This window comes from Lithobates pipiens, unplaced genomic scaffold, assembly GCF_037356315.1.
Source record: "Lithobates pipiens isolate NorthernLeopardFrog02 unplaced genomic scaffold, aLitPip1_a1.2 Scaffold_16, whole genome shotgun sequence".
Lineage (NCBI taxonomy): Eukaryota > Metazoa > Chordata > Amphibia > Anura > Ranidae > Lithobates > Lithobates pipiens.
Window position 1 is genome coordinate 258,510,981 of NW_027507748.1, and position 72,089 is coordinate 258,583,069.

Genomic DNA, 72,089 nt, shown 5'->3' on the forward strand with positions numbered 1-72,089 from the left:
CAGTGTCAGCCAGGAGGAGGCCGTGCCCAGTGTCAGCCAGGAGGAGGCCGTGCCCAGTGGCAGCCAGGAGGAGGCCGTGCCCAGTGTCAGCCAGGAGATGGCTGAGCCCAGTAGGAGCCTCACCCAATACCAGGTGCCTCCCCTCTGCCTTACTACCAAAAGGCCCAGGAAGGGGACAATGATGAAGGACACAGCACTGGGCCTCATTAAGGAAGCCAGCCATTTTCTCAGGAGCCCCGCCAATGCTGCAGAGGCCTATGGCTGCTATCTAGCCACCAGGTTGCTGGAACACCTCCTCTGTGAGGCATTTATTTATGATGCCCTTCAGAAGAGGTTGAAGGGCCAGTTGACTGAGAACAGCCACATATGTGAACTAGCCCATCCTCCTCCTCCTCCTCCTCCTGCCACAAGTCCACCACCAGAGCCACAGCCTCCAAGGAAGGCTGCAGGGAAGGCTGCAGGGAAGAGAAGAAAGTGATGGCTTGGATTCGGTCTGGTCTGACAGAAGACGCAGGCTGTTGTAGTACCACAAATTAGGGACAGATATGTCATCTGCTGCTGGCCATGATCTCTGGGATTCCTGGACCAGATTGTGCTCCCTATTATATGGATTCCTCAAGCTACCAATTTTCTTTTCCACAGACTTGATGATGTGTGCCATGGGGGCCAAAAGGATTTGCAAATTACAAAAGTTTGTCCAGCGTTGACTTCCTCTTTATTTTGTTACCCAGAATAAATTGATATTTTCTTTGCACAAAATACTTTCCTATGTGTTTTTCTTCAAAAAGGACAGTTTTGTTTGTGAGTAGGTAGGTACATTTCAAAAAGACAATGTCAAATTAACAAGGGACACCAACGTCCTTGAGGTTAATAAAAAAAAAATATAAGATAATAATGTTATTGTGGTAACTTGACACTCCAAAAAACGAATTACCGTATATACTCGAGTATAGGTCGATCTGAATATAAGCCGAGGCCCCTAATTTACCACAAAAAAAATGGGAAAACGTATTGACTCGTGTATAAGCCGAGGGTGAGACATGCCTATCCATCCCTGTGTGTCCGTCCATCCCTGTGTGTCCGTCCATCCCTGTGTGTCCAGCCTTGTGTGTCCAGCCTGCCTGTGTCCCGAGCCTGCGTCCCGAGCCTGCGTCCCGAGCCTGTGTCCCGAGCCTGTGTCCCGAGCCTGTGTGCTTCTGCACATACGGCGGCCATGCCAGGATCGCCACACCTCTTCTCGTCTGACAGACGGCGGCCATTCCACTGTTCAAAAGCCGCGCCTCCGTCTGTGATAGGCGGAACACTCAATTTCCCAGCAGTCTGTGTTCCGCCTATCACGGACATCCTCTCATCCTCATCCGTAGTATGAGGATGAGCGGATGTCCGTGATAGGCGGACCACTGACTGCTGGGAAATTGAGTGTTCCGCCTATCACAGACAGGGAGGCGCGGCTTTTGAATAGTTAAATGGCCGCCGTCTGTCTGCTCGACACGCTGATCGGGTAGACAGACGGCGGTGACTCGAGTATAAGGCGAGGGGGGCACTTTCAGCCTCAAAAAAAGAGGCTGAAAATCTCGGCTTATACTCGAGTATATACGGTATATGGAGTTCACTAGAAAATAATTTTTAAGTAATCGTAAAATAAATCTTGATGAAATAAAAAATTATAAAAGATGAGTATAAAAAGTATTTGTAAACATTATTATGGAGATCGGGCTTTTAAAAAATAGAATATTAGTCATGAGATGAGGATAAATAATGAAGAAAGGAGTTTGTGAGAAGTCTGTGTGAATATGAGCAGCAAAACAATTTCATTCTTCTAGCATTCTAAAGAAGAAAAGAATGTGCTGCATTAAAAGATCACAGAATTAGCAGCGTGAGGAATGTGCTAGCTACAAAGCGAATGGTAGTTTTAACACACCGAGCGCTTCAGGCAAAACGCAGGTGCCAGCAGGTATCTGGGCTGATCCTGCTAACAATGCGTTTTTTTTGGAACCCTAAACTGCTGGGGACGCTAGTATAGATCTGATCAGATCAGATATTGATCTGTTCAGATTCTATACCACTACGGGAGGTTTATGCTTTGCCTGTGGGTGTTAGCGGTACTGGCACTAACCTAGCGCTGCCTGGGGCGACGCAGACCCTGACCCTAAAACCTAATTGATATCACCCGCCGGGTGATCAGGGGGGTTAAACCTTTATTGGGTAATAAATGGTGGGTGTCCTGATGCTATAAAAAGCAAACTAACCAGAGTCACCCCTAACACTTATACAGTGATCACTGGTGAAAGGGTTAACTAGGGGCAATCAGGGGGTTCACATTTTTATTAGGTAGTATATGGGGGTCCCTGGCGCTATATAAAAACCTGACGGGGAACCTAAATAACTAACTGGCTAACCAGCGTCACCAGTGACACTTATACGGTGATCGCTGGTGAAAGGGTTAACTAGGGGCAATCAGGGGGTTTAAACCATTATTGGGTAGTATATGGGGGTACCTAGCGCTAAAAAAACCTGGCGGTGAACCTAAAAAAATAACTAGCTACCTAGTGACACTAGTGACACTAATGCAGCGATCAGAAAAATGATCGCTTAGTGACACTGGCAAAAGGGGGTGAAAGGGTTAACTAGGGGCAATCAGGGGGTTAAAACCATTATTGGGTAGCATATCAGGGTACCTAGCGCTAAGGCAGTGAACCTAAAAAAATAACTAGCTACCTAGCGGCACTAGTGACACTAATGCAGCGATCAGAAAAACGATCGCTTAGTGACACTGGCAAAAGGGGGTGACAGGGTTAACTAGGGGCAATCAGGGGGTTAAAACCATTATTGGGTAGTATATCGGGGTACCTAGCGCTATAAAAACCTGGCGGTGAACCTTAAAAAAAAACTAGCTACCTAGCGACACTAGCGACACTAATGCAGCGATCAGAAAAATGATAGCTTAGTGACACTGGCAAAAGGGGGTGAAAGGGTTAACTAGGGGCAATCAGGGGGTAAAAAACCATTATTGGGTAGTATATCGAGGTACCTAGCGCTATAAAAACCTGGCGGTGAACCTAAAAAAATAACTAGCTACCTAGCGACACTAATGCAGCGATCAGAAAAATGATCGCTTAGTGACACTGGCAAAAGGGGGTGAAAGGGTTAACTAGGGGCAATCAGGGGGTTAAAACCATTATTGGGTAGTATATCGGGGTACCTAGCGCTATAAAAACCTGGCGGTGAACCTAAAAAAATAACTAGCTACCTAGCGACACTAGCGACACTAATGCAGCGATCAGAAAAATGATCGCTTAGTGACACTGGCAAAAGAGAGTGAAAGGGTTAACTCTAGGGGCAATCAGGGAGTTAAACCTTTATTGGGGGGTGGTAGGGGGCTACCCTGGACCTAACACTAACTGCCCTGACAGTTTTTACTTTTACAACTGACACTGAATGCAGTGATCAGTAAATAAATGATCACTGCAATCAGTGACACTGTGACTGGGGGGGGAAGGGGGGGGGCGATCGGGGGGGGGGGGGTTTGTGTGCCTGTGTGTGCCTACACGTCAGTGTAGTGTTGGTGCACACTTACTTTCTGTCTTCTCCTCGTAGTTCGGTCAAAAAGACCGCCCCGAGGAGAATGACATCACTTCCTCCCTGCCTTTGTATACAATACACAGTGGGAGGAAGCTTCTCATTCGCCAGGAGCGATCGAGAGGGGATGGCCAGAAAACAACGGCCATCCCCTCATCCCGGATCGCTCCTGAAGCGAAACGGACCGCCGTATCCAGCAGGAGGGGGTTTGATCGGACCCCCCACCCACTGGAAGGCGAGCACGTACATGTACGTGCTTGTGCCTGCCGGTGTCATTGTAATGACGTACATTGGCAATACGGCGGTCCTTAAGTGGTTAATACTATAATCTGCAGTGGTTACCGGGCAAGTCTTTAACAGGAACACAGGAGAGCGTCTCTAGAGATGTGACCAAGGCAAAGGCAGAGATCATCTAGGCTGGACGGCTTAAGTAGGCAGAATTGACAAGCAGGGTATCATCAACAGGTGAGTCACTGTGGAGAGAAAGGAGCTGGCAATTAGCTGACAGCTGAGGGGCCAGCTTTGAGAGTTGTAAAGGTGCAGGGATTACTATGAGGAACAGCACAGAGTTGATGTGAGATCCACAAACAGGTGTCCAGGCTTGCTGTCTGTCTTCCCACACTGGAGTAAGATAAATGAAGAGAAAGAGCCAGGAACTCTGTATTCTGTATTTCAAGTTTATTGGCTACATTAGAGTGATATTAAAATGAAAATCTAACGCATTTCGATAAAAGCCTTAGTCATCGGTTTAATAGATGACTGATAAAGACTGGGCAGTGAATTACCCAGTGTGCAACTACGTCTGCTGGAAAATGTGCAGCCATGAGAAAATGCCAGGATAAGATCTCTGTCTCTGTGTAAAACAGGAAGATATATTTACATTTTTTGATCTGGTTGTACTTCCTGAAGAAAATAGTGACAAATGTAATGGGACAATTAGCATCAAGAGTAAGTTTCTACACATCTGATTTTTGTACTTTTTTTTAAATATGGTTTTCATTTATTATTGATACTACTATATTTTGTTATGTCTAGGACCCAGTGCCACTTTATCTTACCTATCTGTCCGCTGTTGGTTTTATTGTATTATTGGTCAATTGGACCAATTTATTATGTTAAATTGTTTTGGGTGGAGTTTGTACATGTACAGTATAAATGTTTTACCATTCCAGCTGATATGCTTTGACTATGGCTCTTGCCAAAATGTGTTCACTTTTCATTTTAATAACACTCTAACGTAGTCCATAAACTTGCAATACAGATTACAAAGTTTCTTGCTCTTTCTCTTCGTTTACCTAGACAAAGCAAGCCTTTATGCCCACACTTAGGGTTGCCACCTCATCCCTTTAAACCCAAACACATATTATTAAACAGGTTCTGTGGCTGATTAAGGTGGTAATTAAAGCCACTTGGTGCCTTTTCTGCATTAAATTAGCATCAGAATCTGTGTAGTTCTCTAATGAGCAGTATTGTATTGTATTGTAACTGCACTGTTTGCCCCATGTTGTAAAACTCTGCGTAAACTCTTGGCACTATATAAATCCTGTATAATAAAAATAATAATAATCATTCATATGTGTTGGGTTTAAAGGGATGAGGTAGCAACCCTACCCACACTACAGAGGATCATTTTTTCTCAAGTCATCTTCCAGGACGGCACACCTGAGAGATGAGAGGCTCCTCCCTACAGGAAACACAATCAATCGACAGCTGTTTTAAGTCCCCACCCTTCCCCTTGATCCTCAGTTTTTGATTGTGTTTCTCCCTACACAGCGAAACTGTTTGTTTTTTTCCAAATGACCCGAAGCCTGGGGCTGGTGGTCTCCCCCTGGGAGCCGGACCACAAGCCTGGGAAGCCTCTGGGTCTGGTAGGATATTCTTGTCCTTCCTGGGGGGTTCCCCTATCTTTTCCTCAGGGCGGGCAGCAGAAATTGGAAGAGCCCCCCTGAGAGCTGAAGGACCCTGGGTACAGTGGTGTACCCAGAACTTCAGGGGCCATTATCCTGTCTCCCCCTCCTTACCTGTACAGGTGGCTGTTCAGACGGGGGTGCTGGCCATCGGTTCTTTCCAGGGGGATCTTGTCCCCGACTCCTGGGTCCCCGGTAGCTCGCGTGGGCTGCCGGAGAGGGCGTGGCAACAAGCACCCGCGTCATTTTCAAACTTCGGGAAAATGGCAGCGGCGTTCTTACCCAGGAGGGAAGGCTGAGAGTCAGTAGGAGCAGGCGCCCACATCCTCCTTTCTCTAGAGCGAGGAGGCACCAGTTTACTACGGTGGATGTCTGCCTTAACCACCTCAGATATGAAGATGGGAATGAGGAATGGAAGGCATTGCCCCCCCCCATGTATATAGACTGACTGACTGGTACAGTGCAGGACACAGCCTAACCTAGCACCTCCCTATGGGGACAGCAGTTGGGGGGGGGGGGGGAGCACGTTGGCGGCTATCCTCCTTGCGTGTGGACCATAAGGATGGAAAAGCAAGCCCGCTGGCTGTGGCAAAAAGAGGAAGACGACAACGGTGAGTACTTTACTTTCCTTTTGCCGTGGGAAATTATCTGCAAAATCCCCAATTCCAGCCAGAGGGTTTCTGGGCATTTGAGATCTCACCTGGGGTCTGGATTCAAATAGCCCTTAAGCTTCTGCTAAAAACACCAGCTGCAGCCCCTCTTACATCAGAGAAGCTGTATGGTGGACAGGTGGTGCAGAGGAACGAGTGTGCCTAAACCACCTCAGATGAGAAAGAGGTAGGTAGGCCATTGCTCCCCCTTCCCCGTGTATATACTGACTGGTGCAGTGCAGAACTTGGGGTCGGGATACAAATAGCGCAGACGCCACTGCTAAAACCACCAGCCACAGCTCCCTCTTACAGCAGAGACACTGTGGTTATCGCAGCAGTAGGTTGCCAGCCTCTCCCTACATGCCCAGTTGTGGTACATTTAGTAGGGATGAATATAGCGTACAGAGGGGACCTGGTAGATACAAAGTTACTTACAGGCCAGGTATACCACTGAACAGGTTATTAATTGGGCAGTGGTTGGTGGATTCAGAAGCTCCCCTGGTCAGCAGGTGCACTAGGTTACCGGCCCTATTAGCCCAGCTGCTAGGAATCTGAAGTTGCTTCACAATGTTTAAAAGCTGACCTAACATTCAAGGATGGGCAGAGACCAAGCTACTGTGTGGCACAGTAGGGGTTCCCTTGTCACAGATCCTCCTTTTGGGGGTTGCCTGCTATAGTTAACTTTCATAAGCTCCAACCTCCCACTCCACCTTTACACTGTGTTTATATTATAGTGTAGGAGGTAAGAAGAAACTTTTTTTATTGGTTTGGGCTACAATCCACTCAGTGGCAGATCTAAAGGCGATTCACCATAGGTCGCTCCCTACATCCTTTTAATTGAGGATTTTCTGTGCAAACCTATGCAAGAGCTACATAATTGATTGTTTGAAGCCTGCAAATAGCTATTTACCTCCCAGGCTAAACTGGTAACCACCTCTTCTAGAGAGGTCTTAAATTGGTCTCTAGGGCTGGGCTCATTGAGACTTTAGTTGCTAATCAGCACCACCTGGATTTGTGCTGGCTAGCGTTTGCTCAGTCTATGGAGGTAAGGTAGGACAACAACTACTACTAATAGTAGAGGGTCCAACCATTTTAGGATCTGTTCCTTCACTGGTGGTGAAGGTTTAGTATCTACAGCCCAGGCTATGCCTATGAAATAAATTGCCTGTTGGTTATTTCATAAAGGGATAGACCATGACTCCTCATTGGCTGCACACCAGTAGACCTCAGTAGTGAAGGTTTGTGCTTGCTGGGATGTTTTTGTGGCACAGCAGAAATACACATTGAGATTTGTGACATCTCTGCTTAATAAGGACTATATTGCTGTACATCAGAAATGCACTGCACTGAAGCTTGTTTTCTGTCCTTTATATACTAAAGGTACTGCTTTGTTTGGCTACAGATCAGAAAAATACAACAGTGAAGGTGGTCTGTACTTTCTGGTTTTGTGTTGCACAGCAGAAATGTACATCATTGAGTCTGGTGACATCTCTGCTCATAATGGTTATATTGCTACACATCAGACATACACAAGATTGAGGTCTGTCTGTGGGGCTTTGTGTCCTGTTTTACTGCCTTGTTGGTTACTTATCAGAAAGGCAGCAGTGAAGTCTGATGGTCCTGATTTGCGTGGCGTTGTGCTGCTTCAGACAGTGCTATTAACGGCAATGGCTGCCGAGTTTAAACATGCGATTTGACATGTTGAGTCGCATGACAAATCATTTCAATATGGATGTGCTATCTCTATTCATAGTGTTTTATTGTTGCACATCAGATTTATACAGCATTAAGGTCTGTGAGGTTTTGTGTCCTGTATTACTGCCTTATCAGAAAGGCAGCAGTGAAAATTGATGGTTCGAATTTGTTGGGCTACATAGTAGAAATACAAATTGAACCCCTGCCAGGTGTAGTACATATACTGCCTTTGGTAATCCATGTAGCACCACAAAGTGGTGTTGTGCTGATTTTAGCCATGCGATTTGACATGTTGAGTCGCAAGGCCAAATCGCTTCAATATGGATGTGCTATCTCTATTCAGAATTGTTATATTGTTGCACATCAGACATATACAAGATTGAAGGTTGTCTGTCCTTTTATGTCTTGCATATACTGCCTTATTGGCTGCATATCAGAAAGGACACAGCAGTGAAGGTTGCTTGTCTTTTTCTGATTTTGTTTTTGCTGCTCAGCTGAGAGACACATTGAGGATGGTGGCCTCTCTGCTCAGTATTGGTATATTACTACACATCAGACATACACAAAGATTGAATGTTTGTGTCCTGTATGTCCTATATTTACTGCCTTATCGTTTGTATATCAGGCTAAGCAGTGTTTCTCATGGATCTACCTTTCTGCATCTTGGGGATACACAGCAGGGGTTTGTTGGCTGCAATCCTCCAGGGAGTCACAGCATTGGGGACCCCTTACTTGTTCGACCTGAAAATTGCTATTTGTTTTTTTTCCCTGCGACCTGTGTAATCTTGAGGTCTGTGGATCCAGGAATCAGGGACTGCTGGTGTCGCACAGACACAAATGGTACCCATTGGAAGCCATAGTATATGACTTCTCATGCGTCTTGCAGTCCCAAGTCGCAGGTTGGGTCGCACGGGTGTGGGAACCCTAAACTTATCTGTCCCTTCTGATTGAGGTTTTGCTACACAGCAGGAATACTCATCATGGCGTTATTGTTTTATTTTGCAGCAGACCAGAAAGATTGCAGCTGTAAAGGCTGTCTGTCTTTTTCCTCAGTGTCTGCTTTTATGTTGTTGCACAGCAGAAATACTCAAGATTGAAGCTTGTTGGTGCTTTCTGTTTCAGAAAAACACAATGCTGCAGGTTGCTTGTGTCCTTTCTCAGTGTTGGTTCTATCTGAACTACACTACAGAAGTGCATGACAGAAAGGATTGTCTTGTGTTCCATATTTTTCCCTGTGGCATAGCAAAAATGCACAACACGGGAGTTTGTGTTCATATTAATCTTATAACTGTGGTGGTTTGTCAGAAATACACAACATAGAAGTTTGGGTCTTTCTGTCTTTATAGCCTTGTTTTGCTGTACATAGGTAAAGCACAACAGTAAAGGGGGTTCCTGTCCTTTCCGTATTTATATATCAGTTATGACCTAGCTAGCTGCACTAAAGAAATACGCAGCATTTAGGGTTTGCTTGAGTCTTAATGTTTTTACGTCTTGGCAGCACATCAGAAAACCAGACTATGAGGACTGTTTGTCTACGTTGAGGTTCAGATTTGGGTCTCTTCCCATATTTGATATATTGGTTTAGCTAGTCACACTCAGGCACACAACATTGTTGTCTATGCTTGTGTCCTTTCTGTCTAAATCTATTGTGCCGTGCCCACAATCTATGATCATTTTATTTGTGATATTAATAATGCATGTATCACCTTTTTGTATTTCAGCCTTCTTTTCCATGGAGGGGCCAGGAGTTCGGGCTGCAGCTGCCACATGTCAGAAAACCTTGACCACTTGCATTCAGGGATGCCAGAACCATTTCCTAGGGTTGAAGCCCTGTAGGGTTATGGGACACTGGAGGAAGGGGATAATGAATCGCCCTGTTTAGTAAGAACTTGGAGAGTTCTGTTCAGAGGAGTATTAGGGCCTAAGGATGAAGTATAAAGATGTATACCCGATCGAATAGGTTTCGGCTCGGTGCATGGCCTTCATTTTGCCCTTTTAGCAAAACTAGACATAGCAATATGGGTAGTCTACTCCTGCTAGGGACTTTAATCTCCTGAAGAAGGCTCTCAGGCGTAAGTAAGGACATAGATTGGGCGTGCCTTAAACCCAGGGTTCAAGCTTCTGTTAATCTATTTCCCTTAAGTAGGCTTCCCTTTAGTCTTTTGCTGACATAAAGATAAAAAGGAAGCAGTTTTATTTCCCTCAACAGGATAGTGTTAAGACAGGCCCTCTTATTGATTAATGTAGTGTCCTTGTCTTACACAGGTCTCTTATTTATCTTTTTAGTGGTTCTAAGTAGCACCTACAGGCATAATAGGCCATGGTTGTTAGATGTGTGAGATAGGCAACGTTGCTAACCTACAAGTTTAACATGTTTTCTGATTCCATTTTTAAGAGCCCATTTCACCTAGATACTGCATCTGAAGCGGAAAAGGCAGGAACATCTGTGGAGCAGACCTGCAGATCAGCCGCATGATCCAGCTAAGATGCCTTCATCAAGCATATGAGCGTATGGAGTGGAGGTAAAGCTCACTGCAGAGCCAAGGTTCGCCAAGAGGGTTTTGCAGTGGCCCCACCCTAAGGTAGGCCTGAGGTACTTGTTTATCCTCTCAGGTGTGCCGTCCTGGAAGATGACTTGAGAAAAGTACCAGTTACTTACCGGTAACTGTCTTTCTGGGAAATCTTCCAGGACGGCAGGCCTACTTCCCGCCCGTTGGAGGAGGGAAAATTCTAGAACACTAGAAGGTGAGTACCTATGAGGAATGATTTCCCTTGTGAACCTGGTTCAGGAGTTACTTCTCTACAAACTGAGGATCAAGGGGAAGGGTGGGGACTTAAAACAGCTGTCGATTGATTGTGTTTCCTGTAGGGAGGAGCCTCTCATCTCTCAGGTGTGCCGTCCTGGAAGATTTCCCAGAAAGACAGTTACCGGTAAGTAACTGGTACTTTTTTCTTTGCTTGGAGTTGGCTGGAGTTGGGCTTTAAATACACAGAGACAAACACCTGGAATACAACTAGCAGCCTGAAATGCACAAAATACAACTAGAAGCCTAAAAACAACAGAATGGCAATTTGTTATTACTTATAATCCCAACTAAATACCCTGAGAAAAATAGCTAAGAACAAAAGCTGGGTATATATGTACTAAAATTCTGTCAAATGGTCCTGCTGGAAAACCAGCATTTGATCAGTGATCAGTGCATTCCGAGTTCCTGCTGTCAGAATACAATATGGTTGTGGGGAAGATTCCTGCATACACGTCGCTTGTGTGGATGTGGGAATCTGTGAGGTTTTTTTCATTCAAACGGGCTCATCAGAAGTATTTTGCCTAAACCAACATCAAATACTGTATACATGTTGTTCTGCTCAAAATACTTTTCCAAAAGAATCTACACTGGGGAAACAAAGCTAAAACTACACTTGAAAAGCAACATGACACTCTTGTAAGACACCAGTTCTGAATACCAGGCCATAGCAAAGAACACACAAGGTACTTATACTAAAAGGAATTTTCACATCAGACTAAGAAAGAAAGATCTGGGAATATTTAACCACTTCAGCCCCAGACCATTTTGCTGGCCAAAGACCAGACAACTTTTTGCGATTCAGCACTGCGTCGCTTTAACTGACAATTGCGCGGTCATGCGACGTGGCTCCCAAACAAAATTGACGTCCTCTTTTTCCAAGAAATAGAGCTTTCTTTTGGTGGTATTTGATCACCCCTGCGGTTTTTATTTTTTGCGCTATAAACAAAAATAGAGCGATAATTTAGAGAAAAAGCATTATTTTTTACTTTTTGTTATAATAAATATCTCCCAAAAATATATAAAAAACATTTTTTCCCTCAGTTTAGGCCGATACATATTCTTCTACATATTTTTGGTAAAAAAAAAATCGCAATAAGCAAAATAGGGGATAATTTTATGGCATTTTTATTAATAATTTTTTTTTTTTTACTAGTAATGGCGACGATCAGCGATTTTTATTGTGACTGCGACATTATGGCGGACACATCGGACATTTTTGACACATTTTTGGGACCATTGTCATTTATACAGCAATCACTGCTATACAAATGTAGTGATTCCTGTGTAAATGACACTGGCAGTAAAGGGGTTAACCAGTGGGTGGCAGTGTAGGGGTTAAGTGTTCCTAGGGGTGTGTTACTAACTGTTGGGCTTTCATTAGTGAACACTGATTTCTGCTCCAATCACATCGAGCAGAGATCAGCGTCACTTGTTGCTAGGCAGAACGGGGAGATGCTGTTTACAACGGCATCTCTCCGTTCAGCCACCCCGTGAGACGATCGAGGGTATGCCCGCGGTGATTGAGTCATCCGCGGGACTCGCGACCGGACTCACGGGGGTCCCGACCAGCACGTGAGTGCGCCGCCGGCAGCACGTGAGCGATGGCAGGGCGGCATTAAAGATTGGACGTACCTGTACGCCAATATGCCTGCCCGTGCCATTCAGCCGACGTACAACGGCGTGCGCTGGTCGGGAACTGGTTAATTTTTAAAAAATGTTTAATACACTACAGAAAGGGTTAAAGTGATATTAAAGGCTTTTTTTTTTTTTTAAATAACAAACATATCATGCAGTGGTTTTGCACAGAGCAGCCCCAATCCTTCTCTTCTCGGGTCTTTCCAGAGAGGGGCTCTTGGCCCCTCTCTCCTGCTGAGTACCCACAGAGCAAACAGCTTGCAATGGAGACACCCAAGAAGGCTTGTTCCTGAGCCGCTCAATCCCGCCCCCTCTCTCTCTCCTCATTGGCTTACTGAAGAGCGATTGTCTCAGCCAATTGGGAGGGAGAGTGCCTGGGGAGCCGAGGCTCTTGTGCACATCGTGGAATGACATGGGGCTCAGACAAGTATAAGGCCCCTTTCACACGTGCGGACATTATGTCCGTATTTCATCCATCCGTTTGCGGATGAAATACGGACATACATGCATTCCTATAGGATAGCGGGTGTCTGCGGGTGTCTGCGCATGAACATCTGCAGACACATGCTATCGACCGCCTCCGCAATTGTCTGATTCTGCAGACGGAGGAAAATCCTATTTTTCTATCCGTCTGCAGAGCGGATCGGATGAACACGGACAGACAGTCCGTGTTCGTCCGATCCCCCATAGAGGAGAATGGAGAGCTGACAGGGCGGTCCCGGCCCAGTGTGCCAGGACCGCCCAGTTATCCGCCGGCTCAGCAGGGACAATGGAGCGATCCCCACTGAGCAAGCGGATCATCACGGTGCGGATCATTACTGATCCGTCCTGTGTGATCCGTCCCGTGTGAAAGGGGCCCAGAGAAGGTTTTTTACCTTTACGCATAGAATGCATGAAGGTAAAAACCTTGAGCCCTTAGAACAACTTTAAATGCGGGGACAAAATTCATGACACCTTGAGGGAAATTCAATAAAGCCTTTACTATACATTTCTGGTGGTAGTTTAGAACTATCTGCGCCTATTTCAGACAAGAATTAATGGCAGTTTCTGTAAAATTACAGGCATGGGTAACCAATTTAAATAGTTCCTACTGCCTCTACTTTATGAGCCTGTTGTTATGGCAGTAACCGATTTTTTTAAGAATTACCACTGGTTCGCAGATTAATAAACTGACAGTAATTAAGACCAGCTCTGAGTTGGTCTATGGAGATAAGCCAGTACTGAGAGTGGGGTACGTCTGTGCTGGGAAGTTGTCATATAAGTGCCCATATTTGGAAATGCCCTGACACTGGGTGGATGGAAGAAACCTGCTGGGGAACTGAGAGACTATTTCTCCATCTAGTCTACCAGCCTGTTGATTGACAGTGCATAGCAGTGGGTTGATTTAAAAGCTATTATAGAACTAAAGAGTGGCTATGGATCCACTTGTCATCAACAGCCTAGTCTCCCAGTTTCCTAGCAGACTCTGCCGAAACCCTACTACAGTGTGATGGGTGTGGTGGCTGGGGAGGGAGGGAGCACATTGCGGAAAGAGTGAGGACACTCTGACTTCAGTGCCCAGACAGACAGGCACAAATGGGTATATGAATGGACTCGACCACCCCCCCCGGTTGGTTGGCTCACAGGCACCAATCCCCGGTTGGTCACCAGCCCCGAACTTACGCCATCTAGGTCACGGGCAGCACTTCCTCCAGGCGGTGGGCAGTGGCGCCTCCCTGCGTCTCTTCCTCCTCGGCTTAGGTGTCTTCCCCTGCATCTCCTCCTCAGCGGCCAATAGTTTTGCTTCTGCTCTCGACCAATCGGGTGACGGGTCTCAGCTTCCTGATTGGCCTGGAGGAAAATCAGCAAGACAATAATGAATATTAATTTGCTATTGTCACACAACTGGCTAGGCTCGGGGCGCAGTGCTCTGTTCCCTCGAGCACACCCTTTTTTGAAACCAATTAGTGCCTCTGGCTCTTAGCACATGCTTCTAAAGAAAAAAAAACCCCACTGGAATGAATGCGCCTAGAGCCCTGCATGTAAATTAGGTTCCCGACGCATGGATTAGGGGGCGGGGCCACCACTGCTATTGACAACATCATTTGATATTGTATATACATTTTATCTATATACAATGTGTAGTTCAGAATCTGTGCTTATTGTACAAGATGTTGGGGATGTGTCCTGGACAGAAGGTATGTGTCCCCATTATTTGGGATGTGATCCCTTTCAGGGAAACAATAAGAGACACTTTACAGTACCCAGGGGTCCTCACTTATTCAGGGTGAGGAGTTCCAAGATGGTCTGGTTGGAAAGAAAAGGACTGATTGCATTCTCCCATGATTAATAAGTCTTCACTTGGAACCCAGAATTCAGAGGCTCAGAGAGACTTTGGGTGGGAAAGAACCATCAAACCCTGAATACAGGGACTTTAGTTCCAAAAGGTTTAATCGGCCTGCAAAAGAAGCTTAAACAGAGATAGGACAGAGATAGGACAGCACCTGACTGAGATGGAGTGTAGTGGTTGGCAACTGTGAGAAGGTGTGAACTATCTGTAGACTGAGACACTGTTTGCTTTACTCCTGTGGTCTTGGTGACACCCCAAAGCAGATGGGAACCCTAAACCCTGGTGTGGAACTTGTATACTGGCAGTGAACTACGGTGCTCTTTTTAATACACCAAATTCATGGATTGTTTGTGTTTACTTTTGGCTGAAGAAAGCTGTTTGTGTGATTTTGAAAACAATAAAGACTGTTTTACTTATACATTAATAATCAATGCCTCTCCTGTAGTCCTAGCTTCTTTGATAGGAGGTGGGTTAGCCAATCACATTGCAGTTCAAAGTCATGGTTCCCAGCAGCCTTTTGTCAGTGTATTTGAAGATTGGAGTTGATAGAAAAAGCCGACAGAATGTTTTTGGGAAAGATACTGTAGTTACTATTTTAAATTGGTATAAAGTGTTATGTACAGAGCTATAAAGTTCTAAAAATATAGTTCCTAGTTCTGTATCACCGTGGTATATTACAGTGACTGACAGTGTGGTTCACCTTTTGGGAACATGGTACATGTTCAACCCTTTTTTATGGTGGAACATGTAACATATTCCCACTCCTGCAGCCTCTTGCCGATCCCCTCCCTCTCCCTGTGGCAATGGGCCAGTGATCTTTATTTGATTTTTTTCAGAAAGAAGTACTTTTTTGCTGGTGGTTTTAGTAGTAATATATGTAATTTCAGTACTAGCTCTAGGCCTGCTTTGAGCTACAGAAGGATTGTGTCCTGTTGAGAGATACTCTCTGAATGACAGCTAAACTAGTGATGTCACCAGTTGACCCTGTATCCATGTTTGCCTGTCATTTGGTATGGTGTCTCTCGACGGGTTGGTCGTGTTTGGCGGGCTTTGAGTTTTTTTTGTTAATCATGATTTATGCTGGATTTTCATCAAGGGGCATATTTTTTTATTAATAAAGGATTTAGACAAAACCTGGTCAAAAGTGGTCTAGAGACATCCTAACCGAAGAGTATTTTGAGTAAGTGATAGAAACTTTTTTTTTCTGAGGCCATTAGCAACCAAGATCTACATTTACAATTTTACTTTATTCCCACATTGTACAATAAATGGCTCAGGCAAAAAAAAAGTAATTTTTTCGTTCCTCTATTAAGAGTGTGCAGACTTGTATTCTAGCCTGGTATTCTAACTGTACATTAGCAGAAAAGGCTGCTCTTCAGAGAATCATAAACATTGCACAGAGATTTGTGGGCTGTAAGTTTGTCTCTTTAGACAAAATTTACCAGTCCTACTCATACTGTAGCTGCTGACTTCTAATATTAGGACACTTATCTGTCCTGGAATCCAGCAATGTCGGCACCCCAGCCAATGTTTCCATCAGCTGTGCCACCACCATTCGTAGTTGGATCCCTGCTGCGCTTTCTGAATGGCCCATCGGTTGAAGAAGGAAGAGGGAGGCTGAACTTCTGAGTGATCTTATGCCCTACCCTCATACATTACTGGCAGCACATACCCTTCTTGTTAAAAAAGGCTGGGCCCTTCCGAAACATTGTCTACCTGTGATAATACCAAGCCATGTCATGTGTAAATACCTTAACCTCTTGCCGTCCAGCGCACGATGATATACATCGGCAACATGGCACGGCTGCGCAAATGGGCATACCCTTTAAATCTCAGGCTAGTGGGCGTACGCGCGCTGCCAGCCACACACCGCATGGGCATGCCCGCAGACTCTTTGTCTGTCTGTGCCCCACGATCATGACACATAGAAGCAAAATGAGGAGTAAGCAAGGCCTTTCCCTGTTCTGCCTAACAACATGACAGGGATCTACTGTTCCCTGTCATCGGGAGCAGTGATTTCTGTCATGTTCTAGTGAGCCCATCCCCCCACAGTTAGAACACATGGATGGAACACATTTAACCCCTTGATCGCCCCCTAGTGTTTAACCCCTTCCCTGCCAGTGTCATTTACATACGTGATTTTTTATAGCACTGATCGCTGTATAAATTACACTGGTCCCAAAATAGTGTCAAAAGGATCCAATCTGTCCGCCGCACGAAAGTTGCATAACCGTGCAATTGTCAGTTAAAGTGACACTGTGCCGTATTGTAAAAAAAATGCTCTGGTCAGGAAAGGGGTAAATCCTTCCAGGGCTGAAGTGGTTAAAGTGGTTGTAAAGTCAGAAGGTTTTTGTTATCTATATGCATTCTAAGCATCAAAATAAAATAAAAACTTCTGTGTACAGCTGCCCCCCCACAGCACCCCTCATACTAACCTGAGCCCATCTCGATTCAGTGATGTAGCAGGAGTGTCTTGGCTGCTCCGGACTCTCCCTCCTCCCTGGCTGAGACAGCAGTGTGGCACCATTGGCTCCCGCTGCTGTCAATCAAAGTAAGTCAACCAATGAGGAGAGTCAGGGGGACTGAATGGACACACCGAGCAGCGGCTCGGCTTGTGTGCCCCTATAGCAAGCTGCTTGCTGTGGGGACACTCAGTGGGGGGGGGGGGGGGGGGGCAGAAGCACCGGTGAGGAACCCGAGAAGAGATTATGGGGTGCTCTGTGCAAAACCACTGCATAGAGCAAGTAAATATAACATGTTTGTTATTTTTAAGGAAAAAAACCTCAGACTTTAGTATCACTTTCAACATCTAATACAGCTTCTACTCAGTAGTGTATCCTCAATGGGTGCCAGACACATGGGCCCCAAGTGGAATGGGGGCCACTGTGCTCTCACACACTGCACAAAATGAGGATTTCTGTGAACAGGGACTGCCTGCACTCTGATATAAAGGAGAGACTCTGATAGTAGGGGGGACTCTGATGCAAAAGTATACTTTGATGTAAAAATAAACTCTGATATGTGGGAGGACTTTTGATTTGAGCAGAGATGTAAAGGTTGAAAAGTTATCACTGCCTTGCTACCTGGTTGCTGCCTGAAAAGCATATGTAATGAAAAAAGTTATTTATTTTATTTTTTTTAAATGATTTTGCAGTCGTGTAAATGTATGATAGACTCATATAGCCGTGTCCCTTTAAGGCCCTGCCACTGTTCGCATCTTACCACATCCAGCATTCTGTGTAGCAAATGCTTAGCTTTATTACTGAGTTTGTTGGTATGGGGAGATGTTAAATGTGTGGTGACAGCAGTATGGCATGGCTCTCCCTTGTTGCATGTCCACATTGTGGCCCAACTAATGTTCTTGCACAAAGGCCCACTGTATTCAGAAAATGCCCCTTCTTCTACATGTAGGAAACTGCTGCCCTCTACAGTTAGATTCTAATATCATAGTATTAGGTATAATTATATATTAGCACTTCCTGTCTCTGGAAGGCTGACATTGAAATCTCAGCAGGAGGAAGTGAAGCCACATTCTCTGAATCAATGCAAAGCATTTTCTGATTGGACAAGGTGGAGAGGTGGGGCAGTGACAACACACTATGGACCCTGTCCAATCAGAGAACAGTTTAAATAAATTCAGAAAAGGCAAAGCATTCTCTGACTGGCACCTTCTGTGTTCACAATGCATCAGGCTAGCCATTTACCATGGGACTTGGAAGCAAGTGGAGATCTCTGAAGTAGCGGGGATTTCCAGTGTCCAGGGGCATTGGCCAGGTATGGTATATACATAGTTACATTGGTCCAAGCTGATCCAATGTAACTATGTAAATGTAGCCAAGTCCCAGGGCCCTTGAGGCCTAACGGTAACCTTCAGAGTTAGGGACAGCCAAAATCCTTCTGTGTAGCGTGGGTTACAAGGCATGGTGGGTGTAATGCAAGGTGGATTAATTGGCGCCAGACATTTCTTGAATAGAAAGAGATTTATTTACTGTGGGAGAGAGGGTTGGGGCCAGGACACCCTTAAGTATATGCAATGTTAATTGGCAGACTCCTATAGGCAGACAGCGATGCAGGGAAAGGCATCCAGCTAGACACCACATCTGCATGAGTAGGGCTGCTGTCTCTTATGGCAACATCTTGAAACAGTTTCTAACAAAGGTTGTAACGAACTCCTCCACTTCTTCTACAATCTCCTATTGTAGAACTTCACTCAGCTGAGCTCCCAGTCTTTCACTTAGACTTGTTGTTCCACTACCACTGGATTCCCTGAGCTCTTCCAATCTTCTTACACAGTATCTTCCTCGATCGTTACCCCTGCGTCCCTGCTGGTTCCCTAGCTTGGCACTCACAGATACTCCTCAAGCATCACCCCACTGACCTGCTTGGTCCCAGGTTTGGCACACAATAATGCTCTGCAAGCATCACCTCTACTGGCTGGGTCCCAGGCTTGACATCTGCTGAAGTTTCCCAATTCTTCATCATCCCCATTTGGTGAGAATAGTGCTCTGGTACTTTCTTCAGCTACTCACAGTGGTCCCTGGTAATAAGGTGAACGGACCCTTAGTGGCGTCAGCTTCCCCTTTACCTCAGACCCTGACAGGTTCTCCGGCTAATCATCAAATATACCATGCTTGGAATTCTTCTTTAAAGTGACAGTATCAGAAATAAGTATTGTAAGTGACAGTAATGCCGCGTACACACGATCAAAAAAGTCCGGCAAACTGAAGTCCGCCAGACAATCCTCCGGCATACATTTTTGACCCGAAAGTACGGCGGACTTAGAAAGTAGTTTTGCACTCCAATCTTCCCGCCGGACTCGCATTTCGGCGGACAATCCGGCCGTGTGTGTGCCAGTCCGCCATACTTTTGAAATGAACTGACTTTTCCCGCCCAGAGAAAAGTCCGCTCATTTTGAGCGGGTCTCCAGGTAGGCGGGGCCCGCGAAGGAGACGTCGCTGGCCCCGCCACCTGGTATGGACTTAAAGGGGAACCCCTTGTCCGAGCACGCTACCCGGCCGGCCAGGAAAGGGGGGACGAGCGAGCGCCCCCCCCTCCTGAGCCGTACCAGGCCGCGTGCCCTCAACATGGGGGGTGCCTTGGGGAAGGGGGGCCCTGCGCCCTCCCCACCCCAAAGCACCTTGTCCCCATGTTGATGAGGACAAGGGCCTCTTCCCGACAACCCTGGCCGTTGGTTGTCGGGGTCTGCGGGCGGGGGGCTTATCGGAATCTGGGAGCCCCCTTTAATAAGGGGGCCCCCGGATACCGGCCCCCCACCCTATGTGAATGAGTCGGAAGACCCCCGAAGTCGGAAGAGGCCGCGTCGACGAAGAAGAATGCCGGGCTCCTCCGCTAGCAAAAGAGCTACAAGAAGATAGCGGAGGAGTCCGGCAAGAAGACCCCCGAAGACGGAAGACCCCCAGAGCTGTGCAATAAACTATTTTATCTTGTGTGTTGTGGTTTTTTTTGTACTTTATTTTACAGGTGAATGGGTAGGGGTACATTGTACCCCATACTCATTCACATAGGGTGGGGGGCTGGTATTCCGATAAGCCCCCGCCCGCAGACCCCGACAACCAACGGCCAGGGTTGGGGACAAGGTGCTTTGGGGTGGGGGGGGGCGCGCGGCCCCCCTTCCCCAAGGCACCCCCTATGTTGAGGGCACGCAGCCTGGTTTGGCTCAGGAGGGGGGGCGCTCGCTCGTCCCCCCCTTTCCTGGCCGGCCAGGTAGCGTGCTCAGACAAGGGTCTGATGTGGACCTGGGGGGAACCCCCACGCCGATTTTTTTCAGCGTTGGGGTTCCCCTTTAAGTCCCTACCAGGCGGCGGGGCCAGCGTCATCTCCTTCGTGGGCCCCGCCTACCTGGAGACGCGCTCGAAATAAGCTGACTTTCCTCCGCGTGTGTGGGCGAGACCGTTCATTTTAAAAGTAGGGCGGATAGTACGGTGGACTTAGTACGCCGTATTAGTCTGCTGAAAAAGTGCCGTGTGTGGGCAAGTAGCCCGTTCGGAAAGTCCGACGGACAGTCTGGCGGGAAGTCCGCCAGACTAAGTCCGTCGGAAAGTCCGCTACGTGTGTACGCGGCATAACAGTATCCTTATTCTCCAAAATAATTAGTAGACAGCGGCGCGCACTGAGCGCGGAATTCTCAACGACGGAGCTGCCGCGCGTGTCGGCTCCCATGCGCATGCGCGGGAGTGACGTCATTGCGGCTTCGCCGAATGACAGCGGCGGAGCTGCGAGACCCCACCAAGGATGCGGCGGACTACAGGGGACAGCGGTGACTTCGCTGGCTCCTGTGTCAGGTAAATGACACATAATGGACTACTATGCGATGCATAGTAGTCCATTATGCTTTGCCTTTGCAGGGAATGAAAGAGGAAGTAAACTCATCAGGGTTTACTTCCTCCTTAATGGCCCTGTATTCTATTTTACATTTGTAGCGCAATACTCCCTTGGGAGCTGCAAAGTTGTTCATTACCTTTATGTTAACAGGCTCCGTTCTTCCTCCCCATGCAAAGTTTCACAAACACCAGACAGTCTTTATATTCTGTAAAGCTTTATTCTTGAACTTGAGTGGACGTTACAATTGTGTAGAGGATATAAGTTGCCTCTATTAATTGTGGTTCCTGACTCTGATCCTGCGTACTTCCCTTTAGTGAACTGACCAGCATCAGTCTAAATAATACTGTGGGTTGTAGATTCAAAAGTCCCAGGCCTCACCTCCTAATTCTTTGACTCTTGCAATCAGCCCAATGTCAGTTCTGGAAAGTGTCTCTCGCTAGGTCCTTGGACACATAGCACCTTTATGCATAAGCACCACTGGGTTGCACTCCCTTTGCTCACTCCCATCGACAGTCCATGTCTCCCAGAGAAGGTCGATCCCAGTTTCTCCATCTGCTTTACACCTACTTCCTCCTCCCCATGGTCCGGCGCATCCCTGGCTGGGACACCTGGTTCCACCTCCGGTTTACAACGGCTGGTCGGGTTATCCAGCGCTGGGGTCTCTAAGCCCCCAGGCCTTCAAACCCGCTCCTGCTATCCAGCACTGGGGTCTCTGAACCCCCAGGCCTTCAAAACCGCTCCTTCTATCCAGCACTGGGGTCTCTGAACCCCCAGGCTTTCAAGCCTACTCCCACTGCACTCTCTACATCTTGGGTTCTCTCCTCCCCTGGAAGTATGTGACCCCTAGCTTATATGCGAGTCCTGCCCCTGCCAAAACAATTTAATGATTAGTCCCGAGTGCTCCACATAAGCTGACTGTCACTTCAGTCCCAAATCCTGCCTCCCTTCCAGAACATTTCCACTGAAAGGCTGAGGGGACTTCCATGAGCCAGAGTGTAGGTGGCCACACCCCCCTCTATTCTAGCACTCCCCTCTCCCAAATAAACAACCAGGCCTAAAAACTGCAAGGCCCTGGCCAAATTTACCTATCACTATTTACAGAAAACCTATTAAGCACCCACCTAAATGGGGTGGACGCTACACATGAAAACCTTTTTCTTTCTCCCTCCTTATAAAGTTCTTTTTAAGCTACTGAACCATTGCTTTTCACCTTTACTTCTGTTTAGAATAAGCAGGGTTCTGCTCTATGCCCACTGCAAATCCTATAGTACCTTGTCATTCCTGGGAGGGTGTCTATGCTCCTACATAGAGTGCAACCATGGAAAATGAATGTAGCCACCCTCTGGGAATTACAAGAGAAATACAGTGTATAGGTTTTACTATTACAGAAAATTATGTTGACATATACAGTGGATGATAAAATATAAAGGGTTCTTTTTGAGTTAAAGTGGTTGTAAACCCTTACAACCAATTTTGACCTACAGGTAAGCCTAGATTAAGGCTTACCTGTAGGTCCAAGAAATATTTCCTAAACCTACACTGTTTAGGAGATATTTGTCGAAAGACAGGCACTGCTGTCAGCGGCGCGCAGGCGCACTGAGCGCGCCGCTGTCAACGGCGATACGCCGCGAGTGGAGGCTCCCGTGCGCATGCGCGGGAGTGACGTCATCGCGGCTTCGCTGAATGACACCAGCGGAGCAGCAAGACCCACCAAGAACATGGACGCTCTGGACTACAGGGGACAGCGGTGACTTCGCTGGCTCCTGTATCAGGTAAGTGACACATTATGCATTACCTTTGCAGGGAATCAAAGAGGAAGTAAACCCATCAGGGTTCAGGTTCTTCAAAATTAAAGGCATTATTTACACTTTTATGCTGGGGGAGGTACAGTAAAAACATGTGACAGCAGAGTGGGGCCATGAGGCTTTGCAATGCAGCGCAGAAAAATGTATCCCCATTCAACTGAATAGAACGCAATGCACGCAGTTGTGGTGCGGTAGCGTACTCATTAGTACAGCAAGGTCCTCCTAAGCTCCCTCGTTTTTTTTGTTTAGCTCGCTTGGTTGAACTAAAAATAACTTACCGTGTGAAACTTTAGATCTCACTCATATGTTCTAAATGGAATGGCAAATATACCATGAATACATAAAGCCAGGATCCCAGGTGTTCCAATTTTTGTCAGCTGCTCAACCTGTTCACCTGAGTGATGGGATGAAAAGAGCCACTGCTGTTAACATGTATCTGCACATCCAGTGGTCCCCATGTTTAAGCTCCGGGGTACAAAGCAAAACACATTGGGGTGTGCCCTGGTGGGAACCCGGGCTGAGGTCTCTCTCATCACTACTACATTACCATAGGACTCCGTGGATGTGCAGTACAAGGGATTTTTTTACCCTCTTTTCTCTTCAGTGACTACAGGAGCTGGGATGAGCTCCCTCCCTTGCCGAAACTCCTGTAGCACATTCGGTATCATCTACATTACTCCCCACATTGAATGAGCCTGAGCGACACACTAACAAACCGTGGGTTACAGTGGTTACCTGCTGTTAGAGACAAATTTCTGACCCTGGATGCAAAGAGATTTTATCCAAGGGCAAAAATGTATCCCTACCTGCAGGTCACCACTGGATGTGCAGATACAGGTGGATACATGTTTACAGCAGCAGACAGCATTGGCTCTTTAGAGCCCATTACTCAGGTGTACAGGCTGAGCAGACATTGGAACATCTGAGATCCTGGGTGCAGGTATTTGCAGTATACTTGGTGCACCATGATCATGTAGGATGTATGAATGAGACCCAAGACTGGATTCTAGCTAACCTTACTATGCAAGTTGAGCAGGGGCAACATATTGTGGTGGGCAGTAAATTTAGTGATTTTTTTAAACCTTAAAAAACTGTGTCCTAAGAAATTTAATGAAATGTTTTAAGAGATGGAAAAAAAAATATTGTGATCTGCCTACCACAGGATGCACCTGGTCAATATGGTTGGCTTTTATTCAGTCTTAATGTATTAAACCAAGCTTTTAAACTTTTACCTACAAGTAAGCCTATAATAACGCTTATCTGTAGGTATAGTGAATATCGCCTAAACTTGTGATGTTTAGGAGATATGGAAAGCAGCCGGTTATGTCACTGGTACATGTGCTCTGAAGGGACGGCATACCGCTTGATTGCACTTCTCCTGGGGAGGAGCGCAGTTCATTCTTTTGTGACCCATTTTTAGCCAACAGCCAGCTATAGCCTGCTGTCAGCTGATATCACTCAGCAGGTCCAGGCTGTGGAAAGATCCTAACTTTAAAGTCAGTATTCACTCAAATGCCTGGACCAGCAGCTCGCTCAGCCTCTCAGTGAGCCACAGAGACCCTGAGCCAGCTGCTGAAGGCTGAGAACTGAGTGAACAGTGGTCTTTGATCGCTCTGTTGTTGATCTAAGAAACAGCTGGGGACAGATGCAACATTGGATCGATGCTCCATCCACCTAGGTAAGTATAATTTACAAAAAAATCCCCCTCTCCCTAAGAACCCTCCCTCCCCAAGCAAAGATTCACACTGCAAATTATCAACCTCCCTCAAATATCCCCCCCAAAATTAAACACCCCTGTCTATAAACCGACCCCCAAAGAAAAAAGTACTCCCTCAGTCAACACCCTCTCCCCCAGCAAAGATTCTTAATTATGAAGAAAATCTCCCTTTCATCCAATCAAACTCCCTCCCAGAAGCAAATCCCTGCCATTAACCACCCCCTGTAAACTTCTCTACAAGAAACCCTTACCTTCTCCAAAAGCAAACCCACCCACTTTCCCTAACCCCACACCAAAAGGAACTCCCCCAGGCTGGAATTCTCACTTCCTCCTTCCCAAAACAGAAAATGAATGCCTTCCCACTTACCAGACCTCAGATTTAGCACAGCACAGAAGTAGGAAAACTTCTGCATCCCCAGTCTCCCTTTGGCTGTGTCATATGTTAGCTTGAGGCGGTGTCTAGCAGTTCCTTCAACTGCCCACTGTCAATTGCCGGCATCTGAGACCTTGCAGTAATTTCATGCTTTTCAGGGGGGGGGGGGCCCTAATTAAATGAAGGGGATGGGGCACAATAGAAGGGGGGCTGGCTGCTGCACTCTGAAACTCGGATTGCTTCTACTATGCTGAGGCTAAAGCAGCAGGGACACTGTTTGGGTATTTTTCCAGGATGCGCTGGGGGGTTTGAACACCCCTGACCCCCCTTATCTACGCCCCCTGGTATTACTCACATAATGACAACATAACAATCCTTAAAAGGAATATTGTATCCTAATATATAATAGAATGATTTTTTTAACTTTATGAATAATAAATACATAAAACATGTAAATAGATACGGTGCCTTTCAAAAGTATTCACCCCCGTGACATTTTTCGTGTTTTGTTGCCTCACAACCTTGGAATTAACATGGATTGTTTGAGGATTTGCATCATTTAATTTACAGAACATGCCCACAACTTTGAAGATTTTTTTTTTTATTGTGAAGCAAGTAAATAGGACAAAATAACATAAAAAGTCAATGTGAATAACTATTCACCCCCCTAAAGTCAATACTTTGTAGAGCCACCTTTTGCAGCTATCACAGCCCCAAGTTGCTTTGGATAAGTCTCTATGAGCTTGCCACTGGGATTTTTGCCCATTTCTCCCTGCAAAACTGCTCCAGCTCCTTCAAGTTGGATGGTTTGTGCTTGTGAACAGCAATCTTTAAGTCTGACCACAGATTTATTATTGGATTGAGGTCTGGGCTTTTGACATTGACCTGCTGGAAGGTGAACCTCCATCCTAACTCCAATTAATGCACAGGGTGGTACAGGTTTTGCTCAAGAATATCCCTGTATTTATCACCATCCATCTTTCCCTCAACTCTGACCAGTTTCCCATTTCCTACTGCTAAAAAACATCCCCACAGCATAATGCTGCCACCACCATGTTTAACTGTGCGGATGGTGTTTTTTGGTTGATGTGATGTGTTGGGTTTGCACCAGAAATAGCGTTTTCTTTGATGGGCAAAAAGTTCAATTTTAGTCTCATCAGACCAGAGCACCTTCCTCCATACATTTTGGGAGTCTCCCACATGCCATTTCACAAACTCAAAATGTGCCATTTTGTTTTTTTGCTGAAAGTAATGGCTTTCTTCTGGCCAATCTGCCATAAAGCCCAACTCTATGGAGCGTACAGCTTATTGCCGTCCTTTGTACAGATACTCCAGTCTCTGCTGTGGAACTCTACAGCTCCACCAGGGTTACCTTAGGTCTGTGTGCTGCCTCTCTAATTAATGCCCTCCTTGCCTGGTCTGTGAGTTTTAGTGTGCGGCCGTCTCTTGGCAGATTTGCTGTAGTGCCATGTTCTTTCCCTTTAGTTATGATAGATTTGATGGTGTTCCTAGGTATCATCAAAGATTTGGATATTTTTTTGGAACCTGACCCTGACTTGTACTTCTCAACACTATTGTCCTTTACTTGTTTGGAGAGTTCCTTGGTCTTCATGGCAGTGTTTGGTTAGTGGTGCCTCTTGCTTAGGTGTTGCAGCCTCTGGGACCTTACGAAAATGTGTTTATATGCAATGACAGATCATGTGAAACTTAGATTGCACAAAGGTGGACATCATTTCAATAACTGAACTTCTGAAGGTAATTGGTCGCACCAGAGTTTTTTTATACACACTATGTCAATTATAATTTTTTCTATTTCTGAAAAATAGTTTTATGTATATATTTTTCTAATTTTACTTCACCAACTTAGACTATTGTGTTCTGATCCATCATATATAATTCAGATTAAAAAAACATTGAACTAAAGGCTGTAATGTAACAAAATAGATAAAAAGCCAAGGGGGTGAATACTTTTGCAAGGCACTGTAGATAGCATTCAGATGTTTGATAATCGTCCAATTATTTCCTTTTGTGTATTATAACTGATTAATGCAGATTTCAAAGCTGTTTCAAAAAAGGTTAACATATACTGTCGTCTGCTCCCTAGTTCAATGGCCTTCCTGTTTTATTAATAGACAATAATAACAAAATGCTTTTCCAGCATTAACTTGTCAGTCTAAAACTTCAGTATAGGTCATTGATCTGTCAGTAAAAAATGACCTTCTATGTCTGGATATATCATGTCACTGTTTAGACTAGGGTGAACTTTAGTAATATAAGCAATGCCTAAATAAACATTTCAAGTCAATTTAAAGTTATCATTCTTAAACTGTCATGCAAAGAGGACCATTTATTGCACTTTTTGAAAGCGGTTCTTGCATGATAAAGACAGGATGTTACCTGTGTCCATAGTCTAAAGCTGCTTACCAGAAGTCTCTGTGATATGGTTAATAGTCTTTCACATAAGTCCTTAAACTCTTAAGAATAACAAGACAGGAAATTCTGTTTCAGTCAATCATAATGAAATATAACTTTAAGTAGTTTTAAGCCCTACTTTTTACATGAATTTATTATGTTAAAGTAAGGAAACATTCCCTAAATGCTACTTGCTCCATATGTGTGCATAAATACATTTAATAATGGTATAATATTATATATTAACCACTGGGCAATAAACCCCCTTAATAACCAGACCAATTTTCAGCTTTCAGTGCTCTCACATTTTGAATGACAATTACTCATAAAACACTGTACCCATAGGAAATGTTTGTCCTTTTTTTTCACACAAATAGAGCTTTCTTTTGGTGGTATTTAATCACTGTTGGTGTTTTTATTTTTTGCGTTATTCTGTTAAAAAATTTAGCAAATTAGTAATTTGTCTTGATAAAGTTTGGCCAAAATTTATACTGCTACATATCTTTGGTAAAATAAGTACAAATTGGTGTATATTTTTGGGTCTTTGTGAAAGTTATAGAGTCCACAAGCTATGGTGCCAATATCTGAAAACTGATCACACCTGAAGTACTGATGGCCAATGTCATTTCTTGGCAGCATTATCCCAGAAAAGTACAAATACTCCCCAAATAACCCCTTTTTGCAAAGAACACATTCCAAGGTATTTAGAAAGAGGCATGGTGAGTTTTTTGAAGTTGTAATTTTTTCCCACAATTCTTTGGAAAATCAAGATTTTCTTTCACATAATTGTCATATTAGCAGGTTATTTCTCACACACAGCATATGCATACCCCAAATTACACCCCAAAACACATTCTACATTCTTCTTCTCTATTACTCTCGAGTATGGCAATACCACATGTGTGAGACTTTTACACCACGTGGCCACATCCAGAGGCCCAACATGGAGGGAGCACCTTCAGGCGTTCTGGAGCACCCAGGCCAATTCTGACATATCTCTCCTACATGTAAAAATCATCATTTATTTGCTAGAATATTACATAGAACCCCAAAACATTATATATGTTTTTTTAGCAAAGATCCTAGAGAATACAATAGCAGTCATTGCAACTATTTAATCTTGCACGGTACTTGTGCAGCAATTTTTCGAATGCATTTTTTTGGAAATAAAAACAGTTTTGTGCTTTATAAAAAACAAAACAGTAAAGTTAGCCTAATGTTTTTGCATAATGTGAAAGATGAATGTACACAGAGTAAATAGATACCTAACATGTCACCCTTCAAAATTGCACACACTCGTGAAATGGCGCCAAACTTCGCTACTTAAAAATCCCCATTGGCAACGCTTTAAATTTTTTTACTGGTTACATGTTTTGAGTTACAGAGGAGGTCTAGGGCCAAAATGATTGCTCTCACACTAACGTTCACAGTAATACTTCACATGTGTGGTTTGAACACCATTTTCATATGTGTTCGCTTCTGCATGCGAGCACACAGGAACAGGTGCACTTTAAAAAAAATGTATTGTTAATTTTACTTTATTTATTTTAGTTTGACACTTTTTTCCCCCAAAAATATTTTTTTTGCTCACTTTTATTCCTATTACAAGGAATGTAAACATCCCTTGGAATATGGCATGATAGGTTCTCTTTACAGTGAGATATGGGGTCAATAAGACCCCACATCTCACCTCTAGGCTGGAAAGCTTGAAAAAAAAAAAAAGTGATCCTGGTTTCGATCATAGCAGTGAGTCGGTAGAAGCACCGGAGGGCGACAGGAGGGGGCGAGTCCCATCTCGCCTCCTGTAAGAACGACGAAGCAGTGAAACAGCCATTATGATCATTCTTATGGTGTAGGGAATCGCCGGCTGAAAAATCTGATATCTGAATGATGCCTGTAGGTGCAGGCATCGTTCAGATATCCCCACACAAAGTCAAGGACATCATATGACGGCTGGCAGGCGGAAAGTGGTTAAAATGCTTTTTTTTTAACACAAAGTTGTCCATTTATACAATATTTCTAACACATAGCATGTACATACCAAAAATTACACCTAAAAATAGATTCTCCTACTCCTCCTGAGTACGGCAATACCACATGTGGGAGATTTCCACAGCCTGGCCACATACAGAGGCCGAGTACAGCCGAGTATGGCTGAGCATCGCCTAGTATGGCTGGGTATAGCAGAGTATGGCTGGGTATCACCGAGTATTGCAGAGTATGGCTGGGTATTGCAGAGTATGGCTGGGTATTGCAGAGTATGGCAGGGTATTACACAGTATGTATAGAATATATTTGGAAAGTTTCAATGGGACTTTTTAAGTGCAAAAACAAATGGAAATATGGAAATATATACATTTTAAAACATATAAATACATAGAAAAGATATTTCAAAGAATACATCACAAAGTGCATAAAGATATTTGCAATGCTGATTAGTCTCTACATGTTTCACCATACAAAATAGGGCTTCTTCAGAAGAACTGTTTATATCAGCCGTTATGCATATAATCACTAGAATGAAAAAGAACAAAAATCAAACAGACTCAAAAAGACAAACACAGTATATATATATATATTACAATTTACAGCCACGCAGAATACTGTATAGACAAAAATTGGCTTTAGGAGCTGACCTGTGTATTCAATGAAAAAATTATGATCCAAGAGTGAGTGGATAAAAATTTATCAATTTTGATGATACCATATAGAAGGATAAGTTGGTAAGGAGGACAACACCAACTAGGGTCCATCTATCAAATTAGAAGCAATAATAGATAACTGTAATCAAATAATTCAATAGCAAAACTAAATCAACAATCCAGTAAAAGATGCCTACCTTAATTTTTCAAATAAAGAGAGGAGCTAGCAGCTTTCCAAATGGAGAATGCCCTGTACATACGGTCTTAATTTCTGACAGAAAATGTGCGATTGGATCGTGTTGTCAGAAAATCCGATTGTATGTGGGCTCCAGCGGACTTTTTCCGTCGGAATTTCCGGCACACAAAGTTTGAGAGCAGGATCTTAAATTTTCTGACAACAAAATCCGATCATTTAAATTCTGATCGTGTGTAGACAATTCTGACGGACAAAGTACCACGCATGCTCAGAATAAATTAAGAGACCACAGCTATTGGCTACTGGCCCGTTTATAGTCCCGACATATGCGTTGTATGTCACCTTGATGGGAATGATCGGATTTTCCAATTACTTTGTCCGACCATGCGCATGCAAGACAAGTTTGGCACAAAATCCATCGGAAAAAATCTGATGGATTTTGTTGTCGGAATGTCCGACCGTGTGTACAGGGCAGAAGAAGTATGAAGAGAAACTTTAACCACTTCCCGACCAGCGCACGACGATGTACGTCGACAGAATGGCACGGGCAGGCATATTGGCGTACATGTACATCCAATATTCGTTGCCGCCGTGCCATCGGGAGCGCGCCGGCGGCAGCGCGCTCCCGCGCTGGTCGGGACCCCCGTGAGTCCGGTCGCGGGACCCGCGGACTCGATCGCCGCGGGCATCCCCGCGATCGTCTCACGGAGCGGCCGAATGGAGGAAATGCTGTATAAACAACATTTTTCCATTCTGCCTAGCAACTAGTGACGCTGATCTCTGCTCCATGTGATTGGAGCAGAGATCAGTGTACACTAAATGAAAGCCCAACCCCCCCACAGTTAGTAACACACCCCTAGGAACACTTAACCCCTACACTGCCACCCACTGGTTAACCCTTTCACTGCCAGTGTCATTTACACAGGAATCACTGCATTTATATAGCAGTGATTACTGTATAAATGACAATGGTCCCAAAAATGTGTCAAAAATGTCCGATGGGTCCCCCACAATGTCGCAGTCACAATAAAAATCGCAGATCGCCGCCATTACTAGTAAAAAATAAAATAATAAAAAATTATTAATAAAAATGCTATAAAACTATCCCTATTTTGTAAACGCTATAACTTTTGCGCAAACCAATCAATAATCGCTTATTGCAATTTTTTTTACCAAAAATATGTAGAAGAATACGTATCGGCCTAAACTGAGGGAAAAAAATGTTTTTTTATATATTTTTGGGGGATATTTATTATTACAAAAAGTAAAAAATAATGCGTTTTTTTCAAAATTATCGCTCTATTTTTGTTTATAGCGCAAAAAATAAAAACCGCAGGGGTGATCAAATACCACCAAAAGAAAGCTCTATTTGTGGGAAAAAAAGGACGTTAATTTTGTTTGGGAGCCACGTCGCACGACCGCGCAATTGTCAGTTAAAGCGACGCAGTGCCGAATCGCAAAAAGTGGTCTGGTCTTTGACCAGCAAATTGGTCCGGTCTGAAAGTGGTTAAAAGGTATAGATATTGTCAGGAACCCCTTGAAGATAAAATAGAAACCATTTGCCACAACAAGCCAAGAGCCAAATTACAATCAAAAAAGTCCTATATAGGACAAGACTGATGATTGAGTACCTGAATATACAACGTCCAGGAATTCAAAAATAATTCAGAGGGGAACCTCAGGGTACATAAATATCAAAGTCTTCTTTTGGAATTAAGATGAAAAATTGATTTAAATACACATTGTTATTACCTGCCAGCAAACAGACGCCCTCTCTGGTGGACCAGCCATTAAGACTGAGCTAAGCAATCCTTTTATCCTTCTCCACTTCGTTTGGCGCCAAAATTTTATTAACTGTGGTGACGGATGTTTTGGTGCATGCCCCAGGGGGCGCGCGAGAGCGGGATTCTGGGAAAAAGTCACTGTATGCCCTCCCAGAGTTAAGCAACCACCCTTTGGGCCGGTTGTTAAGTGGTTAATAATATTATATTGGTATCATTATGTAGTAATTATCAACGCTGTTAGTTTCCACTCTCTCAGTGCCACTTCCCTGAATCTTCTATTGGGTAGAGCTCGAACTGAGTATCGGTTTACAAGGGACAACACAGTCTCCATCTCTTCCAATCAATTAGCTTGGAGGTGGGAGCAGTGGGGGATTGGCTTACTGTTCTGCCTCCAGCAGGATAGTAATTTGTTTTCCTCCATCCCACAAGATGGAGCCAGTGGTAAATTAACTGTTTTTGCAGAAACTAGAAACTGTTCATCTTTAACAAAAGTTCCCATCATTCTTCAGTCTAAGAAAGAGAAACAGGTGCAATCCTGGGAACGCAGATTCCATGTTAGACTGAGACTGGAAGAAGGAACCAGCTATAAGAGCACATGTTGTACTAAAACTTGCATCCCCTAAACACAGCATCACTGGTGAGTAGGAATGAGCCGAACACCCCCCTGTTCGGTTCGCACCAGAACCTGCGAACAGACCTAAACTTCGTGTGAACTTTAGAACCCTATTAAAGTCTATGGGACTCGAACGTTCACAATCTAAAGTGCTAATTTTAAAGGCTAATATGCAAGTTACTGTCCTAAAAAGCGTTTGGGGACCTGGGTCCTGCCCCAGGGGACATGGATCAATGCAAAAAAAAGTTTTAAAAACTGCCTTTTTTTCAGCAACAGTATTTTAAAATACTTTTTTTCCTGCACAAATGACACTTTGTGCAGGGACAGTTCTAAGCACTGGAAACATGCGCCCCCTCACAGGCATACTATAGACACCCCCCAGGTACCACATTTAAAGGAATATTAGGCCGCGTACACACGCGCGGACTGTTTGCCCAACCTTGTTCGTCAAACAGTTTCGGCAAACAGTCCGCTCAAAATTTGCATGAGCGGACTTGCCCACACACGAGCGGACTGTTTGACGAACAAGGTTGGGCAAACAGTTCGCTCAACTTTTGAAATGAACGGACTCGCCCACGTAAGGAGGAGGCAAATCCGCCCATTTCGAGCGCGTGTACAGGTAGGCGGGGCCCGCGAAGGAGACGTCGCGGGCTCCGCCGCCTGGAATGGGCTTAAAGGGGAACCCCAACGCCGAAAAAAATCGGCGTGGGGGTTCCCCCCAAGTCCACACCAGACCCTTGTCCGAGCACGCTACCCGGCCGGCCAGGAAAGGGGGGCGAGCGAGCGCGCCCCCCCTCCTGAGCCGTACCAGGCCGCGTGCCCTCAACATGGGGGGTGCCTTGGGGAAGGGGGGGCCGCGCGGCCCCCCCACCCCAAAGCACCTTGTCCCCATGTTGATGAGGACAAGGGCCTCTTCCCGACAACCCTGGCCGTTGGTTGTCGGGGTCTGCGGGCGGGGGGCTTATCGGAATCCGGGAGCCCCCTTTAAGAAGGGGGCCCCCGGATACCGGCCCCCCACCCTATGTGAATGAGTATGGGGTACAATGTACCCCTACCCATTCACCTGTGAAATAAAGTACAAAAAAAAACACAACACATGGAAAAAGTATTTTATTGCACAGCTCCGGGGGTCTTCCGTCTTCGGGGGTCTTCTCGCCGGACTCCTCCGCTATGTGTGTGTAGCTCTTTTACTAGCGGAGGAGTCCGGCTTTCTTCCTCCCCGCCGCCGGCCTCTTCTCCCGACTTCGGGGGTCTTGTCCCCCTCTTCGGTTCTTCTGCCGGGCCACCGCGCCTGGTCCGGTGGCCCGGTCTTCTGTCGCCGTCTTCCGTTCTTCTGTCGCCGCCTTCGGTTCTTCTGCCGGGCCACCGCGCCTTCTTGTAGCTCTTTTACAGGCGGTGGCCCGGTCTTCTGTCGCCGCTGTCGTCGCCGTCGCCGCCGCCGCCGCCTTCCGTTCTTGTTCTTCTTCTTGTTCTTCTTCTTCTCCTGGAGATGTTGACTCGACGATCTCTCCGGCCGGAATGCCAGAGCCGCGCTGTGCGGTCACTTATATAGTGACAATGGGGCGGTGTCACATGGTATATGTCACATGGGTTGGTCACATGGTGACCCCGCCCCCTTACGATGTCATAGTCCCCATGTGACATCAACCCATGTGACCAACCCATGTGACATATACCATGTGACACCGCCCCATTGTCACTATATAAGTGGCAGCGGAGCGTGTCCCTGGCATTCCGGCCGGAGAGCTCGTCGAGTCAACATCTCCAGGAGAAGAAGAAGAACAAGAAGAAGAACAAGAACGGAAGGCGGCGGCGGCGACGGCGACGACGACAGCGGCGACAGAAGACCGGGCCACCGCCTGTAAAAGAGCTACAAGAAGGCGCGGTGGCCCGGCAGAAGAACCGAAGGCGGCGACAGAAGAACGGAAGACGGCGACAGAAGACCGGGCCACCGGACCAGGCGCGGTGGCCCGGCAGAAGAACCGAAGAGGGGGACAAGACCCCCGAAGTCGGGAGAAGAGGCCGGCGGCGGGGAGGAAGAAAGCCGGACTCCTCCGCTAGTAAAAGAGCTACACACACATAGCGGAGGAGTCCGGCGAGAAGACCCCCGAAGACGGAAGACCCCCGGAGCTGTGCAATAAAATACTTTTTCCATGTGTTGTGTTTTTTTTTGTACTTTATTTCACAGGTGAATGGGTAGGGGTACATTGTACCCCATACTCATTCACATAGGGTGGGGGGCCGGTATCCGGGGGCCCCCTTCTTAAAGGGGGCTCCCGGATTCCGATAAGCCCCCCGCCCGCAGACCCCGACAACCAACGGCCAGGGTTGTCGGGAAGAGGCCCTTGTCCTCATCAACATGGGGACAAGGTGCTTTGGGGTGGGGGGGCCGCGCGGCCCCCCCTTCCCCAAGGCACCCCCCATGTTGAGGGCACGCGGCCTGGTACGGCTCAGGAGGGGGGGCGCGCTCGCTCGCCCCCCTTTCCTGGCCGGCCGGGTAGCGTGCTCGGACAAGGGTCTGGTGTGGACTTGGGGGGAACCCCCACGCCGATTTTTTTCGGCGTTGGGGTTCCCCTTTAAGCCCATTCCAGGCGGCGGAGCCCGCGACGTCTCCTTCGCGGGCCCCGCCTACCTGTACACGCGCTCGAAATGGGCGGACTTTCCGAGCGGGAACAGTCCGCTCATTTCGAAAGTACAGCGGACAAGCCCACACACGGGCGGACTGTTCGCTCAAACACAGTTTCAGCGGACAGTTTTTCGGAATTTCCGAAAGACTTTGTCCGTCCAACTGTCCGCTGAAACTGTCCGCTGAAAGCCCACACACGAGCGGACTGTCCGCCCAAACACTGTTCAGCGGACAAGGTTGGGCGAACAGTCCGCCCGTGTGTACGCGGCCTTACACTTTTATTGTTTTACTTTAATCATTATTAAAATCACTGCTCCTGAAAAATCGGCCGTTTTTAAAACTTTTTTTGCATTGATCCATGTCCCCTGGGGCAGGACCCAGGTCCCAAAACACTTTTTAGGACAGTAACCTGCATATTACCCTTTAAAATTAGCACTTTAGATTTCTCCCATAGACTTGTATAGGGTGTTCCGGCTTTTCGAATTTGCCGCGAACAGCCCAAATTGTTCACTGTTCGCTGAACAGGCAAACAGGCAATGTTCGAGTCAAACATGAGTTCGACTCGAACTCGAAGCTCATCCCTACTGGTGAGAATTACTTATTGCCAGGGGCGGACTGACAACTCATGGGGCCCCCGGGCAATAGGAGATCCTGGGCCCCCCTGTCCCCGCCCATGTGTTCCCACCCACACTCAAGCCACACCCACACAAATCCCCACAATCATATTGCACTGCCCACACTACATAAGTTTGTGTTTGTAAAGACTCTTTTTAAAAAAAAAATAACAAACATATACTTACCTTCACTGTGCAGTTCGTTTTGCACAGAGTGGCCCTGATTCTTGTCTTCTGGGGTCCGGCGGTGGCCCTCACGGCTCCTCCCTGCATCAGATCATCCCCTACAAGCGATCTCCCGGGGGGGGGGGGGGGTACCTTACGGGCATGCTCCTCAGTCCAGCATTTTTTTCTATAGACACATATTTACATACGTGTGCTCATCCTACATAAAGCTTTTCATATAGAGCGTGTGTGTGCTTTACATTTTTTTTTTATAACTTTTATTTACTTTATATCATTTTCACTGACCACCAATGTAAGGAACATTCTTCTCACTGACCACCAATGTAAGGAACATTCTTCTCACTGACCACCAATGTAAGGAACATTCTTCTCACTGACCACCAATGTAAGGAACATTCTTCTCACTGACCACCAATGTAAGGAACATTCTTCCCGCTGACCACCAATGTAAGGCACATTCTTCCCGCTGATCACCAATGTAAGGAACATTATTCTCACTGACCACCAATGCAAGGAACATTCTTTCTGCTTACCACCAATGTAAGGAACATTCTTTCTGCTGACCACCAATGTAATGGACATTCTTCTTACTGACCACCATGATCACCAATGTAAGGAACATTCTTCTCACTGATCACCAATGTAAGGAACATTCTTTCTTCTGACCACCAATGTAAGGAACATTCTTCCCGCTGACCACCAGTGTAAGGAAAATTCTTCTCACTGACCACCAATGTAAGGAACATTCTTCCCGCTGACCACCAATGCAAGGAACATTCTTCCCGCTGACCACCAATGCAAGGAACATTCTTCCCGCTGACCACCAGTGTAAGGAACATTATTCTCACTGACCACCAATGTAAGGAACATTCTTTCTGCTGACCACCAGTGCAAGGAACATTCTTTCTGCTGACCACCAATGTAAGGAACATTCTTCTCACTGATCACCAATGCAAGGAACATTCTTTCTGCTTACCACCAATGTAAGGAACATTCTTTCTGCTTACCACCAATGTAATGGACATTCTTCTTACTGACCACCATGATCACCAATGTAAGGAACATTCACATATTTACATACATGTGCTCATCCTACATAAAGCTTTTCATATAGAGCGTGTGTGTGCTTTACATTTTTTTTTTATAACTTTTATTTACTTTATATCATTTTCACTGACCACCAATGTAAGGAACATTCTTCTCACTGACCACCAATGTAAGGAACATTCTTCTCACTGACCACCAATGTAAGGAACATTCTTCTCACTGACCACCAATGTAAGGAACATTCTTCTCACTGACCACCAATGTAAGGAACATTCTTCTCGCTGACCACCAATGTAAGGAACATTCTTCCCGCTGACCACCAATGTAAGGCACATTCTTCCCGCTGATCACCAATGTAAGGAACATTATTCTCACTGACCACCAATGTAAGGAACATTCTTCTCACTGACCACCAATGTAAGGAACATTCTTCCTGCTGATCACCAATGTAAGGAACATTCTTCTCACTGATCTCCAATGTAAGGAACATTCTTTCTGCTGATCACCAATGTAAGGAACATTCTTTCTGCTGACCACCAATGTAAGGAACATTCTTCCCGCTGACCACCAGTGTAAGGAACATTATTCTCACTGACCACCAGTGTAAGGAACATTCTTCTCACTGACCACCAATGTAAGGAACATTATTCTCACTGACCACCAACGTAAGGAACATTATTCTCACTGACCACCAACGTAAGGAACATTCTTCTCACTAACAACCAATGTAAGAAACATTCTTTCTGCTGACCACCAATGTAAGGAACATTCTTTCTGCTGACCACCAATGTAAGGAACATTCTTTCTGCTGACCACCAATGTAAGGAACATTCTTCCTGCTGACCACCAATGTAAGGAACATTCTTCCTGCTGACCACCAATGTAAGGAACATTCTTCTCACTGATCACCAATGCAAGGAACATTCTTTCTGCTTACCACCAATGTAAGGAACATTCTTTCTGCTGACCACCAATGTAATGGACATTCTTCTTACTGACCACCATGATCACCAATGTAAGGAACATTCTTCTCACTGATCACCAATGTAAGGAACATTCTTCCCGCTGACCACCAGTGTAAGGAACATTCTTCTCACTGACCACCAATGTAAGGAACATTCTTCCCGCTGACCACCAATGCAAGGAACATTCTTCCCGCTGACCACCAGTGTAAGGAACATTATTCTCACTGACCACCAATGTAAGGAACATTCTTTCTGCTGACCACCAGTGTAAGGAACATTCTTCCCGCTGACCACCAATGCAAGGAACATTCTTTCTGCTGACCACCAATGTAAGGAATATTCTTCTCACTGATCACCAATGCAAGGAACATTCTTTCTGCTTACCACCAATGTAAGGAACATTCTTTCTGCTTACCACCAATGTAAGGAACATTCTTTCTGCTGACCACCAATGTAATGGACATTCTTCTTACTGACCACCATGATCACCAATGTAAGGCACATTCACATATTTACATACATGTGCTCATCCTACATAAAGCTTTTCATATAGAGCGTGTGTGTGCTTTCATTTTTTTTTATAACTTTTATTTACTTTATATCATTTTCACTGACCACCAATGTAAGGAACATTCTTCTCACTGACCACCAATGTAAGGAACATTCTTCTCACTGACCACCAATGTAAGGAACATTCTTCTCACTGACCACCAATGTAAGGAACATTCTTCTCACATGGAGGCATGGAGGAACTCAGCTATGAGGAGAGATTAGAGGAACTAAATTTATTCACTCTTGAGAAGAGGAGATTAAGGGGGGATATGATCAACATGTTCAAATACATTAGGGGTCCATATAGTGAACTTGGTGTTGAGTTGTTCTCTGTACGGTCAACCCAGAGGACACAGGGGCACTCTTTACGTCTAGAGGAAAAGAGATTTCATCTTCAAGTACGGAAAGGTTTCTTCACAGTTAGAGCTGTGAAAATGTGGAATAGACTCCCGCCAGAGGTGGTTCTGGCCAATTCAGTAGACTGCTTTAAGAAAGGCTTGGATACTTTCCTGATGGTACATAATATAACTAGGTACTAACATAGGTAAAGTTGATCCAGGGAAAATCCGATCGCCTATTGGGGGATCAGGAAGGAATTTTTTTCCCCTGCTGTAGCAAATTGGAGCATGCTCTGCTGGGTTTTTTTTTCGCCTTCCTCTGGATCAATTGCGGGCATAAAATTGGGTATCTGGATTGTACGATTATTTTTTATTTTATTTATTTGTTTTTAAGGTTGAACTGGATGGACTTGTGTCTTTTTTCAACCTGACTAAGTATGTAAGTATGTAACTCACTGACCACCAATGTAAGGGACATTCTTCTCACTGACCACCAATGTAAGGAACATTCTTCCCGCTGACCACCAATGTAAGGCACATTCTTCACGCTGATCACCAATGTAAGGAACATTATTCTCACTGACCACCAATGTAAGGAACATTCTTCTCACTGACCACCAGTGTAAGGAACATTCTTCCTGCTGATCACCAATGTAAGGAACATTCTTCTCACTGATCACCAATGTAAGGAACATTCTTTCTGCTGATCACCAATGTAAGGAACATTCTTCCCGCTGATCACCAATGTAAGGAACATTATTCTCACTGACCACCAATGTAAGGAACATTCTTCTCACTGACCACCAGTGTAAGGAACATTCTTCCTGCTGATCACCAATGTAAGGAACATTCTTCTCACTGATCACCAATGTAAGGAACATTCTTTCTGCTGACCACCAATGTAAGGAACATTCTTCCCGCTGACCACCAGTGTAAGGAACATTCTTCTCACTGACCACCAGTGTAAGGAACATTCTTCTCACTGACCACCAATGTAAGGAACATTATTCTCACTGACCACCAACGTAAGGAACATTATTCTCACTGACCACCAACGTAAGGAACATTCTTCTCACTGACAACCAATGTAAGAAACATTCTTTCTTCTGACCACCAATGTAAGGAACATTCTTCCCGCTGACCACCAGTGTAAGGAACATTCTTCTCACTGACCACCAATGTAAGGAACATTCTTCCCGCTGACCACCAATGTAAGGAACATTCTTCTCACTGATCACCAATGTAAGGAACATTCTTTCTGCTGACCACCAATGTAAGGAACATTCTTCCCGCTGACCACCAGTGTAAGGAACATTCTTCTCACTGACCACCAGTGTAAGGAACATTCTTCTCACTGACCACCAATGTAAGGAACATTATTCTCACTGACCACCAACGTAAGGAACATTATTCTCACTGACCACCAACGTAAGGAACATTCTTCTCACTGACAACCAATGTAAGAAACATTCTTTCTTCTGACCACCAATGTAAGGAACATTCTTCCCGCTGACCACCAGTGTAAGGAACATTCTTCTCACTGACCACCAATGTAAGGAACATTCTTCCCGCTGACCACCAATGCAAGGAACATTCTTCCCGCTGACCACCAATGCAAGGAACATTCTTCCCGCTGACCACCAATGCAAGGAACATTCTTCCCGCTGACCACCAGTGTAAGGAACATTATTCTCACTGACCACCAATGTAAGGAACATTCTTTCTGCTGACCACCAGTGTAAGGAACATTCTTCCCGCTGACCACCAGTGTAAGGAACATTCTTCTCACTGACCACCAATGTAAGGAACATTCTTTCTGCTGACCAACAATGTAAGGAACATTCTTCCCGCTGACCACCAATGCAAGGAACATTCTTTCTGCTGACCACCAATGTAAGGAACATTCTTCTCACTGATCACCAATGCAAGGAACATTCTTTCTGCTTACCACCAATGTAAGGAACATTCTTTCTGCTGACCACCAATGTAATGGACATTCTTCTTACTGACCACCATGATCACCAATGTAAGGAACATTCTTCTCACTGATCACCAATGTAAGGAACATTCTTTCTTCTGACCACCAATGTAAGGAATATTCTTCCCGCTGACCACCAGTGTAAGGAACATTCTTCCCACTGACCACCAGTGTAAGGAACATTCTTCGCGATGACCACCAGTGTAAGGAACATTCTTCTCACTGACCACAAATGTAAGGAACATTCTTCCCGCTGACCACCAATGTAAGGAACATTCTTCCCGCTGACCACCAATGTAAGGAACATTCTTCCCGCTGACCACCAATGCAAGGAACATTCTTCCCGCTGACCACCAATGCAAGGAACATTCTTCCCGCTGACCACCAATGCAAGGAACATTCTTTCTGCTGACCACCAATGCAAGGAACATTCTTTCTGCTTACCACCAATGTAAGGAACATTCTTTCTGCTGACCACCAATGTAATGGACATTCTTCTTACTGACCACCATGATCACCAATGTAAGGAACATTCTTCTCACTGATCACCAATGTAAGGAACATTCTTTCTTCTGACCACCAATGTAAGGAACATTCTTCCCGCTGACCACCAGTGTAAGGAACATTCTTCCCGCTGACCACCAGTGTAAGGAACATTCTTCCCGCTGACCACCAGTGTAAGGAACATTCTTCCCGCTGACCACCAGTGTAAGGAACATTCTTCCCGCTGACCACCAATGTAAGGAACATTCTTCCCGCTGACCACCAATGCAAGGAACATTCTTCCCGCTGACCACCAATGCAAGGAACATTCTTCCCGCTGACCACCAATGTAAGGAACATTCTTCTCACTGACCACCAATGTAAGGAACATTCTTCCCGCTGACCACCAGTGTAAGGAACATTCTTCTCACTGACCACCAATGTAAGGAACATTCTTCCCGCTGACCACCAATGTAAGGAACATTCTTCCCGCTGACCACCAGTGTAAGGAACATTCTTCTCACTGACCACCAATGTAAGGAACATTCTTCTCACTGACCACCAATGTAAGGAACATTCTTTCTGCTGACCACCAATGTAAGGAACATTCTTCCTGCTGACCACCAATGTAAGGAACATTCTTCCCGCTGACCACCAATGTAAGGAACATTCTTCCCGCTGACCACCAATGTAAGGAACATTCTTCCCGCTGACCACCAATGTAAGGAACATTCTTCCCGCTGACCACCAGTGTAAGGAACATTCTTCTCACTGACCACCAACGTAAGGAACATTCTTTCTGCTGATCACCAATGTAAGGAACATTCTTCTCACTGATCACCAATGTAAGGAACAATCTTCTCACTGATCACCAATGTAAGGAACATTCTTTCTTCTGACCACCAATGTAAGGAACATTCTTCCCGCTGACCACCAGTGTAAGGAACATTCTTCCCGCTGACCACCAGTGTAAGGAACATTCTTTCCGCTGACCACCAGTGTAAGGAACATTCTTCTCACTGACCACCAATGTAAGGAACATTCTTCCCGCTGACCACCAATGTAAGGAACATTCTTCCCGCTGACCACCAATGCAAGGAACATTCTTCCCGCTGACCACCAATGCAAGGAACATTCTTCCCGCTGACCACCAATGCAAGGAACATTCTTCCCGCTGACCACCAATGCAAGGAACATTCTTTCTGCTGACCACCAATGTAAGGAACATTCTTCTCACTGACCACCAATGTAAGGAACATTCTTCCCGCTGACCACCAGTGCAAGGAACATTCTTCCCACTGACCACCAGTGTAAGGAACATTCTTCTCACTGCCCACCAATGTAAGGAACATTCTTCCCGCTGACCACCAATGCAAGGAACATTCTTCCCGCTGACCACCAGTGTAAGGAACATTCTTCTCACTGACCACCAATGTAAGGAACATTCTTCTCACTGACCACCAATGTAAGGAACATTCTTCTCACTGACCACCAATGTAAGGAACATTCTTTCTGCTGACCACCAATGTAAGGAACATTCTTCCCGCTGACCACCAATGTAAGGAACATTCTTCCCGCTGACCACCAATGTAAGGAACATTCTTCCCGCTGACCACCAATGTAAGGAACATTCTTCCCGCTGACCACCAGTGTAAGGAACATTATTCTCACTGACCACCAATGTAAGGAACATTCTTTCTGCTGACCACCAATGTAAGGAACATTCTTCCCGCTGACCACCAATGTAAGGAACATTATTTCTGCTGACCATCAATGTAAGGAACATTCTTCCCGCTGACCACCAATGTAAGGAACGTTCTTCTCACTGATCACCAATGTAAGGAACATTCTTCTCACTGATCACCAATGTAAGGAACATTCTTCTCACTGATCACCAATGTAAGGAACATTCTTCTCACTGATCACCAATGCAAGGAACATTCTTTCTGCTTACCACCAATGTAAGGAACATTCTTCCCGCTGACCACCAATGTAAGGAACATTCTTCCCGCTGACCACCAATGTAAGGAACATTCTTCCCGCTGACCACCAATGTAAGGAACATTCTTTCTGCTGACCACCAATGTAAGGAACATTCTTCCCGCTGACCACCAATGTAAGGAACATTCTTCTCACTGATCACCAATGTAAGGAACGTTCTTCTCACTGATCACCAATGTAAGGAACATTCTTCTCACTGATCACCAATGTAAGGAACATTCTTCTCACTGATCACCAATGTAAGGAACGTTCTTCTCAATGATCACCAATGTAAGGAACATTCTTCTCACTGATCACCAATGTAAGGAACATTCTTCTCACTGATCACCAATGTAAGGAACATTCTTCTCACTGATCACCAATGTAAGGAACATTCTTCTCACTGATCACCAATGTAAGGAACATTCTTCTCACTGATCACCAATGTAAGGGACATTATTCTCACTGACCACCAATGTAAGGCACATTCTTCTCACTGATCACCAATGTAAGGAACATTCTTCTCACTGATTACCAATGTAAGGAACATTCTTCTCACTGATCACCAATGTAAGGGACATTATTCTCACTGACCACCAATGTAAGGCACATTCTTCTCACTGATCACCAATGTAAGGGACATTATTCTCACTGACCACCAATGTAAGGAACATTCTTCCCAATTTTTCTTTATTAAAAGTCTTGCAATCAATAAGCATAAAATCACAATATATAAATATACATAAATATATACATTTTCACATAAATTAAAATAAATATAGCAAATCTGCTCTCAAACCAAAAAAATACTTTACAGCAATAACATAAATCCTATTACGACTCACACCATTACACCAGACATCAAACTTGTGAGGTTAAGAAACAAACCCGCACCTATTATGCATGCAGCCCTTCTTCAAAAAGAAGATATTAACCAACAAAAGCTAAGGGAGTGAAAGAAACAGAAAAAGAAAAGAGCTCCTCACCCAGAGATGGGCAGTTCACCAAAGGCAGGTCTGATATTCCTCCACGCCCTCATCCAGACTGCCCGAGGCTCCCTGCCCCTCTCAAGACCCCGAATTTTCCCAACCTCACCCAGAATATCGTGCACCACCACCTCAACAGAGAGGACTTTCTTCCGCAGGGTAATCTGGCACCGTGCATTCCATGTGAAGTAACGGACAACTATACTAACTAAAAACAGTGTATCCAAATCAAAATCCCAGTGAGTCGGGAATGCCCCATACACCCACTCCGCATAACTCATGCGATAGAAAAAGGGGATGCCTAGAGCCCTCCCCACCCTTTTATACACCTCTATGTTAAAGGGACACTGGAGCAAAAAGTGGCCCATAGACTCCACTTTACCAACACACTCCGCTCTAGGACAATCCCGATCATCCACAGGGCGATGCTTCAAGTTCCCTCTCACATAGAGCCTTCCATGGAAGGCGAGCCAGGCTTGATCCCTAAACTTCAAGGGGATTCTTTCTAAATTGATTAAACGCAACCCCTCCCTCATTACAGAGCCTGGGCAATCCCTTAAAGGCCAGAGACACACTGAAAGCAGAGCCCAAAATCCTCTTCTCCAGAAGCTTCCTGGGGAGGGACTTGATATCCTCCACTGTCACCTGCCACTGCCAAAGTATTTTCAGACACGGGGCAACATAAGCCGGGAGCTTGCCATGTCGGACTCTCAGACTTTTCACTGGCCCACCATCTTCCCAGCATCGCAGAAAAGGCCTAAAACAAGATTGAAAAATACCCACCCATCCCGGCGGGTTCTCTGCTAGCATGTTACCAAGATTGTACTTTAAAAACAGCAGAGAAAAGAAAACTATTGGGTTGACCATTCCTAGGCCACCCTCCCGCCTAGACAGGTAAGTTACATTGCGTTTGATCAGGTTCAGCCTACTTCCCCATAACAGTTGGAAAAAACAGCTGTACACCCTTGCATAGAGAGATACTGGCAAGATACAGACGAAGCTGACATATAAAAAAATTGGGACCAGGTACGTTTTGATCAAGTCAACCCTCTCCCTCAATGAAAGCTTCCATTTCTTCCAGCTTGCTACTTTGGCATTGGCACACACCAACCTGCTTTCCCAATTTCGATGACCATAGTCACCAGGACCAAATTTGATGCCTAACACTTTAATTTCCTGCTGCGGCTCTGGGAAGGCATCCGGAAGTTCGAAGCTTTCACCTTCCTCACCCATCCAGAAAACTTCACTCTTTTCATGGTTGACTTTATAACCAGAAGTGTACTGCTCTATCATAGAGACCAACTCCTGCGCCTCCTCCGTTCCAGAGACAATAACAGACACATCATTGGCATAGGCCACGACCTTCAAAGGTGGCACACCAGCAATGCCCAAAGGCACCCCACACAAAGATCCACTCTCTAGCCTTCTTATGAAGGGGTCGATTGCGAATACATATAACAGGGGGCTCAGAGGACATCTCTGGCGCACACCAGAGCCAACCTCAAAAGGCCGTCCAACCCAACCATTAACCAGTGGGAAGCTCTCAGCCCCTTTATATAATGTCTTCAGCCAATCTATAAACCTCCCCTGCAGGCCGTATCTACCAAGTAGCAAATACAGGTACTCGTGATTGACTCTATCAAAAGCCTTCGCCTGATCCAATGCCAGCAAGTACTTTCTCCATCCAGCAGCCCTGTATCGCTCCAAAGCCTCCCGGACAGCTAAAACTGCTGAAAAGGTACTTCTACCTTGGACCGAGCAGTGCTGATGACTGGACAACAAATCGCCTGCCACTGACGACAAGCGCCAAAAAAGAATCTTCGCCAAGATCTTTCTATCAACATTGAGAAGACTGATGGGGCGCCAGTTCTCAATCATTGAGGGGTCTTTACCTTTTGACAGAAGAATCACAGCGGATTGCCTCATGGAGGGAGGGAGTGAACCCTCTTCTAGACAGCTGTTATAAACCCCTGCTAAAAAGGGAGCCAGAATGGACTTAAAACACTTGTAAAATTCAGCTGTCAACCCATCTGGCCCAGGTAATTTTTTGGTAGCCAGCTTCTCTATAGCATGAACTACCTCATCCACTGAAATTGGTTCTGTCAAATCCATCAAAGGCAATGTACCATTTCCCAATCCTGGAGTAGAATCCAGAAAGCTTTCCATCTTGTCCCGACAAAGGTCCTTTCTTCCCAGAAGATCTGCATAATATGATCTGAAGATTTCCAGGATCCCTGATCTGGACTTCACCAGGGAACCCGTACTATCCCTCAGGCCTATGACCGTCTTAACTGCTATGCCTTGCTTACAGTTCTGGTAAGGTAAGTGATATTTTCCATAATCCCTCTCCAGAACCAAGGAGGCATGCCGGTCGTATTGACACTTTCTAAGAAGAAACTTCACCTCAGAGATCTCCCCTGGATCTCCTCTATACGAGACAAGACGATCAAGCTTCCTCCGCAAATGCTGGTAGGCAATGTACATACCAAGCTGCTTCTTCTTACTTATGGCCTTGAAAAGTCCAATCGCCCTTTGTTTCACAAGCTCCCACCACTCTGACTTACTGCTGCAAAAGTCCAGAATAGAAACCTGTGCCTGAAAAAAATCCTCAAAGGATTGTCTTACCTTTACATCTTCCAGGAGAGCCGAATTCAGTTTCCAGGTACCCCTTCCCCTGGGTGGAGTGTCCGAGGCATTCAGAGTCACAGACAGCATACAGTGGTCAGAGAACTCCACCGCCCTCAACTCAGGAGCCGAGAAAGCAGAGTTCTCCTTTAAAAAAAAAAAACTATCTATCCTACTCTGACTATTCCCTCTCTGAAATGTGAATCCCGTGCTGCCAGGGCAGTGCTTAATATGCACATCTACCAGGCCTGCTTGTCTCACCATATCTCTAAGAAAAACGCTATCGTACGCCAGCCTGTCTATGGAGCCTCTCCTGTCTTCAGGCCTAATTATGGTGTTAAAATCACCTCCAAAGACAACCTGCTGGGACGTAAAAAGGAAGGGCTTGATCTCTGTGAGGAGGCATTTCCTGCCCCATCTTGACTGCGGTCCATAGATATTAATCAGGCGCAGGTCCTGCCCCCTAACAGAGACGTCCAAGACCATGCATCTCCCAATCTCTACCTCAATTACCCGCCGGCACGTTACCATATCGGTTTTAAAAAGGACCGCAACTCCGCTGCAGGGCTCAGCCGCAAGAGACCAAAAGGAGGGACCGCATCTCCACTCCCTTTTTGCTAGATGGACATTGGCCAAAGTATTGAGCCAGGTCTCTTGCAAAAATAAAATCTCGGCATCAAACTCGCTGAGCAAAAATAAGGCAATATCACGAGCTCTTGCAGATTTAATGCTGGCGACATTAATGGTCGCCACCTTTATCGGAGTGGGAACTGCCATCAGGATGATTGGGGTAGTCGTTTCTTAACCTTTGCCACACTCTCATCACCAGAAACAGCTCTCTTCAAACTATGTGACACCCCCTCATCCATGGATGATAAAGAAAAAGATAAATCAGACATCCCATCACCTGACAAAACTGAGAAGGTGTTGCCAAGAGGAACCCCTCCCGGGTCCGACTCTGAGGAAGAAATAACCACCTTATTTGTCTTCCTCTTCTTCTTCCTCCTAAACGTCTCCCACCCCTCATAATCCGAATCCCCCTCAACAGAGGGTGAGACATGGGATATGGACACCCTTCCATCAGCCCCACCCCCATCCAGCACCCCCACATTCCCCTGACCACGTTTGCGCTGCCGAGGGACAAGGACTGGAGGCTGAGAAGGAAGATCCGCTAAACCTGCCCCCCCAGCAGCTTCCGCTAGCCTGGAGGATCTACGTACAGCAGGAATAGGGACCACCACATGGGGGACAGACTTAGGGACCACATCACTAGAGGGAACAGAATCTGAAGCAACAGATGGAACTGACACAGGAGGGACAGACTCAGGGACCACATTACCAGGGGAAACAGAACCTGAAACAGATGGAACAGACACAGGAGGGACAGACTCAGGGACAACATTACCAGGGGAAACAGAATCCAAAACAACAGATGCAACAGACACAGGAGGGACAACAACAGTTACAGCGGCCTCATCCTCCTTATCCAGCCTCTGCAGCTCAGCCTCCAATCCTGGCAGGTTATGTAAAGCCTCTGGACACTTACTATAAGGATGGCCAAGCTTTTGGCACAGATTGCACCGAATTTGGGTACAATCCTTTGCCAAATGGTCCAGATCCTGGCATAGCGAACACTTTTTACGGGTGCAGGTAGATGCAAAATGACCCTTTTCACCACATTTATTACAAACTTTGGGCTGACCCTGGTAGAATATAGTCAGCCGATCTCTTCCCAGAAAAGCTGAACAGGGCAGATGTTGGACTACATTGCCCAGCACCCCCAATTTTAGCGACACTGTCCAGGCCCCTGTCCATATCCCATGTTCATCCAGGACCTTCCGCAGTGGAGTGAGGACCTCACCATATCGGCGTAGCCATACTATCAAATCAGCCTCTGGTATGAATTCGTTGCGCACCAGGATGGTCACCGATTTTATCAGAGGCTGCCTGGAAATCACCTTTGGCACCAAACCACTCCACTGCAGAAGGCCCTGGCACCTCCTATGTCGCTCCCAAAATAAATCCAACCCCTCAGGTTTTATAAAAGATAAATCAAATTCGTAACTCCCCACGGGGCAAATCAAAGCAAAAATATCCACAGCTTTAAACCCCATTTCCAAAATCAACTCAGCAACCCTCCCCCTCACTGGTGGGGTCCCCTCCCACTTGAACTGAACCACATTCCTCCTCCTATACCCACTACCAATCCCACCACCAAACCTCCCTATATTGTGACCACCAATATTTACAACATTCCCCCCACCCTCCTTGGTGCGACTCCCCAAAACAGATGCATAACTCCCCATATTCCTCCCAGCAGAAGAGACATTTGTTTGTTTTGAACTGTCTGAGACATCTCTAGCAAATATCGATTGTACACATTTGGTCTGTACAATCGATGAGTCTTTCCTCTGCTGAGCAGAGGGAGGAATGTCATTTTTAACATTAACCCCTTCACCGCCCACCACATTCACTGCCTTATCAATATTATTACTGTCATTATTTCCTGGCACATTCATAATTCCTGCCGTGTTCTCAGTCACTGCTGTCCCCATACACATGTCACCTCCCGGCAGACTCTTCTCCTCCATCAGGACAGGACTATCAGCTGAGCCAGGTGAATGTTGTTCTAATACAACAGGTGAATCACTGCAGGAGATTTCCATGGCTGTCTCCACTTCACATGCTGCACTGTGCTGATCCCCTCCCCCACCTGCATCAATCAGCCCAGGTGAAGGAGAAACAGGCTCTCTGGAGCTGCCAGCCATCTTGCTTGTAGGACTACAGGTCTCAGCAAAATCCATACGTGCGGTGCATGGTGGAGATCCATCCACATGGTGGGCTGATGACACCTCTGCCAGGGGCTCTCCCTCCATGTCTGCAGAGGGTTTCTCCACAGCAGAAACTCCAACAGGCAGCTGTTTGCAGAGCTCCTTCCCTCTCTGTTCCTCAGCCGGGACACCATCCACTACAGCAGGTGGGGCAGACATGTTGGATGGAGGCTGTACAGCGCACTGGGATCCCTCCACCAGTGCTGGCTCTGCCGGTCTGCAATCCCTCCGCTCATCCTCAGGGACCTCCGATGGCTCACCAACAGACCTGTCTGCCCTCAGGGGTGACTCCATCTGCTGGATGAACTGCAGGGTGCCATGTTGACTCTCAACCCCCTGGCTGGTTGCCGCTGGCGATTCCCCAGCCTGACATGGGGGGAGAGGTGCAGAGACAGATGAAGCCCGGTTGTCTGTTACCTGCGGCTGCTGATCAACAGAACTCACCGATGCCTGGCTGGAAAATCTCCTCTCATTTTTACATTTTTCTGAAAAAGCTCCGCTTCTGTCTTTCAATTTATTCAAAAATAAAGATTGCTTCTTTACCTTCTCCTCCAGCTGCTGCAACTCTGGTTTCATGGCCAAACGGTTCTTACTCCAGGCCTGGAAATACTTAGTCTTGAAGTTTTTATGTTCAGATTTTAAACATTTAAGTTTCTCCTCAGCCCTTCCGATTGCCCGAAAACGGTCAACAATCTTCTGTCTGTAGGCATCCACGTTCTCAGCAGGGCCTGGACCCACAGACAGATCCTCCACCTCCTCCTCCTCACTAGGCCCTGTATCATCAGGGGAATCCATCCCAGGGCCTCCCCCAGGATCAGGCATTATTCCTGGGCCGAGCTAGCAGGCAAGGCCCAGGCTTGAAAAAAGGGTGGTTCTCAGAGAGCTCCTTGGGTGTGTCCTCTTCCTCCTTCCCACTGATCACCAATGTAAGGGACATTCTTCCCATTGATCACCAATGTAAGGAACATTCTTCTCACTGATCACCAATGTAAGGAACATTATTCTCACTGACCACCAATGTAAGGAACATTCTTCTCACTGATCATTCTTTCCGCTGAAGTGTACAGATATATCAGTGTTGTATATAAGGAATAGCTCTCAGTATACAGACATCAGTGTTAGGGAAAGCACTCGGTGAATAGATGTCAGTGTAACACATAAGGAAATATCACTAAGTGCTATTCTCTATATATAACTGACATCTATACACTAATATCTGTATACTGAGAGCTATTCCTTATATACAAAACTGATATATCTGCACCCTGAGGGACACTCAGTGTACAGCTATCAGTGTACCAGGGAATAGCACCTGGTAGATGGGCATTGGGGAAGAAGGAACACACAGTGAGCCTGGCTGGTGATCAGAGACATGCTGTAATTACACACTGACCTGCTGCTGCACACAAGGCAGGTCAGCTGACTGTCCCCGACATGATGATTCCTCTGTGTCCTCACTCTGCAGCCTCCAGCTCTCTCACTGGCTTTCCCCCGCGGCATGGATGTACAGTGTGGCCCCGCCCCTCTGCTGAATTCCCCAGGAGGAGAGGTGGCCAGAGCGCCTGTTACTTCTGTCATTCTCATTGCTTCACGATCGCTCTGTAATCGGCCAGCACCCCAGTCCTCTCATATAGCCTCACTAACTGCAGGCAGGGATGACATCACTCACTACCTCCACGGTCCATAAACTTCCCCAATCCTTCATAATAAACTGTGGGCACATCCAAGGGCAGACTGAGCAGCTCATGGGGCCCCCCTGACTCCGGGGCCCTTGGTCGGCGACCGAGTGACCGAATGGTCAGTCCGCCCCTGCTTATTGCCATCTACAGCCTAGCTTATTAATTATATTTCTGTATACATCATATACTGATTATATGTATCTGTATTTGGGTTTTTTCAGTACTTTCACCCCACCCTGTTTTGTTAGTAAAGCTTCAAAATTACACTCAGTCTGGCTTATTGCAGAATAGGAGGGTTTCGCTGCATGTCAAACTACACACAGGGAAATATGTAGTGGGTAAAGAGCAGTGAAACAGGAGCTGCTAAAAGAGGGGCTACCAGTGAAACAGTGGCTCCTAAAACAGGGGCTGCCAGCAATACAGAAGCTACCCATCAGGATACAGTGACTACACAGAGGCCTGCTACACTGTCAGTGCGGCCACTTGCATAAGTAAGGCAACACAGCAGTCTCTACATAGAGAGTGGGGGGGGGGGGTTAGATCCTGGACAGGGAGAAGGATCGGGGATAGCTGATCCAAGAGGGGGATTGGTTTTGGAGATAAGCCCCCACAGATTTTTATTTATTTTTTAATTATGAAATAAAATTAGAAATAGAGGTCGACCGACATATCGGCCGATATTTGGCATTTTTTAATTTATCGTCATCGACCGATTGTGCTGATAAATAAGCCGATTACATGTTCAGCACTACTTGCAAAAGACTTCTGTAATAGAAGTCAATGTAAGTTGCCTGAAGACATCAGTGAAGGACTTTCCTCCTCTCTGGGCAGTCTGCCAAGAAAAGATCAAAGAGATACAATGTTTCTTCTTCAATGGACTGAACTCCCTGTGTAGAAGTTCTCAGTTTAACCATTTAACCACTTAAGGACCGCCGCTTTGCCATTGTACGTCATCGCAATGACACAGGCAGGCACAAGCAAGTACATGTAGGTGCCTGCCTTCCAGCGGGTGGGGGGTCCGATCGGACCCCCTCCCGCTGGATACGGCGGTCCGGTTTGCTCCAGGAGTGATCCGTGATGAGGGGATGGCCGTTGGTTTCTGGCCACCCCCTCTGGATCGCTCCTGGCCAATGAGAAGCTTCCTCCCACTGTGTATTGTTTACACAGGAAGGAGGAAGTGATGTCATTCTCCTCGGGGCGGTCTTTTTGACCGGACTACGAGGAGAAGACTAAAAGTAAGTGTGCACCAACACTACACTGACATGTAGGTACACACAGGCACACAAACCCCCCCCCCCGATCGCCCCCCGATCCCCCCCCCCCCAGTCACAGTGTCACTGATTGCATTGATCATTTCTTTACTGATCACTGCATTCAGTGTCAGTTGTAACAGTAAAAACTGTCAGGGCAGTTAGTGTTAGGTCCAGGGTAGCCCCCTATCACCCCCCAATAAAGATTTAACCCCCTGATTGCCCCTAGAGTTAACCCTTTCACCCCCTTTTGCCAGTGTCACTAAGCAATCATTTTTCTGATCGCTGCATTAGTGTCGCTACTGTCGCTAGGTAGCTAGTTATTTTTTTAGGTTCACCGCCAGGTTTTTATATCGCTAGGTACCCCGATATACTACCCAATAATGGTTTTAACCCCCTGATTGCCCCTAGTTAACCCTTTCACCTCCTTTTGCCAGTGTCACTAAGCGATCATTTTTCTGATCGCTGCATTAGTGTCGCTACTGTCGCTAGGTAGCTAGTTTGTTTTTTAGGTTCACCGCCAGGTTTTTATAGCGCTAGGTACCCCGATATACTACCCAATAATGGTTTTAACCCCCTGATTGCCCCTAGTTAACCCTTTCACCCCCTTTTGCCAGTGTCACTAAGCAATCATTTTTCTGATCGCTGCATTAGTGTCGCTAGTGTCGCTAGGTAGCTAGTTTGTTTTTTAGGTTCACCGCCAGGTTTTTATAGCGCTAGGTACCCCGATATACTACCCAATAATGGTTTTAACCCCCTGATTGCCCCTAGTTAACCCTTTCACCCCCTTTTGCCAGTGTCACTAAGCGATCATTTTTCTGATCGCTGCATTAGTGTCGCTAGTGTCGCTAGGTAGCTAGTTTGTTTTTTAGGTTCACCGCCAGGTTTTTATAGCGTTAGGTACCCCCATATACTACCCAATAATGGTTTTAACCCCCTGATTGCCCCTAGTTAACCCTTTCAGCCCCTTTTGCCAGTGTCACTAAGTGATCGTTTTTCTGATCGCTGCATTAGTGTCACTAGTGCCGCTAGGTAGCTAGTTATTTTTTTAGGTTCACCGCCAGGTTTTTATAGCGCTAGGTACCCCGATATACTACCCAATAATGGTTTTAACCCCCTGATTGCCCCTAGTTAACCCTTTCACCCCCTTTTGCCAGTGTCACTAAGCGATCGTTTTTCTGATCGCTGCATTAGTGTCACTAGTGTCGTTAGGTAGCTAGTTCTTTTTTTAGGTTCACCGCCAGGTTTTTATAGCGTTAGGTACCCCCATATACTACCCAATAATGTTTTAACCCCCTGATTGCCCCTAGTTAACCCTTTCACCAGCGATCACCGTATAAGTGTCACTGGTGACGCTGGTTAGCCAGTTAGTTATTTAGGTTCCCCCGTCAGGTTTTTATATAGCACCAGGGACCCCCATATACTACCTAATAAAAATTTGAACCCCCTGATTGCCCCTAGTTAACCCTTTCACCACTGATCACCGTATAAGTGTTACGGTTGACTCTGGTTAGTTTGCTTTTTATAGCATCAGGGCACCCACCAGTTATTACCCAATAAAGGTTTAACCCCCTGATCACCCGGCGGGTGATATCAATTAGGTTTTAGGGTCAGGGTCTGCGTCGCCCCAGGCAGCGCTAGGTTAGTGCCAGTACCGCTAACACCCACATGCAAAGCATAAACCTCCCGTAGTGGTATAGAATCTGAACAGATCAATATCTGATCTGATCAGATCTATACTAGCGTCCCCAGCAGTTTAGGGTTCCAAAAAAACGCATTGTTAGCGGGATCAGCCCAGATACCTGCTAGCACCTGCGTTTTGCCCCTCTGCCCAGCCCACCCAAATGCAGTATCGATCGATCACTGTCACTTACAAAACACTAAACACATAACTGCAGCGATCGCAGAGTCAGGCCTGATCCCTGCGATCACTAACAGTTTTTTTGGTAGCATTTTATATTTAAATCCGGAAGGCAGTGCTTGGTTTTCGGGGTCCCGTACGTGGCTAGGCTCCCAAAAAGTCCCCCACATGTGGTATCCCCATACTCGGGAGAAGCAGCAGAATTTATTTTGGGGTGTAATTTGACTTATGCCCATAGCATGTGTGAGCAATATATCATTTAGTGACAACTTTGTGCAAAAAAAAGAAGTTTGTAATATTCCCGCAACTTGTGGCAAAATATAAAATATTCCATAGACTCAACATGCCTCTCAGTAAATAGCTTGGGGTGTCTACTTTCCAAAATGGGGTCATTTTGGGGGGTTTTGTGCTATTTTGGCATTTTATGGCCTTCGAAACTGTGATAGGTAGTGAGGAGTGAAATCAAAAATTTGCACCCTTAGAAATCCTGAAGGTGGTGATTGGTTTTCGGGGTGCCGTGCGCGACTAGACTCCCAAAAAGTCCCACACATGTGGTATCCTCATACTCGGGAGAAGTAGCGGAATATATTTTGGGATGCAATTCCACATATAACCATGGCATGTGTGAGCAATATATCATTTAGTGACAACTTTTTGTAATAAAAATATATTATTTTTTTTGTCATTATTCAATCCCTTGGGACAAAAAAAAAATATTCAATGGTCTCAACATGGCCCTCAGCAAATAGCTTGGGGTGTCTACTTTCCAAAATGGGGTCATTTGGGGGGGTTTGTGCCATCTTGGCATTTTATGGCCTTCAAAACTGTGATAGGTAGTGATAGGTAGTGAGGAGTAAAATAAAAAATGTATGCGCTTAGAAATCCTGAAGGCGGTGCTTGGATTTCGGGGTCCCGTACGTGGCTAGGCTCCCAAAAAGTCCCACACATGTGGTATCCCTGTACTCAGGAGAAGCAGCAGAATGTATTTTGGGGTGTCATTTCACATATGCCCATAGCATGTGTTAGCAATATATCATTTAGTGACAACTTTGTGCAAAAAAAAAAAAGTTTGTAATATTCCCGCAACTTTTGGCAAAATATAAAATATTCCATGGACTCGACATGCCTCTCAGTAAATAGCTTGGGGTGTCTACTTTCCAAAATGGGGTCATTTTTGGGGGTTTTGTGCTATTTTGGCATTTTATGGCCTTCAAAACTGTGATAGGTAGTGAGGAGTGAAATCAAAAATTTGCACCCTTAGAAATCCTGAAGGTGGTGATTGGTTTTCGGGGTGCCGTGTGCGACTAGACTCCCAAAAAGTCCCACACATGTAGTATCCAAAAAAATAAATATTCAATGGGCTCAACATACCCATCAGCAATTTCCTTGGGGTGTCTACTTTCCAAAATGGGGTAATTTGGGGGGGGTTTGTACTGCCCTGCCATTTTAGCACCTCAAGAAATGAGATAGGCAGTCATAAATTAAAAGCTGCGTAAATTCCAGAAAATGTACTCTAGTTTGTAGACGCTATAACTTTTGCGCAAACCAAAAAATATACGCTTATTGACATTTTTTTTACTAATGACATGTGGCTGAATACATTTTGCCCTCAATGTATGACTAAAATTTCATTTATTCGATTTTTCTTATAACAAAAAGAAGAAAATATCTTTTTTTTTCAAAATTTTTGCTCTTTTTCCATTTATATCGCAAAAAATTAAAATCGCAGAGGCAATCAAATACCATCAAAAGAAAGCTCTATTTGTGGGAAGAAAAGGACGCAAATTTCGTTTGGGTGCAATATTGCATGACCGCGCAATTACCAGTTAAAGCAGTGCAGTGCGAAATTGGAAAAAGACCTCTGGTCCTTAAGGTGTTTATTGGTCCGGGGCTGTAGTGGTTAAAGACTAAATCTTTTCTGACACTTGTTGCTTACAAGTAAAAATCCTGTATTTTCTGCTAGAAAATCACTCAGAACCCCCAAAAATTATATATTTTTTTAGCAGAGACCCTAGGGAATAAAATAGCGGTTGTTGCAATATTTTATGTGACGCGGTATTTGCGCAGAGGTCTTTCAAACGCAATAATTTTGGAAAAAATACACAGATTAAAAAAAAAAAACGAAAACAGTAAAGTTAGCCCTTTTTTTCGTCCAAAAGTTTTGAGTACCTGTTTTTGTGTATTTAATATATAGTTTTTTTGTTTTTTTTATCTAAATTATACATACAAGTGAACTGATTGGAGGTTTGTTTTGTTTAATAAATGTGTAAGAAATTTTCTGCATCACTTATTAGGCTGCTTTTACACTGGAGCAGGCAGGCGTTGACGGTAAAACGCTGCTAGTTTTAGCAGCGATTTACCGTCATTTTAGCCCCGCTATTCGGCTGCTAGCGGGGCAGTGAAGCGCTGCTGCAAAATCACATTGCATGCGCTTCAGCAGTGGTGCCCATTCATTTCAATGGGCAGGAGTGGTGGAGGAGCGGTTTACACCGCTGCAAAGATGCTGCTTGCAGGATTTTTTTTTTTAAGTCCTGCCAGCGCACCTCCTCATTGTGAAAGCACTCGGGCTTTCACACAGACTGCAGGGGAGCCATTTGAAGGCAATTTACAGGCACTATTTTTAGCCCTAAATCGCCTGAAAAACGCCCCAGTGTGAAAGGTGTCCAACTTAGATTTTATGAGATGAAGGGGAAAAAAAAAGGGAAAAAATAAATAAAAATCGGCCTAACATATCGGCCCAAAAAAAAATCGGCATCATATATCGGCCATCGGCCGCTGCGATTTCTAAATATCGGCATCGGCCAGAGAAAAACCCATATCGGTCGACCTCTAGTTTCAATGCGCCAAGCAGATTGGCACCGTTGTCACACACCACTTTACAAACTGTCAAATTGAGCGGTGTTAGCCACTGATCTGCCTGTGAACGCAAAGCTGAAAGGAGTGCAGGGCCAGTATGGCTCTTGGCTTCCAGGCACAACAGACGCAGCACAGCATGGCAATGTCTCACCTGGCATGTCGAATAGGTTCTGGGGATCTTGGGCGGCGCAGCGGAAGAGACGCTAGCAGTGGAAAAGGAAGAGTCAGCTGAGGAGGAGAGGGAGGAGGATAGAGTAGGAGGAGGAGAAGAGGCAGGCCTGCATGCAATCCGTGGCGGTAAAACCAAATCTACACGGGTGCCATGGGTTACATGCTTGCCGGCCGTCAGAAGGTTCACTCAGTGGGCAGTAAAAGTTATATACCTTCCCTGCCCGTGTTTGCTAGACCACGTGTCTGTGGTCAGATGTATCTTGGCAGATACATTCAATTGACGCTGAACATGGCCATATATCTCTGGGATGCCCTTCTGTGAGAAATACTTCCTTCCTGGGACCTTCCATTGTGGTGTTCAAATGGCCACGAATTTTTGAAAGGCCTCTGAGTCCACCAGTTTATATGGCAGTAGTTGGCGGGCTATCAGTTCTGACAAGCCAGCCGTCAACCGTTGGGCAAGAGGGTTATCCGACGTCATCATTTTTTTACGCTCGAACATTTGACCCACAGAAGCCTGCCTTTTTCCATAAAAATGTGAGAACGACATGATGGAAGGAGGACAATTGTGAAGAGAGAAGGAGAAGTAGAAGTCGAGGCTGGACGGTGAGAGCCTGGAGTGTGGCTTTGTGGGTTCCGTTGCTCCCACTGGGCTCCGTGATTGCAGCTCATGTGCCTTCTTAAGGCAGTCGTCCCTAGGTGAGTGTTGGGCTTACCTCGACTTATGCGTTGACTGCAAAGGCTTCAGATGGCAACACTATTGTCAGCAGCAGACACGTTAAAAAAAGCCCACACTGCGGAGCCGTGTGCCGGTGTCCTGGGAGCGCCAGATGTGACTGTACATGGTTGATGCCTCGCTCCTGATACATTAGCAGTCTGGTTTGTCCCTCCTGTGCAATCTATGTTCCGCCTGCTTCTCCTCCCTATCTGCTGGTCCATATCTCCCTTTGAACTCCCCTCCTCTTCCTCTCTTGGGGGCACCAACATGACATCACTAGACACGTCATCATCGACGTTACCTTCCCCACTGCTATAATTAGAGATCTCGGAGTAGGCAGCAACACCGAGGACCAACCTCCTCCTTGGGCTGATCTGGGTACTGTCGTCAGACTGCTGAGTGGCGGTTGTTGCTACCTCCTCTTCCTGATCCAATGCCAAGAGTGGCTGTGCATCGGAAATGTCTTGTGATGGATCGGAAAATTATTTCTGTGACTCCAGCGGAGGGTATATGGTGGTGGTGTTGGTGGTAGTGTCTTTGGGGGTGCACACAGCAGAGAGTGAAGAAGAGGGTGCAGATCGAGAGGATGAGGAGGGTGCAGAAGAGTAAGGCTGAGTGAGCCACTCAACCAAGTCTGGTGCGTCCTTTGATGTAATCGCATGCACCTTCTGCAATTTGCCACTTTGGCTCAAGCCTGTTGCTCCTGCCCTACCCCTACCACCCCTGTGGAAGGGCCTGCCTCTTCCTGTCATTTTTTAAATGACCCTGTGACAAAAGTCTCTAGCGAAGTGCAGTATGTATGTGGAAGAAGGTATATAACACCCCGCTTCAATCTGTCGTTTTTGGGGGCCACTGGTCTATCACACCAGTTATAATACTTTTTTTTTAAATTGCGTTTGTCACTCTTTGTAGTATCGCTGCAGAACTGCTCAGCAGTCACAATCCTGCACAGTGAAAATGCACTAAACTATTCTTTCTATATGTGCAAGTATTTTATACGTGTATTACACCCCTATATACTGCACACCAAATAGTACACCTATACCAGTCCTTAAAAGGACCTTTGTGGACCTAATAGTAGCTAGCTAGTAGCTAGTAAATTGCAGACTGTCCCTGCTCCATAAACCAAACTGTCCCTCCCTACACTGACAAATGACAGCTGCAGAATCGGTCAGCAGCACTGCATGCAGTGCACTATAATATGCTTTCTATATTTGAAAGAAAGTATATTATACGTGTACAACCCTATATACTGTACATCTTTAAAAGGACCTTTGTGGACCTAGTAGCTAGTGATTTGCAGACTGTCCCTGCTCCAAACACCAAACTGTCTCTCCCTACACTGATAAAAGACAGCTGCAGAATCGGTCAGCAAGCACTCAGCAGCGCAGCAGTCAGCAGTGCACCATAATATACTTGAAAGAAAGTATATTATAGGTGTATTACAACCCTATATACTGTACACCTATACCAGTCCTTAAAAGGACTTTTGTGGACCTAATAGTAATAGCTAGTGATAGACTGACTGTCCCTGCTCCACACAGCGTCCTTTCCCTACACTGACAAAAGACAGAATGTAAAATGGCCATCAGATCATATTTAAAAGGTAGGGGGTATGTCCAATTGTCCATGTGCTGAAATGTCTCAATTGGCTGTCCTGTACCCTATGATGGATATGTCATGGGTCAAAGTTCTTCACAATGTAAACAAATATGGCTGCCGCAAACAGTGCCAGAAGTCCGCCGCTTTGGCGAATCGGGAACTAGCAAAATTTGCCGCGAACCGCAAGGCCATCTCTCGTTCTTACTTTATCCACCTTTTGATACCTACAATATTTAAACATACTTACATATCTTACACACAGTTCATTTTTTGAGCACTTACTTTTATTTAATTTTATATTTATTTATGTTTTCTGATATCACAGTTTCCACCACACAATCACAGTTCACCTCTCTCCTCTCTTTTTTTCATCTTGTCACTTGCTAGTATCCCTCTGCTATCCTATGTTTTCCACCATCTCCATGTCCCTACCATCCTTGGCCCAGGCCTTTTACTTATATATACATATCTTTATGCCAATACTCATTGATGTTACTTTACTACTTCAGATGCCTGACAAACATACTCATGTTTATAGCCTATACTTTTAATGGACTAACGAGGTCTCTAGGGATACATCAGTACACTACCATTACACAACCACAATCCACCTCTCTCTCCTTTCCTATCTTGTCACTGCTATCTGCTATCCTATGTTTCTAACCATCTCCATGTTCCTATTATCTTTGGCCCAGGCCTTTCATTTATATATACATATCTTTATGCTAATACTTATTGTTCACAGCCTATACTCTTTATGGACTAACGAGGTCTCTAGGGATAATCACTATATCCATGCCATGCCTGCTCTCCATTTGGCCCCTGGCGGGGTCCCATCTGACTCCGCCCCCTCAGCTCCCTGTGAGGCACCTGCTGCCGCCGTCTTGGAGCCACACACCTGTAGCCATGGTCAAGCTCAGTGGTGAGTATGGGGACCCAAAAAAAACCCCACCCCTGTGCCTTTATAATTAATACTGTGCCATATTGCCAAATATATATTTTTCATCCTAGGCAGGTTGTTACACACATCCACCCCTGAAGAGCGAGCTGGATCTTGCAAAACGTGTTGGGTAGTATGATGCCCTTGTACTATGACTGCTATTACATCAATGTATCAATATTCCTTGTTAATGTATCTTTTTTAAATTGGCAATTGTTGGTGATATCTATGCATGTAAACATTTTTACTTGAAAAAAACATATTCTGTATTTACTACTGTTTTGTTTACTGACGGAAACGGTACCTACTTCATTTAAAGTCCTTTTTTTGTTATATGTTACAGGGATGGAAGTGGCTTACTGGGCACACCAGACCTTTCCCCTTTTTCTATTCTGAGGTCTCTCAGCTCCTCACCACATCAGATAACCCCCTGGGAGAAGCTCTCTCCCAGGGGGTTACCTTGTGGGCACGCTCCCGAGTCTTGCATTCAGCAGCCAATGGCTGCGCTGCTATCAATCTATCCAATCAACAGCCGAGAAGCCCTAGCAGAGACAAAGCGCATCCCCGTGGGAAAAGTTTGAGGGTTCAGGTAAGTAAAACCGGGGGACTTGAGGGCCGGTCACTGACAGGTGTTTTTTCACCTCAACTACTTCAGCCCGGATTTACCCCCTTCCTGACCAGAGCACTTTCTGCAATTCGACACTGCGTTGTTTTAACTGACAATTGCGCGGTCATGCGACGTGGCTCCCAGACAAAATTGACGTGCTTTTTTTCCCAGAAATAGAGCCTTCTTTTGGTGGTATTTGATCACCTCCACGGTTTTTAATTTTTGTGCTATAAACAAAAAAAGAGCGACAATTTTGAAAAAAACACATTATTTTATAGTTTTTGCTATAATAAATATCACCCAAAAATATATTTAAATGTTTTTTTCCTCAGTTTAGGCCGATACATATTCTTCTACATATTTTTGGTAAAAAAATCGCAATAAGCAATTATTGATTGGTTTGCGCAAAAGTTATAGCATCTACAAAATAGGGGATAGTTCATGGCATTTTTATTAATATTTTTTTTTTACTAGTAATGGCGCCGATCAGCGATTTTTATTGTGACTGCGGCATTATGGCGGACACATTGGACAATTTTGACACATTTTTGGGACCATTGGCATTAATACAGCAATCAATGCTATAAAATTGCATTGATTACTGTAAAAATGTCATTGGCAGTGAAGGGGTTAACTACTAAGGGGCGGGGAGGGGTTAAGTGTGTCCTGGGCAGTGATTCTAACTGTCTGGGGAATGGGCTACAAGTGACACTACACTGATCGCTGCTCTCAATGACAGGGAGCAGACGATCCGTGTCCTGTCACTAGGTAGAACGGGGAGATGCTGTTTACGTCGGCATCTCCCCGTTCTTCAGCTCTGTGACACAATCACGGTTATCCAAGCGGCGATCGAGTCCGTGGGTCCCGCGCACACGGTCACGGAGCTCGTGGCTAGTGGGAAATTCAAAGTAACGTACGGGTATGCTACTTTGCCCAGCCGTGCCATTCTGCCGACCTATATGTGCTGACAGCGGTCAGCAAGTGGTTAAGGCATAGGATGCATTAAGGTGAAAAAACACAAACCTTTACAACCCCTTTAAAGGGGCGTTCCGGCATTTTTTTTTTTTTTTAAGTCAGCAGCTACAAACACTGTAGCTGCTGACTTTTAATAAGGACACTTACCTGTCCAGCGAGCCCATGATGTCGGCCACCCCGAGGCCAATCCGTCCATCTGATCGGCTGCTGGCGCTGCCATCCTATCTAAGGGAAACAGGCAGTGGAGCCTTGCGGCTTCAAAGCCCGTTTCCTACTGCACATGCGCAAGCCATGCAGCACTTTGTGAATGGCCCCGTTGTTTCCTGGGACACACACATGTCCCAGAAGACAATGGGGCCGCTCGCTGAGGAGGAGGAATTGATAGAACAGCGTCGCAGAATAGGAAGAGGCAGATTGCCTAGCCACAGGGGTTTCTGGTGAGTTGTTTTTTAGGGTGACCCTCCACTTTAAATTCAGACTGTTTAATTTATTTTTTCCTAAGCAAGAAAGTTTCCTATCCCAGCTGTTAAATAAGAATTTTGGGATAGGAAAAAAAAGATCACCCATTAGTAAACCCCTCTACACAAAACACTAAACCAGCCTTTCTATCTGAGTTCACCAGGGGTGCCGCAGCAAGAGACCAGGACTCTCTTATCCTCAGTAAAACCACATATCAGCATTGCAGGAGCACGATCAGACTATGTTTACACATATGAAAGTGAAAGCAAGGGAGAAGTGTCTAGCACAGTGTGTGCTGTGCTGTCTGCCTCCCCCTACAGTGCAGTACCTGGCATGGAGAGTGAAGGTAAGTAATACAGATTTTTAAAGGCTATTTGTATGAGTGTGTTTATGTGTGTGTTTATATGTGTGTGCATGTATGTTTGTGTAGCGCTGACATCATGGTTTATTGATGTGATTATGCATGCTTTAATGTGAGGTATATGGACATTACTGTGGTTTCACACTAGAGCCATTTGGTGGCCAAATATGGGTAACACACCTGTTTATCATTTACCTCAGAACAACCTAAAGACTTGTACAGGAAGTGACGGTTACCCAGGAGTCTGTGTGTGACCTACCCATGAACACTCTCTTACGCAGTGCATGCTGGGTAGGGGATATAAGGGACAGCACAGCCTGCCTGTGCGGATCTGTCAGGAGGTTTCCGGGAGACAGCTGCAGACAGTCAACGCGGATTGCAAACCTGCTTGTTTGCAAGGTGATTTGATGGAGCCTGTTAGCTGGTGATCACATTGACGAGGCCCAGAGACGCTTATCGGAGTATCGGAGGACCAGATCCAGTCAGCGAAATGACACAAAGCATCTGCCCAGCTGATACAGAAGCAAGCTACAGTTGCCGGATCAAAGTCATCACCCAGAACTCTGACCCAGTTGGTGAGCGGGTTAAGGTCCATCGTTTGTTAATTTGCTGCACACAGTTAGACTCACTTACAGGCCTCGCTGTAACCTGTTGTTCCACGGAGACGTAACAGAGCAACTGACATTGAGCAGGCTTGAGGCCTACTTCACTTTAGTGCCCAAGTGTTGAGTATAAGTTCTTGGAGTTATACCTGGAGTAACTTAAGCTAACTCTTACCTACCTTTTGGATTACAAATATCAGAGGAGTCATCTCTAGCTAGCAAAGAAAGAAGATACGGGAGAGAGTACTTTAAGTGAGGCCTCATGTATAACTTTAAAGTAGCGGGAGCTCCCAACTTTAGATACATAGAAATATATATATATATATATATATATATATATATATATATATATATATATATATATCTTTCATATTGTATTTGTCTGTTGATGTCTGTTGATTTATATTGTACTGACATCCTACGTTCAATCGCAGTGCAATCTCTGTAACCACCTGCTTTAATATACTTGCAGTAAAAATATTTCTGGTTAAGTGCCCAGTTGTGTGGTGTGCTGTTTTTCCCCACCAGGGGGAGCGAGAGGATCCTGAGGGTATTATTCAGGTACTTTACATTGTTTTATATTGTACTGTATTACATTGCACCACAGCTGTGCCAAGGGGATTGAGTCAAGTTAGTGGGGTTTCTTCGTAGAGTGCAGGCCCAATTCAAACCAGCAGCTCCTTCGGGGGTCAGTGCTACATATGTGTGTTTGTTTATGTATGTGTCTGCCTGTGTGCGTTTGTGGTTTGTGTTTATATGTGTGTGTGTGCGCATGTATGTACCATATTTATCGGCATATAACACGCATCGGCGTGGAAGTTTAAGGAAGGGAAGGAGGGAAGTTTAAGGAAAAAAAAAAACTTACATTTAAATGCCCATCAATGCAGCCTTATCAGTGTCCATCTGCAGCCTTGTCCATCATTACAACCTTGTCAGTGTCATATGCAGCCTTGTCCACCATTGCAGCCTTGTCAGTGTCATATGCAGCCTTGTCCACCATTGCAGCCTTGTCATGCAGCCTTGTCCACCATTGCAGCCTTGTCATGCAGCCTTGTCCACCATTGCAGCCTTGTCCACCATTGCAGCCTTGTCCACCATTGCAGCCTTGTCCATCATTGCCGCCTTGTCAGTTTTATATGCCTCTTTTTTATTTTTTTAAAATGCTGCCGCCGAGATATAGAGCCGGATGTGTATCTCGGCGGCGCGGTAGTTCTCAGTGGCCTCCGGCCGCCTTCGGCTCTTCTCGGTAGCTTTCGGCCGCCTTTGACCGCTCTCGGCAGCTTTCGGACGTTCTCGGCAGCTTTCGGGCTGCCGAGAACGGCCGAAGGTGGCTGGAAGCTGCCGAGAACTGCCAAAGGTGGCGAAAGCTGCCGAGAATGGCCGAAAGCCACCAAGAAGAGCTGAAGGCGGCCGAAAGCCGCCGATAATGGCCGAAAAGCCGCCGAGAAGAGCCGAAGGTGGCTGAAAGCCGGCCAGAGGCTCAGAACTGCGGGCGATCGGTGTATAACACGCACCCGCGATTTTCCCCTGCTTTTAAGGGGGAAAAAGTTTGTGTTATATGCCGACAAATACAGTATGTGTTTATATATGTGTCTGCGTGTGTGTGTGAGTGTATATATACAGTATCTCACAAAAATGAGTACTCCCCTCACATTTTTGTAAATATTTTATTATACCTTTTCATGTGACAACACTGAAGAAATTACACTTTGCTACAATGTAAAGTATTGAGTGTACAGCTTGTATAACAGTGTAAATTTGCTGTCCCATCAAAATAACTCAACAAGCAGCCATTAATGTATAAACCACTGGCAACAAAAGTGAGTACACCCCTGTGAATAAGTGAATATGTCCAAATTGGGCCCAAAGTGTCAATATTTTGTGTGACCACCATTATTTTCCAGCATTGGTCACTGGAGTCCTCTTCCACTTCTCCATGACGACATCAGGGAGCTGGTGGATGTTAGAGACATTGCACTCCTCCAGCTTCCATTTGAGGATGCCCCACAGATGCTCAATAGGGTTTAGGTCCGGAGACATGCTTGCCCAGTCCATCACCTTTAGTGCTCATGCACACAGACATTTAAAAAAACTGGCTGCAAAGCTAGCTCCGACACCTGGAAAAATCGGCGTTAAAAATGTGATTTTTACCGCGTTTTGCATTGGCGTTTTTGCGCGTTTTTTAGCGTTAGCGTTAAGTAGCGTTTTTAAAGAAACACATCTCTTGGCTATAGCACTCAGAAAACAAAGAAAATATGTTGCGCGTTTATGTGCGTTTGTGCGCGTTTTTGCGCGTTTTCCCGCGATTCGCGTTTTTACAGCTCTAGCTCCGCGCCAAGGAACGCACTGGTCCTGGGTTTTTTTTACAGCTTAAAAACGCCTATGCCATTTGCAGCTCAAAAACGCCTAGGTGGGCATGAAGCCATAGACTAACATGGACAGGCCTTTTTAAGCTGCAAAAAACGCTCAAAAAAGCGGCTGTAAAAACGTCCGTGTGCATGAGGCCTAACTCTCAACTTCTTTAGCAAGGCAGTGGTCCTCTTGGAGGTGTGTTTGGGGTTGTTATCATGTTGGAATACTGCCCTGCGTCCCAGTCTGAAAAGGAAAGGCATCATGCTTTGCTTCAGTATGTCACAGTACATGTTGGCATTCATGGTTCCTTTAATGAACTGTAGCTCCCCAGACCATGACACTCCAACCACCATGCTTGACTGTAGGCAAGACACACTTGTCTTTGTACTCCTCACCTGGTTGCCACCTTTAACCACCCCCATTTTTCCACGCACAGAATTTTCCCTTTCTTCTACACCACACCTTAAGATGAATGCCCCACCCCTAATTATAATAAGAAAATTGTCCCTATAAATCTTTTTACAATGTTGGCAACTATGAGACGGTTAGATGACAATTTTAGAAATATAAAGCATGCATGTGCAAAATGTTTAGTTCATTCTATTTAGACCAGGCATGTCCAAAGTCCGGCCCGCGGGCCAATCGCGGCCCGCAGTCCGGTTTTGAACGGCCCGCCTGGTGTGCTGCGGGATCAGGGCTGTCAAATGAGCCGATCCCCGGCACTGTGTGAAGCTCCGTCGGCTTCAAAAGTGAAAGTAAAGTGCAGAGGAGTGTGCTGTGCTCTCTGCTTCCCCCTACAGTGCAGTACCCGGCTGAATGAGGAAATGGAATGGAAAGGTACTGTACTACAAGCTAGATTCGTTTTAAAAAGGCTTCATTTATGTGTATGTGTGTGTGTGTGCATGTGTGTCTGTATGTATGTATGTATGTGTGTGCATGTGTGTCTGTATGTGTGCATGTGTGTCTGTATGTGTGCATGTGTGTCTGTATGTATATGTGTGCATGTCTGTCTGTATATGTGTGCATGTGTGTCTGTATGTATGTGCATGTGTGTCTGTATGTATGTGCATGTGTGTCTGTATGTATGTGCATGTGTGTCTGTATGTATGTGCATGTGTGTCTGTATGTGTGCCTGTATGTGTGCATGTGTGTCTGTATGTGTGTGTGCATGTGTGTCTGTATGTGTGTGTGCATGTCTGTCTGTATGTGTGTGTGTGTGCATGTCTGTCTGTATGTGTGTATGTGTGTGCATGTGTGTCTGTATGTATGTATGTATGTGTGTGCATGTGTGTCTGTATGTGTGCATGTGTGTCTGTATGTATATGTGTGCATGTGTGTCTGTATGTATGTGCATGTGTGTCTGTATGTATGTGCATGTGTGTCTGTATGTATATGTGTGCATGTCTGTCTGTATGTATGTGCATGTGTGTCTGTATGTATGTGCATGTGTGTCTGTATGTATGTGCATGTGTGTCTGTATGTATGTGCATGTGTGTCTGTATGTGTGCCTGTATGTGTGCATGTGTGTCTGTATGTGTGTGTGCATGTCTGTCTGTATGTGTGTGTGTGTGCGCATGTCTGTCTGTATGTGTGTGTGTGTGTGCGCATGTCTGTCTGTATGTGTGTGTGTGTGCGCATGTCTGTCTGTATGTGTGTGTGTGTGCATGTCTGTATGTGTGTGTGTGCATGTCTGTATGTGTGTGTGTGCATGTCTGTATGTATGTATGTATGTGTGTGCATGTCTGTCTGTATGCATGTGTGTGCATGTGTGTCTGTATGTATGTATGTATGTATGTGTGCATGTGTGCATGTGTGCATGTGTGCATGTGTATCTGTATGTATGTGTGTCTGTATGTATGTGTGTCTGTGCATGTGTGTGCATGTCTGTATGTATGTGTGTGCATGTGTGTCTATATGTGTGTGTGTGTGCGCATGTCTGTCTGTATGTATGTATGTATGTGTGTGTGTATGTGTGTCTGTATGTGCATGTGTGTCTGTGTGTGTGTGTGTGTGTGCATGTGTGTGTGTGTCTGTGCATGTATGATTGCATCTCTGTGTGTGTCCATGTATGTATGCGTATGTGCATGTGTGTCTGTATGTATGTGCGTGTATGTCTGTCTGTATGTGTGTGCATGTATGTGTGTCTGTATGTGTGTGCAGCATGTGTGTCTGTATGTATCTGTGTGCAGCATGTGTGTCTGTATGTATCTGTGTGCATGTATATGTGTGTGTGTGTGTGTGTGTGTGTGTGTGTGTGTGTGTGTGTGTATGTATGTATGTCTGTATGTGCATGTATGTATGTGCGTGTATGTCTGTATGTATGTGCCTGTATGTATGTATGTATGTATGTACGTGTGTGCATGTGTCTGTATGTGTGTGTGCATGTGTCTGTATGTATGTAAGTATATGCATGTGTCTGTATGTGTATGCATGTGTCTGTATGTGTGTATGTCTGTGTGTATGTGTATGCATGTGTGTTACTTTTAATCCAGACCCACCCCCCCATTCTTGTACCATCAGAACTGCTTTTGTGGTGCTTGTGTGTGTGATAGCAGCCAGGATTGCTGCTCCTCTGAAAAGCAATCCATATATAGATCGCTTTTTAGAGGCATTTGAAAGGTGGTAAAGAGGCATTATGTTGCCTCCTCACCACCTGTTTTAAGCCCGTAAATGTAGCATCACTATACCGCAACTGTGCAGTCCACACAGTTGCGGGGTAGTTGCAGTGCAGGCCCATTCACCCTGAGCATACCTCCAGCTGCAGCCACAGCATGTGTACACCCCCAGCTGCTCCCTCTGCAGCTAAAGGGGGAGAAGTTGGGGGTGGTAAAAACAGCTTAACCATGTAGTTTTACTGCCCCTCCAATAAGCCCTTGGCTCACATCTGCATGGCTGCATGCTGTGTGTAGGGCAGCCCATGCATTTCAATGGGCTTCCATACCCACAAAAATGCAGGGAAAGAAGTCCCAGAGCTTTTTTTTTTTTTAATTGCGCTGCACCAAAAGCACCCCATGTTTCCAATGTGTGGGGTACCATTAAGACTTAACGGTACCCCTAAAGAACAGAGCATTCGTCTGTGTGTCGGGCAAATGAGCGCGACAAAGGCACAAGAATTTTTGTTGGGCCAGGTATGAGTGCTCGAATGACCGAATTTTAATGGTTCAAAGAATGTCAGGCAAAATGGTCGGCCCTCACACATGTTCACTTCATCGAATCTGGCCCTCTTTGAAAAAAGTTTGGACACCCCTGATTTAGACTACATTAATTAAAGTGAGACTAAAGGATAATTTTTTATTTTTTTATATAACAAACGTCATAATTACCTACACTGTGCAGCTTGCTTTGCACAGAGTGGCCCCCAACATTCAGAGTGGCCCCCAACAACATTATCTAATGTGGGGGGGAGCCGCAAAAGCCCCCGGCGGCTCTTGCGGCTCCTCCCCACATTAGATAACCCCCTTGGAGAAACACTCTCCTGAGGGGGTTACCTTGCGGGCGTGCTCCCAAGTCCAGCTTTCGGCATCCATAGAGGCCAAATGCAGGACTCGGCCCCACCCCCGCGTCATTGGATTTGGTTGACAGCAGCGGGAGCCAATGGCTGCACTGCTATCAGTCTATCTAATCAAGAGCCGGGAACCCGTGGAGAGAGGGACAACGGGGACGCGCCAATGGAAATTCGGGGCTCAGGTAAGTAAAATTAGTGGCTAAGGGGCAAGTGACCGCAAGGTGTTTTTCCACCTTAATGCATAGGATGCATTAAGGTGAAAAAAAAAACAAGCCTTTACCAGCCATTTAAATATTAAATACTACCGCCTCTAGGTTTTCTGTTACTGGCTGTGTCTGCTATCTTCACATGCCAGCTTTCCCTCTCCAGCCACAACAGTAGATAAACATATTGCCCTGACATGCTTTATTTAATCGTTACCAAAACTGTAGATACATGGCCATAATCATTTATTATACATACTGTATTCTGCTGTAATTCATTATTATAAATAATGGTCCATCATTGAAATCATTGAAACATCATTCATTGCTTGTATGGTGTATATGAGCACATCCGGGGCGGCCCGTGTATTGTGGGCGCAGGGGCGCTGCCCCTCTAATTCCTGCCGCCACCTCCCGATCCATGTGCCTGGCCCCTTTCAGGAAGCAGGACGCATGGACTCCTAAGGCAGCATGGGCGGGGGTGTTTTTTTTTTTTTTAAGCACCTGATTAGAGCCTGAGGCTCTAATAGGCTTTAAAAAAGGGTGAGCTTGGGATGCAGAGAGTGCGCCCTGATCCCACCCTGTTGTGTGACCATAGTGAATACATTTTTGCTATTTTTACACCACAGTGCCTCCCCGCCAATCAAGAGGCAGGTCAGTGAGAGCTGTTTCCCGATTGGCCAAAGCGCCAGGCATCCAACGCTTTGGCTGAGAAGACACACTCACAGGGGAGGAAACTAGAGGATCAGACTCTTCTGCCGCTGACACAGGAGGCAAGGACGAGGACCCAACAGCCTGGAATGGAGGATTAGACGCACCAGATGAAGGAGATATCACCTGCCCATCCCCCAGCTCGCTGCCGTCACCCGGATGGGGTAAGTGCCGGTCTGATGGCAGGCGAGCGGGGGGTGACACAGTGGCTGCATATGATGGGCACAGGCTGCATATGAGGGGCACAGGCTGCATATGAGTGGCACATGCTGCATATGATGGGCAAAAGCTACATATGATGGGCATAGGCTGCATATGACAGGCACATGCTGCATATGACGGGCACATGCTGCATATGATGGGCACAGGCTGCATATGACGGGCACAGGCTGCATATGACGGGCACTGAAGCTGCATATGATGAACACTGAAGCTGCATATGATGGGCACAGAGGCTGCATATGATGGGCACAGAGGCTGTATGTGATGGGCAGAAGCTGCATATGATGGGCACAGAGGCTGCATATGTTGGGCTCAAGCTGCAAATCATGGGCACAGACTGCATAAGATGGGCACAAAGGCTACATATGATGGGCACAGGCTGCATATGATGGGCACAGAGACTGCAATTGATGGAACAGTGGCTGCATTTTATGGGGCACAGTGACTTCATATAATGGGCACAGTGAGGCAGCAATTGGTGGGTTTTTTTTTCAGAATTTTTCAGTTTGCTTGCACCCCTCAAAAATGTTGAGCACCAGCCACCACTGAGCACATCCCTAGCCGCAACACAGAAAGAGAGAGTCGGGACATGCTTCTTTACATCGGCATGTGGCACAAGTAAACATCGACATGAGAAAAAAACAAAAAACAGAAAAAAGAAGAAGAAATTGTGTCAGCGCTTAATGGTATATAACTGCTAGCAATCAACATTAAACCTCATTTGCCACACAGTTGCCCAGTTAAATAGCGCACTGAGGTCGGCTCTTAAATTGGAGACATCCTCTAAGGATGTTGATCCACTGCATAGCTTGGTGTCATCTGCAAAGACAGAAATGGTACTTTTAATCCCAGACCTTATATCATTTATAAAGATATTAAAAAGTAAGGGTCCCAACCAGAGGCGGCTCTCTAATTAGGCAAATTAGGCGATGGCCTAAGGCCTCGCCCTCTCAAGGGCCTCGCCCTCTCAGGAGCCTCATCACCGCCTAGTTTGCCTAAAGAGCTGCCTCTACTATCCTCCTGCATCAATCCTAGTACAGTCAGCGCAGGGGAGCTTTGTGCCCGCCTCCTTCAGTTTACAAACAGTCCTCCTCCTCCTTTCTGCTCTGTTACACCACGCCCCATGAGATGACTGCCCAGTCTCCATTGGAACAGCCGACAGACTAGCAACTGCCCCGCCCCTCACAGCCCCGCCAGCAAATGATGTCCGTCCCTTGAGCCGATATCTTGTGCAAAGGCTGGGTACAGCTAGCACCTCAGCAGGATTGCGAGTCCACCCTCCTTCCAGGGCGGGGCTTCTGTGGTGGAGGCAGAGCCA